The 72,089-nt window shown below is 44.3% G+C and overlaps 1 protein-coding gene, 1 long non-coding RNA gene and 2 pseudogenes across 2 annotated transcripts; 2 read left to right on the top strand and 2 right to left on the bottom strand.

Annotated features, from left to right (window-relative positions):
* Positions 1–38,788: 38,788 nt before the first annotated feature.
* LOC134911702 (uncharacterized) lies at positions 38,789–39,644 on the bottom strand. The gene is made up of 2 exons (XR_010176807.1): positions 39,433–39,644; positions 38,789–39,264 (listed from the first exon to the last, which is right to left on the bottom strand). It is a non-coding gene; the product is annotated as an uncharacterized LOC134911702 (long non-coding RNA).
* Positions 39,645–47,062: 7,418 nt separating this feature from the next.
* Positions 47,063–48,022, top strand: LOC134996263 (forkhead box protein D5-B-like). Its single transcript, XM_063951178.1, has one exon. It carries the CDS (start codon positions 47,063–47,065, stop codon positions 48,020–48,022), a length of 960 nt encoding a protein of 319 aa, XP_063807248.1.
* Positions 48,023–55,304: 7,282 nt separating this feature from the next.
* LOC134935808 (5S ribosomal RNA) lies at positions 55,305–55,423 on the bottom strand (annotated as a pseudogene).
* A 2,469-nt stretch (positions 55,424–57,892) lies between these two features.
* Positions 57,893–58,011, top strand: LOC134942057 (5S ribosomal RNA; annotated as a pseudogene).
* The last annotated feature ends 14,078 nt before the right edge of the window (positions 58,012–72,089 follow it).

Genomic DNA, 72,089 nt, shown 5'->3' with positions numbered 1-72,089 from the left:
TGTCTATGACAACTACCGTCAGTGTAGAACGTGAGTTCTGCATCTTCCAGTGGATTGTCACTGATGTCAGGCCTTGCGGTAAAATTTTGGGTCAAATATTCCATACAATCATGTGTATCTTCCTTTGCATTAAATCCTCCTTCCCCATCACTCTCACCTTCCACCCTTTGTGTCTGACCAGGCACACCTGGTAGAAATGTTGCAGGATTTAATGCGCTGCATCTCCTTATGGTGATGTTTACTGAGGCCATTAATGCCAATTCCCATCTTGTAAACCTTGCTGATGAGACGTGTCTGGTTTGGGCAGAATTCAATAAGGCAGATACCGCATGTGGTGTATGGATTGTGAGGTTGTGGCCTAGCACGACATCTTCGCTTTTTGTCACTAGCAATGCTATCGCCGCAACGCTACGCAAGCATGTGGGGAGAGATCGCGCTACCGTGTCTAGCTGGGCGCTGTAGTATGCGACTGGCCTGCTGGCGTCACCGTGTTTTTGGGTTAGTACACCTGCTGCGCACCCAGCACTTTCTGTTCCGTATAGTTCAAAGGGTTTCCCATAGTCTGGCATACCTAGTGCTGGTGCCTGCGTTAGGCATTGCTTAAGTCTCTCAAATGCTGCTTCGGATTCGTCTGTATGCGAAATCCGATCAGGTTTGTTTGAAGAGACCATTTCCTGCAAAGGTAGCGCCAATATGGAAAACCCTGGGATCCAATTACGGCAATACCCACACATTCCTAAAAACGTCCTGATCTGTTGCTGGGTTTGTGGCAGTGTCATGTCTCTAATGGCTTGGATTCTATCAGCGGTCAGGTGTCTCAGTCCTTGTGTTAGACAGTGTCCCAAATATTTTACCTTAGTCTGGCATAATTGTAACTTGTCTTTGGAAACCTTGTGACCTGTGTCTGAAAGATGAAACAGGAGCTGTTTCGTATCCTTCAGAGAGGCTTCCAGTGAATCTGAACACAGCAGTAAATCGTCCACGTACTGTATCAATACTGATCCACTCTCCGGTTGGAAAGACTGTAAACAATCATGCAAAGCCTGAGAAAATATACTTGGACTATCTATGAAACCTTGGGGTAACCGAGTCCACGTGTATTGGACTCCTCTGTATGTAAAAGCAAACAAATATTGGCTGTCAGGGTGCAGAGGTACCGAAAAGAATGCGGAGCAGAGGTCAATAACAGTGAAAAATTTGACAGTGGGAGGAATTTGCATTAGGATGACAGCTGGATTAGGCACTACGGGGAACTGACTCTCAACTATTTTGTTAATCCCCCTTAGATCCTGCACTAGCCTGTAACCCCTTCCCCCACTCTTTTTAACAGGGAAGATGGGACTATTTGCTGTGCTGGACGTTCTTACTAGAATGCCCTGTTGCAGCAAGCGTTCTATTACTGGGAAAACTCCTAACTCCACCTCTGGCTTCAGAGGATACTGTGGGATTTTTGGAGCTATCCTACCATCTTTTACTTGTACAACTACTGGAGCTACGTTTGCCATTAATCCAGTGTCCTGTCCATCTTTTGTCCAAAGTGACTCTGGTATCTGAGATGTCATCTCTTCTACTTGGGATGGATTCCTATTTGTCATAATGGAATGTGACATTAATTTTGATGGGGAGTCTAACATGTCTCGTACCTCCTGAGCGTGATTCTCAGGAATGTCCAAGAATACACCTTCAGGAGTACAATAAATGACGCAACCCATTTTACATAGTAAGTCTCTACCCAGGAGATTAGTTGGTGCCGATGCAGCCAGCAAAAAGGAATGCTTGGTATGCAAAGGCCCTATTGTAATCTCGGCTGGTTTGCTAACAGGGTAGTGCTGGACTACTCCTGTTACTCCCATGGCTGGAATTGTCCTACCAGTGGTTCTCATGCCCACTGTCGAATTTATCACTGACTTGGCCGCCCCTGTGTCTACAAGAAAGTTTAAAGTTTTACCAGCTACATTGATTGCAATCTCTGGTTCGCTTCCAAGACTGGCAATCAACTTAACTGGCTGCAGATTACAGGTATGGCCACACCCCTATTGGGTATGGTGACCTGCCTGTACCCCGCTGGCAGCGACTACTTGTGAGGGAGTTAGCTGGGAACTACCAGAGGCATGCCAGTCTCTGTTCGGGGGATATCTTTTTGTTTCCCCTGTATGTGGCTCAAAACTCCGCCTCTGTGGACCCTGCTCCCAATGTCGTGTGTCGTGTCGTTGTCTAGGGGGTTGAAAAGATCTTTGTACACTCTTTGTTCTACATTCTCGTGCATAGTGTCCTGGTCTGTTACAGGAATAACAAGTTATTACAGTTGATTTACTTACAGGATTCGATGGTACATACGCAGGCTGCCTTGTGGTCAGCGCCTGTATACTTACTGACATTAACTTATCACTTTGCGACTCCCTGTGTCTAGTGATGTTTCTGTCGTGATCAATAGCAGCCTCTCTCAAAGTGGACACCGACAGACCTCGCCAACATGGTTGCGTGGTCTGTACCCTAGTCTTTAATGTTTCCTTTAAACCATCCATCAGTACAGATACTGCTACGTCTTGATGGTTTGGGTTGGTCTTAATGTCTTCTATTCCAGTGTACTTTGCCATTTCTAATAGTGCCCGGTGAAAATATTCTGATGCCGTCTCGGACTCTTTTTGTCTAATGGAGAATATCTTGTTCCATTTAACAACGGCTGGGAAATACTCCTTTAGCTGTAAATTTATCCTTTTTACATTATCCTTGTTGTACACGTCTGTAAGCGGTACATCTTTATCCAATGCACAGTCAGCTAAAAATTGAGTTGCGTCGACATTGGAAGGTAAACAAGCTCTTAGCAGTATCTGCCAATCCTTGTTGTTGGGTTCTACAGTGTTGCCTAGATCCCTGATGTATTTTTGGCTAGCAACTAAGTCCTTCCTGGGGTCAGGAAATTCGGACACTATTGTTCTTAATTCCATTCGGGAAAATGGAGTGTACATGGCAATGTTCCTTATGGGAGTGGCTCCAGACACATCTGTTTTTCCATTGGGAACTGCTATTACCCTTACAGGAGCAAGTCTAATAACCTCATTCTGTGTAGATTCTACAACTTGTGGTGAAATTGTTTCAGTGTAGTGCATGGTGCCGTACTTACCCGTTGACACGACCTCACCTATCCCTCCGCTAGGGGCTTTCGCTAATCTCGTGGGTGTTGTTGTGCCTACTGTGGTCTCTGCTATGGTGGCCGCGAGAGAGAGAGCTGAAATTGTTGTTGAATCGTCTTCTTGATCACACTCCTGAGGAAGGTTCAAAACAGGGTACATCTTGCACGGGTTAATAATTGCATGAGTTACTTGGTTAACATCATTAACATTTACAGGGTTACTAAGAGTTTGTGTTTTACAACCCAGTGCGTTTCTCTCCGCAATCAACTTCTCTCCTGCAATGTATGGTGGAGGAGGGGCTGTGGCTATCAGCTTCCTGACTGCCCCAGATCCTGCCGCCAGAGCCAAACCTCTCTGTATCTCACCTTCCTGGTGCCATAACTGTAAATAATCATGATGCTGAATTCGTCTCTTTGTTGATTTTAGGAGACATATCCTCCTCCTTAAATTTTGTAACACTTCTGGACTGAAGCTACCTATTCTTGGGAATTTGTCCCTGTCTTGTACAGTCATTCTCTCCCATTCGTCACATAAAGATTCTGTGTGACTTCCGTATTTTTCACACATGATGTACCTTGCCGACCCGACGGGTCGGTTCTCTGAATCAACCCGAACCAAGGTTGATCGCCCCCTACCTGAACAATTGGCCCCCATAATCTGCAGGTGTTGCTTACTACTCCTGTGATCTTTATATCACGGTCTTCAGCGAACCCTTACAGCAAACCAAATTGTCCAAAAATAGGCCGGCGGTGGCGGTTTACCGAGTACCCCACTCACTCGCCCACCTCGACCAATACGACCTGATCACACCGATATGGTGCTGGCGTACTCGATACAGGGCCCCTATGGAACCTTCTGTTTACTGGAACATATGAGGGTTACCCGCAGGACACTTACTCTTTCCAGTAAAGGTGGGGTTGTTAGATAGTTCCTGAGTGACCAGCGAACTTCCCTTCCAAAAATAAAAAATTACACAAATCACGTCAGAATGTACAAATAGCGTTTGTGACCACTTTACTCTAATGGTATTAGGTCAGATTACTAACTACTGCACACAATTACGTGCGGTACAATCGTTCAGTACATAAGCACTACTTGTCATGTACTGAAAGATCAATGGAATCGATGTTTCCGGCCGCGATTCCTTCAGCAAGAGCTTGTATGGCCTATATGGGTTCTGCACCAACACCCCAGGCGTTGTGCCTCTTGTACCTTTATAGCGGACCTCTTTGTCTATTTAACCTGTTACCTTATGACCTCCTGGTCTGTTACCGTCTGTTAATGACCTCCTGGTCTGTTACCTTTATGACCTCCTGGTCTGTTACCTTATGGTCCGCTATACTCTAATGCTCAAATATTATTTAACCAGGGATGCCTCCCTAGCCACCGTATATGTCACTTACACGTATGTCCTTTGACGAGTACCCGACTTTCCTTTTGGTTCAACCTCTAAGTTATATAAACTTATGTGATAAAAACACACTCACTCAACACATGTACACTTTGTTTCTATATCTATTTCTGCGCAGAAATTTTCTTCAGCCCAGCTGTGTTACCAATTAGGAGCAGGATCTGTTAAACTAAATTTCAGATTTTTCCAAAAATAGATTTGCGTTATTTACCGCGTCGCGTTATCTACCGCTGTGCGTTACTTATCGCCTTTGCGTTAATTATCGCTTTGCGCTAATTATCGCTTTGCGCTAAAATCCAACTTTTCGTGACTTGAGCTACGTGGGCGTAACCGGACGCTACGTTGCGTAATGAACGCTGCGTGCGTCTGCCTTTGGATTGCGTACGCTAGTCTTTGTTAGTGACACGTGTACGCAAAACAAAGATCCACCGTAACACAATTTCTACTTTTATCAAAGTAGATGATCCCTGATCATCTACCGCACACCACACTGACTGCCTTATCTCCCAGACAAGCCGTGTGTTGGTCTATACTTTAACTATTACCTCTACTATGAAATAACAGCAAATCTCTTTTAGCACTTTCTATCAACTATAAAAATTGGCAAACAGGAATAGTGATATACGAAATTTGAAAAAAGAAATGCAGATATATATGTATGCGTGCGTGTATACGCAAGACAGAAGAGAAATAAACAGTTTTAAAAGACACAAGCGTTTTGTTCTTACTTCCGGTTCCCGGATTCCTTCAGCACTCTTTGTCTAAGCGAAGCAGACGCTTATCCCGTCAGCACAGCACTGCGAGACAACCTCCCACCCTTTGCTGGGGGGATAATGTCTGCTGATCTACCTAGTGCAGATATGAGAAGGATAGGACGAGTCCCCAATTGACAATGCTAAATTCCTTTGTCGTATAAATAACCCTTTATGAAGTCTAAGAACACTGTACGCTGTTTACTTAAGAAGTACCGTACGGGTACGCTGGTTGCGTAACGATCGCTCCGCCGTAGGCGAGACGCTCAAGCGTCACGTTCGCTCACGGCCCAGCGATCACAGGACAGCAAGTTAAGGGCTATGACTAGAGTAATGATTCGCTATGGCGTAGCGGACGCTCGAGACCACGAGGAGATCACCAGCGGCGCTGACGCTCACAACGCTATACCTTTATGTCTAAACCTTATACCAATGAAATACACAGAATACCTTAATGTGAATACAGGGTGTAAGTGCAACCTTGTGTAATCTGACTAACTACAAAGCTGCTTGAGCGTCACCGACGCTCAAGTGAACACTTAACACTATAGGAAATACACAGATACTGGTTTAGGGTCCAAAGCCTATTAACTGTATTATATCTAATATACTTGTAAAAGGGGATAACAGTACAAATGATACACTACAATATAACAGAGACTTCCTAACCAAAATACAATACTATCTAATACAATTCAATACTAGTCTAGGGGAGATGTGAGAGAAAAGAGAAAGGAGAGAGAGAGAGAGAAATGGAGAGAGATGAGAGAAATTGGCTCACAGTAAGACAATGATTACGGAGAGAAACTTACGCACAAAGGGTATGATCGCATGCGCCTCGATATCCAGCTCCCGGTTATCAGCAGAAAACCGTTGATGAGAGAGTGAGGTTGGATATGGTCGGCCTGCCTATTTATGCCCCTCACACAATGCAATCTCATAGTCCCTACAATCCCATTGTCCATTGGACGTCGGAATTCGGCCCTGTATCATAACAAAAGGTCATAGGTTGATTCATACAGGTGGGCTGTGACGATTTCAAACAGCTCAGGTGGGTGGGAAACTAGGTTTCCCGCCGCATACCTGAGTATGAGTAAATAATAGAAATGGACATAAACTTCTTATGTCCATAACTATTCGCACGAGCGATTAATACGCTCCAAACCAACACCGGAATATTGCTAATTAAATACTCTTCCGATGGGTACCAAACACTGCTGCATGACTCTTGTTAGACCCTTCCCACAATACAAAGAGGGATTCCTCAGCTCAGGGACATTCTATATTAACTAAACTTTCAGAAACTATCAAAGGGACCATGATCTACAAACTACATTAATTGTGAAAATATGTAACGATTGGGTCGCACGCTACGACTACATACTCTTTACCGTAAATACGCATACCGATGCGAGCGGGTGCACGCATCAGCGGGTATGCGCTATCACGGGAAAGCGCACGCATGCGCAGCACGGACCAGCATGAGGTGCAAATATGGCAGCGTGTATAGGGATATTTTTCTGACTTTGACAAGCTGCCTACCTGGGTGGACTGACTTCAGATATTTAACAACGCTTGTTTGAGAACTGTTTATCCATCAGTTCTCCACATCATCCGGTAATTGTTTTCAGTCCTCTGGGGACACTTGATGGAACTATAGGGGGAAACTTCTTTTCACTGTCATTGTTATATGTGTGTTTTACTAAATCTATGGGGTAAATTTACTAACATTCGTATTTTCCCGTTTCAGGTCAAAGTTCAATCACGAATGACATCGAAAGTGTAAAACTGCAACTTTTTGAATTTGTTACGATGGATTTACTAAGCTGCCGTATTTTGCCTTTTCGGGTTTTCCGATGTCGATGTCATTCGTTTTTTTTTTCAGTTTTTTACGGCAGTGATTAGCAAAACACTGCCGACTTTTTTACAACGAATCTCGTCCGGATCTGTGTGATCCGTGCTGGGGTTCATTTTTTTTTTTTTTTTTTAAATTAAACACTGTAAAATCCTTAAAAAAAATTGCGTGGGGTCCCCTCTCCTAAGCATAACCAGCCTCGGGCTCTTTGAGCCGATCCTGGTTGCAGAAATATGGGGAAAAAATTGACAGGGGTTCCCCCATATTTAAGCAACCAGCATCGGGCTCTGCGCCTGGTCCTGGTTCCAAAAATACGGGGGACAAAAAGAGTAGGGGTCCCCCGTATTTTTAAAACCAGCACCGGGCTCCACTAGCTGGACAGATAATGCCACAGCCGGGGGTCACTTTGATATAGTGCCCTGCGGCCGTGGCATCAAAAATCCAACTAGTCACCCCTGGCCGGGGTACCCTGGGGGAGTGGGGACCCCTTCAATCAAGGGGTCCCCCCCCCCCAGCCACCCAAGGGCCAGGGGTGAAGCCCGAGGCTGTCCCCCCCATCCAATGGGCTGCGGATGGGGAGGCTGATAGCCTTTTGTGATAATGAAAAGATATTGTTTTTAGTAGCAGTACTACAAGGCCCAGCAAGCCTCCCCCGCATGCTGGTACTTGGAGAACCACAAGTACCAGCATGCGACGGAAAAACGGGCCCGCTGGTACCTGTAGTACTACTACTAAAAAAATACCCAAAAAAAGACAAGACACACACACCGTGAAAGTAAAGATTTATTACATACATGCACACAAACATACATACATACTTACCTTATGTTCACACGCAGGTCGGTCCTCTTCTCCAGTAGAATCCAAGGGGTACCTGTTGAATAAATTCTACTCACCAGATCGCGGGTCCCAGGGTCCTCGGGGCATCCATTTGTAATCCACGTACTTGCATAAAATAAGAAAACGGAAAGCCGAGCCACGAACTGAAAGGGGCCCCATGTTTTCACATGGGACTCCTTTCCCCGAATGCCAGAAACCCACTCTGACTGATGTCTAAGTGGGTTTCTTCAGCCAATCAGGGAGTGCTACGTTGTAGCACCCTCCTGATCGGCTGTGTGCTCCTGTACTGTCTGACAGGCGGCACACGGCAGTGTTACAATGTAGCGCCTATGCGCTCCATTGTAACCAATGGTGGGAACTTTCTGCCCTGCGGTTGACCTAAAGTGACGTCACCGCTGAGCAGAAAGTTCCCACCATTGGTTACAATGGAGCGCATAGGCGCTACATTGTAACACTGCCGTGTGCCGCCTGTCAGACAGTACAGGAGCACACAGCCGATCAGGAGGGTGCTACAACGTAGCACTCCCTGATTGGCTGAAGAAACCCACTTAGACATCAGTCAGAGTGGGTTTCTGGCATTCGGGGAAAGGAGTCCCATGTGAAAACATGGGGCCCCTTTCAGTTCGTGGCTCGGCTTTCCGTTTTCTTATTTTATGCAAGTACGTGGATTACAAATGGATGCCCCGAGGACCCTGGGACCCGCGATCTGGTGAGTAGAATTTATTCAACAGGTACCCCTTGGATTCTACTGGAGAAGAGGACCGACCTGCGTGTGAACATAAGGTAAGTATGTATGTATGTTTGTGTGCATGTATGTAATAAATCTTTACTTTCACGGTGTGTGTGTCTTGTCTTTTTTTGGGTATTTTTTTAGTAGTAGTACTACAGGTACCAGCGGGCCCGTTTTTCCGTCGCATGCTGGTACTTGTGGTTCTCCAAGTACCAGCATGCGGGGGAGGCTTGCTGGGCCTTGTAGTACTGCTACTAAAAACAATATCTTTTCATTATCACAAAAGGCTATCAGCCTCCCCATCCGCAGCCCATTGGATGGGGGGGGACAGCCTCGGGCTTCACCCCTGGCCCTTGGGTGGCTGGGGGGGGGACCCCTTGATTGAAGGGGTCCCCACTCCCCCAGGGTACCCCGGCCAGGGGTGACTAGTTGGATTTTTGATGCCACGGCCGCAGGGCACTATATCAAAGTGACCCCCGGCTGTGGCATTATCTGTCCAGCTAGTGGAGCCCGGTGCTGGTTTTAAAAATACGGGGGACCCCTACTCTTTTTGTCCCCCGTATTTTTGGAACCAGGACCAGGCGCAGAGCCCGATGCTGGTTGCTTAAATATGGGGGAACCCCTGTCAATTTTTCCCCCATATTTCTGCAACCAGGATCGGCTCAAAGAGCCCGAGGCTGGTTATGCTTAGGAGGGGGGACCCCACGCAATTTTTTTAAAGAAAATAATCACTTTCCCACCCCTTCCCACTGATATACATGCACGGATCTCATGGATCCGTGCATGCCTATCCAATCACGGAAAAAAAAAGCAGGTCTGTTTTTTTAAAGCACTTTTTTACGAGTTGTAATTTTTCACGGCAGTGTTTGTTTGTTTTTTGCTTTGCACTTCTTAGTAAATTACCGAGATTCATACTTAAACAGCCGCGTTTTGACCGATGGTGTATTCATTCGTAATTTTTTTCTTGGACTTGCAAAAAATTACGAATGCCCTCATCACTGCCGTGATTATTGCTTAGTAAATTACCGAGATGACACTTTGATGAAAAAACGGCATCTCGGTCAAAATCGGGACCTTAGTAAATTTACCCCTATGTATTAAATTGACTGTACTACACAATGGAGATTGTATTTATCTTTGCATATGCTGAGCATGTGAGATCCAGGGCTCTGGAGTAAGGAAGATCCTGGTGTACATACAAGGAGCGTAAATATACTTCTTAATATCTTCACCTCAGAGTGATGGTCACACAATTCAAAGGTGGCGCCTTGTTATAGTGTATTCACAACCACACTTCTCCAGTTAATTTTTGCGAGTGTAATTGGAGGGACACTCTTTGTTGAATTCGCTGGACAGGGCTGCCTGAATATTTTTTGCGCAGACAATTTATCACCTTAAGTACTTTTTGAACACGATGATCCCAGTGCTGTCTGCCCCAGTGTTTTGCTGGGGACACAGCTCCCCCTCCACCAGCTGCACTTCCGGCGCTGGGAGTGGACATGCTGTCCCAGTGCCGAGGCTTATCTCCACACATGGCTGCTCGACAAGTGCTCTATGAATCTGAAATGTGTTCTACTCTGGGGATGTATTCATGTGACCGGCGGTCAGGAGACCGACGATCACATGACCTCCCCCAACATCCCGCCCCCTCACTATCCCGGCGGTCGGCATGCTGACCAACAGGGACTATTCCCACTCGTGGGTGTCCAGGACACCCATAGAGTTGGAATAGAGCCCTTGGCAACCGCAGGGGGCTTGCTGCACTGGCCCCATACACTGGGTTCCGCTGCCGGGATCCCGGCATCGGTATGCTGACCGCCGGTCAGCCATACCACACCCCTACTCTAGGCTGACAGAGTACTAAGGCCTGTGAGTACTTATCTAGATCTGTGGTGTCTGTGATGAAAACGGGGTCGGCCCATGAGGCCACGCCCCTCCATGATTTCATGCCGCTTCCCACAAAACCACGCCCCTCATGGTTTTTTTTAAAGGAGGGAGTCTTCCAGCTTCACTGGATGTCACCAAGGCTAGTGACGCCCCTGTATAATATGTATGTAAAATAATACAAGAAAAAAAAGGCACAAAGTAAGCTATATCAGTGGTTTCCACATTTTTTTAATCACGGCACCCTAAAATATCAGAATTTTTTTCACAGCACTCCTAGGCCAAAAAATTCTTATTGAGAAATTTAGAAAGAAATATTACATTAAGTAGATCGCGTTTACATGTCATCCTTGGGGTCAGTTGTGTGGTGAGGGACAAGATTTGCTTCTGTTTGGCCACATATTTTATGACTGGCAGCCACCAGCACTGGTTTTGCCTATTATATTGACCATGAATAATTTGAATTGGTCCTGGACCACCAACCAAGGGCACCCCTGAAAGTGTCCCGAGGTACCCCAGGAGCCACGGCACACAGTTTGGAAACCTCTGAGCTATATATTAAAAAAACTCTCATTAATGTTAATTTCCTCTATATAAATTTATCTTGAACATCTAACCAGATAGTCCCTGGAAATTTAAATTAGGAAAGAACATTGGGGTCCTGCTTCGTTATTTAATAGAAATGCTTCTGGCTCTTCATTGGTGAATTGTCAGAATGGATAATATGGGATAAGATTTTAACCACAAGGTTGCCTCCGAATTTGGACTTCCTGTTCCGGCCACTTACGTTTTTAATAAAGTTTTTCAAATAAAAGGAACACATGTGACAAGCTTCATCCTTGACAAAGAATCTCCGGATTTGAAACGTGTTGGCGACTATTGGGAGCAGACACAAGAGAACAAGATAGACCCGCCGCTGCCAGAGCCGGACGTCACCAGAAGTCGATGCCCGAACTTCCGGTTGAAACGAACAGCGCCCGGAATGGCAATACAAGCATGGCTGAATGTTGGGTAAGCTAGGAAAAGCACTCACAACCAAGCCATAAGCAGGACTCTCTTGAATATACCTAAGCAGTGTCTAAGAACTCCCTAACAACATCAAGAGGCTGTAAACATTTTTACATTGGGGGTCATTCCGAGTTGTTCGCTCGCAAGCTGCTTTTAGCAGCTTTGCACACCCTAAGCCGCCGCCTACTGGGAGTGAATCTTAGCTTATCAAAATTGCAAACGAAAGATTCGCAATATTGCAATAAGACATCTCTGTGCAGTTTCTGAGTAACTCGAGACTTACTCGGCATCTGCGATCAGTTCAGTGCTTGTCGTTCCTGGTTTGACGTCACAAACACACCCAGCGTTCGCCCAGACACTCCTCCGTTTCTCCAGCCACTCCCGCGTTTTTCCCAGAAACGGTAGCGTTTTTTTACTCACACCCATAAAACGGCCTGTTTCCGCCCAGAAACACCCACTTCCTGTCAATCACATTACGATCACCAGAACGAAGAAAAAACCGTGAGTAAAATTCCAAACTGCATAGCAAATTTACTTGTCGCAGTGCGGACATTGCGCATGCGCACTAAGCGGAAAATCGCTGCGATGCGAAGAAATTTACCGAGCGAACAACTCGGAATGACCCCCATTGTTTTTAAGTATTGCATTGTCCCAAGTGTCCTTATTTTTCTCTCCTTTCTTCTTTATTCTAGCTGCACCTGCTGTTCACTCCTCTTTCTCTCCATTTCCGATTCACACCTGCAACTGCCATTTTCATTTATTATTTTTTTTATTTTTTTTATTTATTACTTATTTTTATTTTTTATATTTATGTTTTATTTTCATTCATAAAAAAATGTATATTGATTTTTTTTTTTCTGACACACACAGTGCTTGGTAGAAAAAATCTTACCAGATAATACATTGTAGATTTGTACATTCCTATTAAGTGAATTCTAATCTTCTGTCACATTTAATTAAATAATATAAGAAAAAGGTAATTAGTGAGTTAGGTAAGTACTCTGCATCCATGGAACTGCAGAAAACCTCAGGTAACTTGCTTTGCTGCGTTGTCTTTTTTCCTAAAGTCACAGCATCCAAAACATGAGTCAAAACCATAAGCTACAAGCAAAAAAGTAAACCCAATAATGACTGGAATCTTACTCAAGATAAATCCCATTAAAATAAAGGCTGACCGCCACAAAAATAGTCCTATACTGCAGGTGTAGTGTGAGGCTCCTAGAAGCTGTTTCCTCATTCTTGACAACAAAACGGTCATGATTCAAGCTACCTCACCATGTTAAGATACTAGTAATGCTGATGGAAGAGAGTGAGACTCCTTACAGTCCATTTTCACTATGGGGGGATGTATTAACCAATGGTGGTACATCCCGCCACACATCGCATATATACTAACCGCATATGTGCTGTACTAACATATGTGATTAGTACCACAAAGGACAGCTCTCCGAATAAGAGCTGTCCTTTACAATCTCCGCCAGTCACTGCATGTGCAGTGATGCGTCGGCCAACAGGGATGCCGAGAGGGATTGGATCCCTCTTAGTAAGGATGCGGAAAGAAGCCCATAGGCTTCTATAGAGCAAAAGCTGGTGTTACCCTCTGCGTTAGAACCCTGGCATCCAGGGCATAGTACATTTGGAAATGCGGTAAAACCCAGAAAACTATTTTGTTACCTTTAGTACATCCCGCCCTATTAAGGCAGGGCCTGATTAGTTGCCAACTCAACCACAACCTGGCAATATCTTTGCAATACTGGCACTACTTGTTCATGTTTTTGGCAGTAAAATTGTCATTTCTGTGAGCCTGGTTTCCAATGTCAGCTTTTGTTCACTGCAGAAATCATAATTTTACAGCTGCTTCAAGAAGTACCATCCCTGTGGGTTTGTGCTCTGCTCGGGGGTTCATATGGAAACACCACACTGAGGGGAGGATTATCAAAGCTTTGAGAGAGAGAAAGTGGAGAGAGATAAAGTGCTAACAAGCTCCCACCTGGGTGGAGGAGGGGGGCTGCTCCTGGCTAGTCTGTGCCACCTTGTTCCCGCCGCCTGGTCTCCGCCGCTGGCAGGGTCCCGGCACCTGTACTATGTAGCGGACCAGCGCATAAGCAGTAACAGCAATGGTACTGTGCATGTGCAAAACCCTGGCTTCTAAGGACTACATCGGCTGCAGCCCGTAGAAGTCTGGTAGGACTTACCAAAAGGCAGGGCGTAGCTTCCTACAGGAATCCAGCTCTCTGCTAATTGTGGCCCGGTCTGGCAGTCCCAGCGAGAGGAAACACCTCCCAATGGGACTGCCTGTCCTGTGGGTGACTGGCAAGTCGGACTTCCAATTGGACGTCACTGCAAGTCACAGTGTAGCCAGTGCAGTCTCACGGACTGCATCTGGGTCAATGACATGAGCTGAGGTGGCGGAATTTATTCGGGGCGGCTGAAGCCCATAGGTAAAATCCGTTACTAGTACTTATCACTCAGCTCCTAATTGCCACGTTACAGGCTGTGTTTAAAAAATGACATTTTGGAAGTGGTTGGTTGGTTCTTTATCTCTCTCTATTTTCTCTCTCTCCAAGCTTTGATACTTATGCCCCTATATAGAGTAAGTTGCAAGTTTCAACATTTTGCACCAGTTAAGGTGACATTGTGCTTTGTTGACTATAGCTATCGTCATCAATTGAGTGTATAGGTTTGTCACCATGGCGCGTCAGCGTGTCTGCATCAACAATGACCACAAAGTCTGTGCTCACAGCGCCAAGCACAAACACAATGACCTTATTAACTTAACAGAGTTTTATAAAAACAACAAGGTGTTTCACAAGGAATTCAAATGATACTATGACAGCCACATAATATTATACAAATAGCACATATATCCTAAATAGGAAACAATGGGGCATTATAGTATATGCATCCAAGAATGAAAAGCAAGCTTCTAATAGTAATCAACAAACAGATATAGAACATTTCACAATGCTGGGCAAATGATGATTACCTTAGATCAGGGGTGGCCAAAAGGTAGATCGCGATCTACCGGTAGCTCGCGGAGCACCCTCCGGTAGATCGCGACCATCTAACTAAACGTAACCAGCTCCCAGTAGTGCGGCGCGCCAGTGACGTCATGATGTCACCCGCATGCTGTGCGAAGCCCACCGCCGCTGCTTGTCTTCCTTCGACGGCCTGCCTGTCATGGCGTGCTGTTATAGGGAGCTGCTTTTCCGCTTGGCTACCTGCTCGGTAGGTAGTGTTTGGTGGTGTTATTGAAGTGTTATATGAGGAAGGGGGAGGGAGGAGGAGAGTGGTCTGAGACAATTTTAATATATGTTGGGTTTTTTTGTGGGAGACAATTTTTTTTTTACTTCTATGGGGCAATTTTACTACTGTGTAGAGGCAATATATTATTACTACTGTGCGGGGGCAATGTATTTTTACTACTGTGTGGGGGCCAATGTGTTTTTACTACTGTGTGGGGCCAATGTGTTTCTACTACTGTGTGGGGGCCAATGTAATTTTATTCCTGTGTGGGGGCCAATGTGCTTTTACTCCTGTGTGGGTGCTAATGTGCTTTTTCTCCTGTGTGGGTGCCAAAGTTTTTTTACTCCTGTGTGGGGGTCAATGTGTTTTTACTCCTGTGTGGGAGTCAGTGTGTTTTTACTCCTGTGTGGGGCCAATGTGTTTTTACTACTGTGTGGGTGTCAATGTGTTTGAGGTTTTTACTTGTGGGGGGCCAATTTGTGATTTCAGAAGAGACAGTCCCTACACCCTGTGCAGCGAGGAGGTCACCCCCCCCCCCATTTTGTTATGCCTTGCCCCCTTTTTGGGTATGCGTCTGTGGCGCGCACTTTTGTCCCACCTAGGTAGATCCCGAAAGCTTTTCAGCTTTCAAAGTAGATCGCCAACTCCAAAAGTCTGGCCACCCCTGCCTTAGATAATTAAAAGACAGCAATACTAAGGAGCATTAAGTACATATGGTGGATATATATCAAGCTGTAAAGAGAAGTTACCCAAAGCACCCAATCAGCTTTTGTCATTTATCCAGGACAGATGATTGGGTGCTTTGGTCAATTTCTCCCTTTTATCTCTCTTTAAGGCTTGATACATCTCCACTACAGTGCAGCATACACAATACTTAACATAACCCTATTTACCCAGGTGCGAAACATATAAGTTGATTTTAAAAAACCATGAAGGAAAGGAAGAGATCCTGTAGGGGATACTGTATTAATTTTATGTATCCATCATGCTGCTTGCTGAAGAAGCATCCTTTTCACCACCATGTTTAACTGGGGGGTTATGGGGGGTCATTCCGAGTTGCTCGCTGCCGATTTTCACAGCGCAGCGATCAGGTGAAAAAATGGCATTTCTGCGCATGCATATGGCCCGAAATGCGCACACGCAACGTACAGGTACAAAGCCCTTTATGGTTGTGCTCAGGTTCTAGCGAAGTTTTTCTTTGCACTGACGGGCGCAAGAAGATTGTCAGGAAGGGGGCGTTTCTTTCTGGGTGTCAACTGACCATTTTCAGGGAGTGTTTGTAAAAACGAAGGCGTGTCTGAAAAAACGCAGGCATGGCTGGGCGTTCGCTGGGCGGATGTATGACGTCAAATCCGGACACGAGTAGGCTGAAGTGATCGCAAGCACTGAGTAGGTTCAGAGCTACTCTGAAACTGCACAAACTGTTTTTGCAGAGCTCGGCTGTACATGCGTTCGCACTTCTGCTAAGCTAAAATACACTCCCCAGTGGGTGGCGGCATAGCGTTTGCACGGCTGCTAAAACTAGCTAGCGAGCGATCAACTCGCAATGACCCCCATGGTCAATTAACTTAAAACATAATGTAGCAAGTGAATTTGATTACTAAAATGATGTGCAACCGGTTGGTCTGCCACTTATTGCCGAATCACTGATCTATGTTGAGCCTTTTGCTCATGAAACTGTCATTAAGTTTCTCCCACCTGTCCTCTTCGCTCTGCTAATGCACGCCCCCTCTCCTGCCTACTGATTACCTCCTCCCACTCCTACCTACAAGATTGTGCATGTGCTGCTCCCTACAGTGCCAGATTAAGGTCCTGATGGGCCTGGAGCTGAAATTTATAAAGGGCCTATTGTGGGCTTCCGCAGGGGGTGTGACTACTGATATGGGGGTGTGGTCTGTGCCGTGAGGAGGGCATAGCTACCCACCTTCCTTTACCCACTTCAATCTCCTTCTCCTCTTTTCTTAAATGAAGCATATACCTGTCTAAAGAAAAACAACACAAAAAACACAAACTATGGTTTATTAATAAAATTAAATGAATGTTATTGAGGTTAGTAATACTCTGGGAACACAAAAAAGGCCCAAATTATGTGATTCTAGTTTTTTGTACATTTTTGGAAAAATTACAAAACCAAAACCAGTCACAGCGTTTCCAGCACACCTCAGTATTTTACCAACATGCTCTGGTGCCCGTCCAATGACTCAAACAGCATATGGAAGTGGTGGTGTCACTCAGTCTTTCAATCAGGCAGAAGTAACAGCAGACACAGGGCCTGTTTCAGAGTTGCAAGCAATGGGAAAAAGAACACAACTGGGCAAAACCACGTGGGACCAGGGACGGATCTAGACTTTTCTTTAGGGGGGGCGGTTTACTGTTTAATCTTGACTCCTCCCTCTACAGTCCCAACTCCTCCCATCTGCAATCCTAACTCCTCCTCTCTCAATTCTGACTGAACTATTTGAGCGAGACTGAGATAGAGCTTTGTGATTGTTCTATGTACATGTGACTGTGCTATGGGGTAATTGTATTTATTAGCCCTAGTACCCACACACCAGCAAGTGAGGGGCAAATGCTCTGTAACCCTTGCTCTCCTGGCTCCTCTGTGCAGCTGTGGTATAAGCTGCAGCACATCGTTCTGCCTCATGCTCTCCCCGGAGAGCTCTCTTCTGCTCAAAAGTGGGCGTGGCTATGACTGTATTAGGGGGGGGGCGGTCACCCCCTTCGTCCCCCCCCTAGATCCGGCCCTGCGTGGGGCTGATACAACATGTGCAGAGAGATTTAGATTTGGTTGTATCCCACTAATACTGGACAGCTTCATTTCTACACTGCAGTTTAGATTATAGTGGTAAATGTATTACCCTCCGTTATGGAGGAGAAGTGGTATCAGCGCACGTTATAGCTCAGATAGAGCCCTGTCCATATCGGTACTGCTATCTAACAGTTTCCACAGCTGCAGGTGGCGATGCCCATACACCGCAGCAGGGATAGAGTTGTCCCTGGCTGTGGTGGGTGCCGGCTTGGGACTGCGTAGGGGATCTCGCGTGAGTATGAGATACCGCACATGCACAGTGGAGCCGGCCGGACAGGGAGACACAGTGTGTCAGCACTGAGCTGATGCGCTGTGTGCTCAGGGGAACATCGCTGGAGGAGGGAGCACTAGGCAGACAAGATGTTAATACATCTTGTTGATGTCAGTTCCTACTTCGCCTCGTTAATGATGAAGTGTTAGAGTGGCATGTATAATACATTTAGCCATCAGTTTGGACACACCTCACACTTCCCTACTAAAAAACAGTCGGGATCGGCAAATCAGGTATTTTTTTAACGTGTTATTTCCCCAATTTCTCAATGGATCGCTGATCGGCAAATCGGCGATGCCGACGGATTGGAGAATAGCGGCCGTTGATGTATGGGGGGCAGTAACTTGCAGGAACAGTGTGAAGCGTGACCGCTTGACCGAGGTCTGCTAGGAAGGATCAGTCTGTGTGGTCACATTCAGATTAGGCAGCCCCTTGTAACCAATAGCTCCAGTTTACCTGGCGCTGATTGCGGGAGGTCTCAGTCTTTTTGTGGTATAGTAATCTCAGCAGCTCTGAGTCAGGACTGAGTGGTTTTAAATAAAAGAAATGAGTGTGGTGTTCTGCACTCCTTTACTGGATAATTATTTGGGCCAGATGTGCTAAGCCTTGAAAAGTGATAAATTTCACGGTGATAAAGTACCAACCAACCAGCTCCTGTCATTTCTCAATCCCAGCCTGTAACATGGCAGTTAGGAGCTGATTGGCTGGTACATTATCACCGTGAAATTTATCACTTTTCAAGGCTTAGGAGGTCATTCCGAGTTGTTCGCTCGCAAGGCGATTTTAGCAGAGTTGCTCACGCTAAGCCGCCGCCTACTGGGAGTGAATCTTAGGTTCTTAAAATTGCGAACGAAAGATTCGCAATATTGCGATTACAAACTTCTTAGCAGTTTCAGAGTAGCTTCAGACTTACTCGGCATCTGCGATCAGTTCAGTGCTTGTCGTTCCTGGTTTGACGTCACAAACACACCCAGCGTTCGCCCAGACACTCCTCCGTTTCTCCAGCCACTCCCGCGTTTTTTCCGGAAACGGTAGCGTTTTTTCCCACACGCCCATAAAACGGCCTGTTTCCGCCCAGAAACACCCATTTCCTGTCAATCACACTACGATCGCCTGAGCGAAGAAAAAGCCGTGAGTAAAAATACTAACTTCATAGCAAATTTACTTGGCGCAGTCGCAGTGCGGACATTGCGCATGCGCACTAAGCGGAAAATCGCTGCGATGCAATTTACAGAGCGAACAACTCGGAATGAGGGCCTTAGTACATCTCCCCCATCCCTGTGTGTAGATATTTATTTATGACAGCGCCTAGCGACGTTCGTTACTTACATTAAACCGCACAGCGGCATCCGTTGATCACATTACACCACACAGCGGTGTCACATTATTCACATTACACCGCACAGCACTGTTACATTAAAGCACACTGCGGCATCCTTTATGCACATTACGTCACCCAGCAGCATTCGTTACTCACATTACACCGCCCAGCGACGCCCGTTACTCACATTACACCGCCCAGCGACTCCCGTTACTCACATTACACCGCCCAGCGACTCCCGTTACATTACACCGCCCAGCGACGCCCGTTACTCACATTACACCGCCCAGTGACTCCCGTTACACACATTACACCGCCCAGCGACGTCCGTTACTCACATTACACCGCCCAGTGACTCCCGTTACTCACATTACACCGCCCAGCGATGCCCTTTACTCACATTACAGCGCCCAGCGACGCCCGTTACTCACATTACACCGCCCAGCGACATCCGTTACTCACATTACACCGCACAGTGGAGTCACATTAAAGCGCACAGTGGCATCTGTTATTCACATTACACAGCCCAGCAGCATCCGTTACTCACAATACAACGCCCAGCGGCATCCGTTACTCACAATACAACGCCCAGCGGCATCCCTAGCTCACATTACATCGCACAGAGGCATCCGTTATTCACATTAGAGCGCCCAGTGATGTCTGCTACTCACATTACACTGCACAGAGGCATCCGTTATTCACATTACAGTGCCCAGGGATGTCTGTTACTCACATTACAGTGCCCAGTGATGTCTGTTACTCACGTTACACCGCCCAGTGATGTCTGTTACTCACATTACAGTGCCCAGTGATGTCTGTTACTCACATTAGACCGCCCAGTGGCATCCGTACTCACTTTACACCATACAGCGGCGTCACATTATAGCGTAGTTGTCACAACTGAGGGCCTGAGCTGACGGAAGGCAGCCTCAGTTGTAGGGGCTGAGATGTACCGGAACCTGGGAGGTTGTATCAGACCCCTGGACATGTAAGTAACATGAAGAGAAACCGCCCGAAGGCGTGACCACGACAACTTGAGTAAAAGTCAATGATATTTATTTATGACAAACTCCATGCATCACAGAAGTAGTAAAAAGTAACATAAAAATCAGCAGAGAAATAATAATACAGTTCCTGGGTACTACAGGGTGGCAGGGGCCACAGAGCTCTGGTGGTATGAGACAGTTCTTATTATCTGCAAGTTGGAAAGTCCTTACCAGGCTCAACTGTAGCAATGAGGAAAGCCCAGGGTCGTACCAGCTGGTGTTCCAGGGAAAGCTGGACTGCTGTAGATAAAATGCTGCTGTGGGTACTGGTTAGAACCAGACAGGTGTTGGCACGGAGTGGATGCTGGCTGGAACCAGTTAAATCATAAATAAAGCTTGAGAGCGATGCAATGTAGATGAAATGTAGAATTTGAGAGCGGAGAAATAATAATACCGGTGGAGAGTGGTAAACTGCAGAAAGGACACCGGCCCTTTAAGAGAAGCTGTACACTGCTGGAAGCTGAGCTGGAAGCAGGTGATGTTGTAGCTGGAAACAGGTGAGTCCAGAATGGATCGGAGAGTCAGGCTACACCGCAGATGGAATGCTGGTGCGGGTCTCTATAGCAGAAGTCTGGAGACAGGAGCTGGAACCTGGAAGACATTCACAGAAGAGAGACAAACTGGAACTAGGTTTGACAACCAAAGCACTGACGCCTTCCTTGCTCAGGCACAACCTATTTATACCTGCAGCAAGGAAGGCATTGGCTAGGCAATTATGCAAATTAATAATACTGACAACGGATTGGTAGGAATGATCAGCTGACAGAATCCAAGATGGCTGCGCCCATGCAGACACTTGGAGGGAAGTTTGGATTGTAATCCATGTGGTCTGGAAAACAGTAATGGCGGCGCCGGCCACCGGAGACAGGAGACGCCAGGCTGACAGATGCACATCCGACCACGCGGACACAGCGGAGGCCGCGGCTGACGTAATCGCCACTCTGAATGCAGAAGCTCAGGGACGGCGGCGGAGGCCGCGGGAGACGCCATGCCAGATGTATAAGGCGTTACTGTGACTGCGTCCAGAGAGACAGGAGAGGATGCGGGAATGTGCACATCAGGATAACAGATGGGATCCGGTCCTGGAGCGCTGAGCCAGCCTTAGGAGGCATCTGATAGGTAAGAAATGGCGTCCAGATACCCGGATCGTGACAGTAGTCACATTATACTGCACAGAGGCGTCCATTACTCACATTACACCGCACAGAGGCGTCCATTACTCACACCGCACAGAGGCATACATTACTCACATTGTACCGCACAGAGGCATCCATTACTCACATTACACCGCACAGAGGCGTCCATTGCTCACATTATACCGCACAGAGGCATCCATTACTCACATTACACCGCACAGAGGCATCCATTACTCACATTACACCGCACAGAGGCATCCATTACTCACATTACACCGCACAGAGGCATCCATTACTCACATTACACCGCACAGAGGCGTCCATTACTCACATTACACTGCACAGGGTCATCCAATACTCACATTACACCGTACAGCAGCGTCTGTTACTCACAGAACACCGCGGACAGGGGTGACGTGGGTGGGGCGGGACGGTAGGGAGTGATAGAACTGTTCTATCACAAGAGCACTTTGTTTGCAGTCAGAGGTCAGAGAGTTTAGAGAAGACTCATACTCACCAATCCTGCTGGATCCACTGCGGCCACACCGTCTCTTCCTCCGAGGTCCGCGCGATGACGTCAGCAGAGTTTGGCGTGCAGACCTGTTCCTGACAGCCGGGTGGTGTCGGGGCGGGACCTCTTCTCCTGTTAGTGGCCGCAGCACACAAGGCAAAGTACATTAAGTTAGTGACGCGTGGGTGGGGTAGGTGAGGCCACAGATGACAGGCAGCCCCACACACCAATTCAGACCTGATCGCTGCGGCAAATTTGTTAGCAGTTGGGCAAAACCATGTGCACTGCACGGGGGGGGGGGGGGGGAAGCAGATATAACATGTGCTGAGAGAATTAGATTTGGGTGGGGTGTATTCAAACTGAAATCTAATTTGCAGTGTAAAAATAAAGCAGCCAGTATTTACCCTGCACAGAAACCATATAACCCACCCAAATCTAACTCTCTCTGCACGTGTTATATCTGCCCCACCTGCAGTGCACATGGTTTTGCCCAACTGCTAACAAATTTGCAGCAGCGATCAGGTCTGAATTAGGCCCACGGTCTACCCCTTCTGTGTTTACCTGGCCTTTTATGCCCTTCACCTTTTAGACTGTAAGGCCTTCTCCCAGAGCCGGCCATAGGCATAGGCAAACTAGGCAATTGCCTAGGGCATTTGATATGCCATGGGGCATCATCAGCTTTTGCTGATTAAAATGATATGCGACATGCCTATATTCTGTATGTAGCATTTCATATGCAGATACAGCCACAGTCTCACACAGTATGTTGGCATGCTGCATATCAGTTTAATCAGCAGAAGCTGCTTGTGCATCCTAGCCACATAGCAATGCAAATAAGATGCATTTTCATTAAAAAAAAGTGCCCGACGTTAGCATTGATGCAAGATTTGTGAGGACACATCTGTATCCAAGCAGAGGCAGAGGTCATAGTGTTAGTGGAAGTGTGAGTGCTGTGTGCATGTGAGTGGGTTGGTTGTGCAGTAGTGTTCAGAATATGTGTAAAGAGCATTATGTGTGTCATGTAAAAATGCATTAATAATGTGCAACATATGTGTAAAGGGCCACTATGTGTGTCATTATGTGTATAAGGGCATTAATAATGTGTGGCATATGTGTAACAGGGTACTACTGTATGTGTGTCATTATGTGTATAGGGGCACTAATAATGTGCAGCAAATGTGTAGGGGGCACTATGTGTGTTTTTATGTGTATAAGGGCATTAATAATGTGCGGCATATGTGTAAGGGACATTATGTGTAAAAGGGCATTAATAAAGGTTGTCATAATGTGTAAGGTGCATTATGTTTATAAGGACATTAATGTGTCTCATATGTGTAAGGGGCATTACTGTGTGGAATTGTGTATAAATGCATTACTAATGTGTGGCATTATGTGTATAAGGTGCTCTACTATGTGGCGTTGCAAATAGAAAGGGCACTACTGTGTCGTCTAATGTAAATAAAGAGCAATAAGGTGTGGTGTAATGTGAATAAGTAGCAATTCAGTGTGATGTAATGTGAATAAGGGGCTCTACTGTGAGGAGTAATGTTTATAAGGTAAAGTGATACTACTGTGGGATGTAATATGAATTATGGACACTATCGCAAGATAAAATGTGAATAAAGTTGCAGTACTGTGTGGGGTAATTGGAATTGGGGTTACTATTGTGTGGCCATGCCCCTTCCCAGCAAGAAGATGCCCCTTTTTGGGCTGTGCGTCAAATGTGCGAACTGTTCCTATTTAAAATATAGGGGGTACAAGGACTGCTATGGGTGAGGGGTGATGGTGCTGGGAAAGAGGTGCAAGGTCAGAGGCAGAACCAGCGGTGGTGCTAGGGGGCACCAGCCAAAATCTTGCCTAGGGCATCATATTGGTTAGGGCCGGCTCTGCCTTCTCCCCTCATGTACCTTTCCTTCTCTTACTTACACTATATTATACCCAGTACTCAGTACTCCCTTTGATGCAGTGCCGTAACTAGGCATTTTAGCGCTGTGTGCAAGAAACGACAGTGGCGCCCCCCCCCCCCATGTAAGACAGGGGCAGTGCGCGCCGTAGAGGGGCGTGGCTTCATGGGGAAGGGGCGTGGCCACAAAATAATAGCAATTCATACTACGGTGCACAGTAGTCTACATTATTCAAATTACGCTGCACAGTAGCGCCACTACACCAGGTAGAGCCCCTTTTATACATTACAGCAGACAGCGTCCCCCTTTTGACACATTACAGCAGACAGTCCCCCTTTTTACACATTACAGCAGACAGCGTCCCCGTTTATACACATTACGGCAGACGGTGTCCCCCTTTATACACATTGCGGCAGCCAGGCCCCCTTTTTACACATTACGGCAGACAGTCCCCCTTTTTACACATTGCGGCAGCCAGTCCCCCTTTTTACACATTGCAGCAGCCAGTCCCCCTTTTTACACATTGCGGCAGACAGTCCCCCTTTTTACACAATGCGGCAGCCAGTCCCCCTTTTTACACATTGCGGCAGCCAGTCCCCCTTTTTACACAATGCGGCAGCCAGGACCCCTTTTTACACAATGCGGCAGCCAGGACCCCTTTTTACACATTGCGGCAGCCAGTCCCCCTTTTTACACAATGCGGCAGCCAGGACCCCTTTTTACACAATGCGGCAGCCAGGACCCCTTTTTACACATTATGGCAGACGGTGTCCCCCTAAAAAAGAGAGAGAGAGATACTTACCTGACAGGCTCCTCGTGCTGGCAGCTCCCTCGGTGCAGGCAGTGAGATGAGAAGGAAGAGGAAGGAGGGGGAGCAGGGAGCCGCAGCAGCGCTATTTGATTGGTAGTAAGCGCCGCTGCAGCATCCCCCTCTTCTTCTGTATTGGCTGCCTGGCGCTGCTGTGGATGCTGGGATGAAGGAACCGCATCCCAGCATCCATAGCAGCGCCGGGCAGCCAATACAGAAGGAGAGGGGGATGCTGCAGCGGCGCTTACTACCAATCAAATAGCGCTGCTGCGGCTCCCTGCTCCCCCTCCCTCCTCCTCCTTCTCTCCGCTGCTCGGCGCTTCTGTCTTCCCCTCCACAGCGCGGCGGCGGCGCACACAGCAGAGGCGGCATGTAATGAGTCAATTTGACTCATTACATGCCGCTGGCCGTTGCGCCCTCAGGGCAACTGCGCTGTGTGCCAAGCCCCCTTGGCACACACGTAGTTACGGCCCTGCTTTGATGGCACCTAACCCCTGGTTTTCTGTATATACCTTGTACTTATCCTATATTGTCTCAAACTGTGAGTGCTTTATTTCTTGTTTGCTCATTTTGTTTATGTACTCTTTAATGGGCACTGCAGATCCCTTGTGGCACCATATATATAAAAGAATAATAATAATAATAATAATAATAATAACATTAACAACCTATGTTTTAATCGGGTCTGGGACTCCAGGTCGACAACAAAAAGGTCGACACACCTTAGGTCGACGCCAATTGGTCGACACACCTTAGGTCGACATGGACAAAAGGTCGACATGGACAAAAGGTCGACAGGAACAAGGTTGACATGGAAAAAGGTAGACATGAGTTTTTTATGTTTTTTTGGTGTCGTTTTCTTCGTAGAGTGACCGGGAACCCCAATTAGTTCACCGCGTTCGCTCGCCATGCTTCGGGCATGGTGCCTTCGCTCCGCTCCGCTTCGCTCGGCACAGATTACCGTTCCAAACGTAGTCCACATGGATCGTTAAGTATGAAAAAGTTCTAAAAAAGAAAAAAATTGTGAAAAACTCATGTCGACCTTTTGTCCATGTCGACCTTTTGTCCATGTCGACCTAAGGTGTGTCGACCAATTGGCATCGACCTAAGGTGTGTCGACCTTTTTGTTGCCGACCTGGAGTCCGGATACCGTTTTAATCCACAAGTGCATTTGATGGCATATATGACAAAATGGTTTTTACACACAAAACAAATTCAATAGGAAGTCTTTTTCTCAAAAGTGGGTGTACTACATTGGGGCCTGTTTCCATATAGCGGCACATCGTACACCTCGTGCATCTATAGCACCCTGGCTTCTTGGACATAAAACATGATGGTGGCTGCCCACGCAGACCAAAGATGCCACTGTGTACCTAGCAATGGGACCAGGGATGGAGGAGACTCTGCATCGATAGATCAGTCAGTGGCTTGGTCAGTCATCCGATCCTTGATCCGTCATTATAGTTTGTACCCCACATAACTCTTATTGTCACAGGGCAGGTTTAATAATATTCTATGGGGTTTTTCCATTATGCGTTGCTATTATTGTTATGATCTTATTGCTTTCAATGCCTGGGTTAGAATAAAGCCAATAACCAATTTAACTAACATGTATCACATTGTGTAAAAAGGTGCAGGTCCTAAAAGAGTTGGAACTGAAAATGGGAAGGGGCAGGACTGGAAGTGGAAGGAGTAATGCATGAAGAGGGGGAGAAGTCAGGATTCATGCTTTAACATCCCCCAATAAGAAATGCCTAGACCCATTTCCTGTGTGTACCAGCCATTTCATTAGAGTCTTGCCTCTCTGGCTTTTATGTTGACATTTGTATTGGCAACTGGCCATAGATGTTTTAGCATTTTTATTAATAATATTAGAGCCAGTGTAGTAGCTATTGATGAAAATAGCTTTCTGTCCCTTGAGGTTGAAGAGCTTCTTCATAAGTTGTGGCCATAGTTTAGCTCACACATATAAATCTTTCAGATTGTATCCACAGGCACGAAAGTGGTTGGTCCTCAATTTCATCTGTATGATGGCCTTTGAGTCTATATTAGTTATATGCCATATGTGTTAAAATTGGGAAAATGTCAGTCCCTTTTTAAGGGCAATAGGATGGTGGCTTGTAGCCATGGTCGGACTGGCCCACAGGGGTACCAGGGAAACCACCGGTAGGCCCCACTGCCTGAGTGCCCACTCCTTCCTTCCTCTAGGGATCAGGTTCCAGAATATGCACTTGTATTATACATGGTAGATATGTTGCATTACACTGCACTAAACTATTGTGTATTTCAAGCCTCTGTGGAGGCTGGCCACACACCCTTGTAGCTGGTCACACCCCTAAGTATGGGCCCCTATAACGGCATTTTCCCAGTGGCCCTTCATGCCCCAGTCCGACACTGCTTGTAGCCAGTAGTAAAGGTTACCTATCTCTTATTTTACTGAAGATGTTAGTGTATAACATATAACTATGGTCATAGGACTTGATTCAGAGATGGACTTAAATTCAAAGCCACTTGTAAGCATAGTTCACGCATATGACCAGCCAAGTAAGCCTCAGTTTATGCAGCTGACCAACGGAAACCCAGGAAGACTGCGGGGTGACACTAAGACCCTTGGCTCACCCCTCCCATAAAATGGGGACAACATGCTCTATTTCCAGAAACACAGGCCTCCCCTACCCCCTAGCCATCTTATCAGAGGGGAACTACGGGCCACATTGCAAGGTCTGCGGCTGTGCAGAACTGACCTTGTGCAGCCACAGATTCTCTATAATCTGGAATCTGCATGCTGCAGCACTCCTGCGTCCATCTCGGGCCCATAATCCGTGAAGAAGCACTTCAATCAGATTCAGGGCAGAGAATAACCATGTTGTGATGTGGAGGGCATGGCAAAGCTGAAGTGGGTGGAACAGGGGAATGGTGGCGCTATTGCACCATCGTGACACTGCCCAGCTATAAAGTGCTGTGATTACCAGCATTGTAAAGTGGATGGCAAGTCCATGATGATGTAATTCAGTGTTAATTGCTTCATTGGCCGCCCGAACGTGGGGTGACGAGCGGCTGCAGGCATCTTCCATTGAACTTCACTACTCTTCCGGTGCACAGGATTGCTACCCGAAATTTGGGAACCTCCCAGGTGTGCCAGGAGAGTAGACAAATACGTATCAGGCACTATCAATTCCCAAATAGTTAACTGCACCTGGTACCTTCACAAATATAAACAATAGAACGGAACTAGTATGGTAGTCATGCAACTATATGCCAGCTATAGTAAATGCAGCTATATGCCAACATTTCAGTGTTTAATTACATTGTCGTCAGGGTATCCACCTCCTCTCCTGCTAGGGTCTCTCCTTTCTCTCTAGGTCATGGGTCTGCAACCTGCAGCTCTCCAGCTGCTGTGGAATTACACATCCCAGCATGCCTTGCCTCAGTTTTAGCATGCCTTAAAAGCAAAACTGTGGCATGGCATGCTGGGATGTGTAGTTCCACAGCAGCTGGAGAGCTGCAGGTTGCATACCCATGCCCTAGGCCTATAAAGGATTCAAGAAGAGGATCAATATACCTTTTGACTCTTTTCTGCCAGGTTTCCTGACAGTTTCCATTACCTGCTAATTACCTGCCACCAAGGGTCACCAGGCTTCCTGACTGAGAGCTTCATTCCTAATCTGTTCTGTGGTCAGGGGTCAGGTGGATTACTACTACTCACAATTATGGTTTGCATCGGACACCTGCCTATTTCAGTCTGCCATGTTCCAGCATTCATGGCTGGCCATTGGTGTTCTGTATTATTTCATGCCTGTCATGTGATGTTTCTGCCTATGTTTGGACTCAATTCCCTGAACTTTGGGGGTAATTCAGAGTTGATCATAGAAGTGCTAAATTTAGCACATCTACGATCAGCTACTCTGACTTGCGGGGGGGGGGGGGGGACCAGCACAGTGCTAGTCCACCCCTCATGTCAGGTCTTACCCCTCCCCCCACCCACGCACAGGTACAAAAGACAAGTAGCAACTGGCCACGTCCAGGGTTGCAGTGGCTGCGTGTGACGAAAGGAGCCAGTCTTTGCGATGTGCTCTGCGGGCGGCCGGGGGTCCTGTCACTGTGCATGCGCATTCACATGTGACCGCAATGCACTGAGGCATTTCCAGCAGAGGGTTCCCGGGGAACTCAGCCGGACCTACTTTCCATGATCTGTAGCCCATAGCCTACAATGGGCTACCGCAATCAAAAGATTGCAGTAGCTGCAGGGAACAATATTGGGCATGCTTTGCAATGCCAATATTAATACGTTGGGCAGCATTGTATCCCCCATAGATACCTATGCGGCTGCTGCAGGCAGACATGAAGGGATCCCTCCTTTATACATACCAGGGATACTTAATATTTGTGGTAGTAGGGCCAGTAGTATTGCCCCCGTTTGTGCCGCTTTAAAAATAAAATAAAAAAATTAATACTTACCATCCTCGCTCCTGATGCCCGACCGCTGCTGCCCTCCGTCTCTGGCCGCTGGCGCCGCTCCTCTGATCTATGGGAGAGACATCATGACTCCCATAGAACCGCATAGACACTAGAGGTCAATCATGAGCCCCTAGTGTCTAAGTGCCGCTCCCACAATGCAGTGCGGTGCGCAATTACTTCATCATGCACTGCACAGCAGTTCCGGCACCGGGAGGGGGGCACCTCCAGCAGCGGATCTTGCCACGGCAGCGGCGCCCTCCGGACGGTGGCAGTGCCCTCCGGAAGGCGGCGCCCCAGGCAAAAATCCCGTGTGCCCATAGCAAGATCCGCTACTGGTTGTGGCACACTCACATACATAAGGTAAATAAAATGTGTATGACACAACTTCATGCCTAAATAAATCAGAAAATAATGTAAAGGTGATTTAAATAAAACAATTCTACGTTTTGGTTTGGTAGGACTCAGGTGCATCTCCTAGTAAAATGATTAGCAGGTCCAAGCCTCAACATAAGGCACTTATGGGATATTATATACAGTAGGATGTAGAAAGGGAATGCAGTTAATTTTATGGCAGTCGGGATCCCGGTGGTCAGGATACCGATGCCAGAATCCCGACAGCTGACAATACCGCCAGCCATAGAGTGGGAATAGAACCTGTGGCGAGCGCAGTGAGCCACCGAGCCTGCAGCGCGGCTAGCACAGCGAGCCCACAAGGAGACTCTATGCGCTCGCCCCACTGCCAGCATACTGATGGCTGGGATGCCATTGTCGGTATACTGATGGCTGTCATCCCGACCGTCGGTAAGTCATACTGAACCTGTAGAAAGTAAACTTGTGTCTCTAACGTGTCAGATAAACAGAATGATTAACAATAGGTGGAATCTAAATACAAATAAAAACATATTGTTCATTAAATTTTTCTAAATATTCTACTTTGTAAGCTTTCATTGTACTGTAGGAGCCAACATTAATGACATATCAATTGTGTATAGTTTAATAAACACTAATGTATACCATTGGAATAGTTTTCTTCTATATTTACTGTAGTTTACCGTTATGTCTGTGCAGGTGGTGAATTGTACTTATGTATTGTAACGTCACCATGCACTTTATTCTGGAGCAGATTCACAGGACCCATTCAGATTAGGAAATCTATGCTGTAATATTAGTTGCAAAAAATGTTCGAGTTAGACTAATTTTACCCACTTACTGGCTTTCCAAGGCTTTACTTCCATGCTTCTGGAATTTGTTATCCACCCACTCCACAAATATTTAATTTTGCTAAAAAGAAAACACTACAGCAGTAGAATTCCTATAGTGATTATGGCGTTGGTTAATCTCAGCGATATCTTGTGGCCATGGTGCTAGTGAAGGGGGACATGGCCTGGTATGAAGGCATTGCCACTGCTGTTTTGAAAGTGATTAATTTAGAAGATTTGCATTTATTGAATTTAAATCTCTTAACCACTTCCTCATTGTATTCACCATTGCCAATATTATGTCATTTACCCACCTGGAACCAATAAATGTTTTTACCTTCACCAGTAATAACTTAACAGGTATGTGATTGTGTACACCCTAGTGTCCCTGCCAAGTGCCCAAAAGAGTGGAGAGAGCAGGTACTAATTACTTGGGCCCGAGCTTGTTGGAGAATGTTGCTGTGGTAAAAAATTGCTTTTTCTTTTAGGGGGAGTGACCACACCTCCCCAGATTTGGCCACACCCCCATCAGTACCCAGGCCCATGGAAACTCTCTGCAGCCTTGGTCTCTGCAATTCTAAATGGAGGTACACACAGAGAGATACGTGCTTAAATTCTAAGCAACCTAACTAGATTGCTTAGAAATTAAGCACGGATCTCTCCGTGTGTAGGGGGCCGGCGACAGCGATGCGGGGTCCCGTGCGTCACTACCGCCGGCTCTAGACTCGGCATGGGTGAAATGAGCGCCCCCCCCCCCCTCCCATCCCTTCCCCCTTCCCTGACTCGCTCAGCACACATTGTGCTGAGTGCTGAGCGGGGGGAGAGATGTGTGCTGAGCGGTCTGTGACAGATCGCTCAGCACACATCTCTCCCCGTGTAAACGGGGATTTACACTCTAATCAAATAGTTTATGAAAAATCTATTTACTTCATTTCAAGAGAACCATGCAAATTAATTACAAGGATATAAATAGATGTCATCAAATATATATTATTTATTGTAAACATAATCTTGTTGATTTAGAAAACAACAAAATTGTGTGTGGGTCGTGGTGTGAGGGTGATGGTAATTATATATAGTACAAGAGACAAAGTAATGTTCTTTTACTAGTCAATGTAAAAGTGTCAATAGCTGGATACTAAGCATACACAGTAGTATAACATAAATAATGTTGTATGCATAAATGTGTGTGGACATTAGTTTTGTTAGACCTGCAATGTTAACAAAATAAACAATGCTGAAATACCATTACAGAACAATTCAATCAGCTAATATAGCTTTGATCAATGAATGCAGTGGTGTCAACTGGAGAGATGATTTCATAATCATCCAATCAGAAGTGATGATGTAATATTGCTGTTTGTCATCATCATGTATTTACATGATGCAAAAGATATGCCAACTTCAGTCATATATTGGCATTAAGCTAGTGTGCATGCGCTGCATTTGCATAAACACACTCTTATACTACTATGTCAGTCCAGCCCTTCCTTACCGTTCACAGGGCAGGAGGGGGCATTGCGGCGGAGTTAAAGGGGTGTCGACTCTGCGTTGGGGGTGCGCGGTCCAGACAACGCAGGCATGTCCAGACCGTTTGCGGGGCGGGCCGCGGCAGATGCGCAGTGCTGCGACCCAAAACATGGCAGTTAGCTTTCGCATATCTGCACCGGGGAAGGGAGGGAGGCGGCTGGACCCAGCATGCGGGGCGGACTTGCCCTGTGCTGGGCGTCCCCCTGCATGTCTAAGAATTTGATCGTAGATGTACGTTTTTTCGCACATCTACGATCAGGTCTGAATTACCCCCATAGTGCTCACTCTGCAGCATCCCTACAATGTTTATTTGTTTAGAATTATAATCATACTACTACTAATCAAAATACTATAAATCAATGTATCTTAAAAGTCTGCAATCTAATATGATAAAAATAGAACCTGGAATCTCTGCATATGCAGAATGTAAAGGAATTACTTTTACACACACAATGATAATAATATAAATCTGTAATCGGGTGATAATCAAAAATAGCTATAATACCACATTAATCACATACATTTTTTAAACCTGTCTACACAAGGACAAGGACAAACAATTTATTCTAATTACCTTGTATAATCATTATTCCTCATGTTCACATACAGAGATAGGACAATGGTTTGCTCTTATATTGTGTGGCACAGTCTATAGGGTTATGCCAATATAATCATTTATTTATAATAATGCCGACATATTACACATCCGCTTACAGACAGCATTTATTGATTTATTGATTTGTTGTCCTAGTAAAACATAGAATTTGTATACAAAAAGGACCAAGAAGCCACAAATCAGATGAAAGAATACATCCTCCTATATGAGTAGTTTGATTTCCGGACAGCCAATGGGTAGGAGGCATGGGATAGCAAATAACAATCTGACTCAAACGCAAGGCAACAGAGCTGTGAGGGATCAACGCTAACCACTGTTTTATCATAGCCTTAATAGTTGGTACCATCACACAAGTGAGAAGATGACAAACTGTAGGGAACTCGTATTCTGTTAAAATGCCACCTTCACCACAACAATACAGGGATTTTAAGACTGGAACTCCCTGCAGAGACCGCACACTGGTGAAAGGTATTAGAAAGGATCCACTTTTCAAACCTACAAATGTTAAAAGTCACAAGCTGAGGCTAATGTTCTCATCATCAATGTGACATTTCACAGATTAGCACCTGCACCTTTGCATTGCTTGGAACCTGGCCGACATAGGCCTTTCTTATGGAAAGTCTGCAGGAAGGACCCATGAGGTTAGCTAACACTGAGGGGTGGCTTCTTCACACTACAGGAAGGGGGCTGTCCCAAAGGACACTGGGAAATTAACTCTCTTTTAAATAAGAAAGCACTGTGTACTCTGCGCCTTACCTCTTTGTGGGCTATATTATCGTTTAAAAGGATAACAAAGCATTTCTCAAAGAAAACAAAGCTAGAGGACAAGAGTATTTTATGTTTGTGTGCACAGTCTTCACATTTTATATTCTGTTTATTACAAGAATGGATTTCATGTTTGTGTAAATTTAGCATAACAAAAAGATTTAAGGTTTCCAAGTCTGGAATGTACATACAAGCGTTTTCTATGCACAGACCATAAAAATACTTTTAAGCCAAATATTTTTATCATATATTTATACGGATTTATGGGTAAAATGATGCTTGTGTATTTGAGAATATGATCCAACACAAAAAATGGATTTACAAATTTTACAATATGAAATAATCCACCGAGTACCTAATGGTCTATGACAGTACATCACTACTTCATTTCCTAATTCTAAAGTGTGGGATAAATTATATTATTGATGTTAACAAGAATATCGTTTTTACAGTCAGGAGCCAACCATTGTATAATGGGTAAACTGGCTGTTGGTGGACAGTAAAATAAAGCCAACTGAATATATTCTTTCAGGTGTGTTGGCCATTCTGGACTGTGATAGCAAATGAACAGTTACACATATTCCATGCTAAAACATCTGATACATATTTCACCATGCCACGGTAGTCAGCATTGCCTCCCAGCGCAGGTACCATGGCACTACCTTTGTGCAGCCTCTATGTTCTGTCAGTGTTTATGTTGCTGTCCTAAGTGGTCTAGTTCCAATCCACAGTCTAAACACATACTGCTGGGTAACTGGCTGCTGACAAACTTGAACCTAGTGTGTGTTGCTGCTAAAGGGAATGTAGACTGTAAGGTTGGCACTGATGTGAATGATAAATAGTCTCTGTAATGTGCTGCATAGTTTTGTTGTACTAGATAAATAATATGTGATGTTTACAATTATTATTTTATTAGGAAGAAATTATCTTTCTTTTCAGGCAGAATTGAAGAAATGTATTACTACTACTACTACTACTACTACTACTACTACTACTACTACTACTACTACTACTGCTGCTACTACTACTGCTGCTACTACTACTACTACTACTACTAATAATAATAATAATTAGTAGTAGTAGCATTATTATTATTATTAATAACAACAACAACAACCATAAAAAGCAACAAGTAAACATTTGCTATAAAGAAGTACTGTAAGAATAGTTATCAACAGAAGTAAAATCAGACACAAACTGAACTTTATATTAGACTGAATGAATACAGTTGGCTTACTATTAAACAAAAGACAACAATACATCATTGGAACAATTTTAGAATGCCAGAAAAGTCAGCAGACTAGGAATAAGCATTATATCATACTATGTTAAATACTTATAAACATGGGCATTTTCCCAGCATCTAAAACTACATTTCTGAATCTCTGTGTATCAGATGAAAGGAGAAAGAATATGCACATCTCCCAATATGACCTATTTCAGAGTAATTCTATTTGTGTCAGTTTTTCTTACCCAATTGAATAAATGTAAACAGAATTAAATAAGGCCCAGATTCATCAAGCCTTGGAGAGTGATAAATTGCATGGCGATAAAGTACCAACTGCGTTGGGTATGAGTTAACGTCGGTTGGATGCCGGTGTTCAGTATACCAACACTGGCATCCTGACAATTGCAATCCCGACAGTGGTGAGATATCTATGTTCTCCCCTCTCCACTACCCTCTAACCCTCCCTTCCTGCAACCTAACCCTAACCTTCCCCTTTGCTGCCTCACCCTAACCTCCCCCGCTGTTGCCTAACCCTAACCTCCACCTTTGGTGCCTAACCCTAACCTCCCCCTTTGGTGCCTAACCGTAACCTCCCCCATTTTTGCCTAAACCTTGCCCCCCACTTTCCCGTAGCCTAAACCTAACCCTCCCCCCTTAGTGGCTAAACCTAACCTCCCCCTGGTATTGCCTAACATTAATGTCCCCTCCTCATAGCCTAACCTCTACCCTCCCACAGCCTAAACCTAAACCCCCCATACCGCCCACCCTAAACCTAAGCCTCCAGCTATACTTTTGGTCGGGGTGCAGGCTGTCGGGATTCCAGCATCGGATCCCATACCAACCAACCAGCTCCTAACTGCTGTGTTTGAAAAATGACAGGAGCTGATTAGTTGGTACTTTATCAATATGCAATTTATCACTCTCCAAGGCTTGATAAATCTGTGCCTTAATCTTAATGCATAGGAGTTATAAATGCGGTGTTCACGTGTTCCTAAAATAAGCACATAGGCCCTGATTCAGAGATGAGCATCGCTGCAGCACCTATGGACGCAGCAGCGATGCTTAAATATGCTAATGCAGCAAGAGGCATCTGTAGGAAAAAGACGACTCGTACATGCATCGCAGATCTGAGTGCTGCGTCCGAACACACAGTCTTAGATATCCAATGTGACTTCCTTTATAGCAGGCATGTCCAAACTGCTGCCCTCCAGCTGTTGAGAAACTACATATCCCAGCATGCCCTAACACAGCTTTAGCATTCTCTGACAGCAAAACTGTGTCAGGGCATGCTGGGATATGTAGTTTCACTACAGCTGGAGGGCCGCAGTTTGGACATGCCTGCTTTATAGGGTGTATTCTAAAGCTCTGTTGAGCACTATGGGGGTTGATTCAATCAGATGTCACTTAGTCGTGTCTCCGAGTAAGGGCCCGATACTGATGTGCAAGTAACTGTGCACCTAGGCCAGTGGTTCTCAAACTCGGTCCTCAGTGCATGTTTTGCAGGCAACCCAGCAGGTGCACAGGTGTATTAATTAATCACTGACACATTTTAAAAGGTCCACAGGTGGAGTTGATTGTCACTTGTGATTCTGTGAGGAGACCTGCAAAACATGCACCGTGTTGGGTCCTGAGGCCCGAGTTTGAGAACCTGTGACCTAGGCAAAGCATGTTGCACTACAGGTGGGGCAGATTTAAAACGCGCAGAGAGATTTAGATTTAGGAGGGGCGTGTCCAAACTCAAATATAAATTGCAGTGTAATAATAAAGCGGTCCATTATTTATGAGGTACAGTACATGCAAAAGCAGCCATATATGCAGGAGTCTGGGCAGCGGGCTGGAAGGCCATTGGCCTCGTTTCCATGTCAATACAACATCAATTTGTGTAATTGAATAGACCCCTTATATATTGAAAAAGTGACATTCATTGTCCATTAAACATCAGTCTCATATCTTGTACACACATATCCATGTATGCTCTCTCCTCCACTCACAGTGTTCAGTTCCAGGAGCATCAGGTATTGATTTAGTGTTACTAATGGTACTGATCCTTAAAAAGAATAAATGATCTGTATTTTGGATTACTTCGTAACATTGTGGTGTAACTTACAGCGACCACTTTGATCATGCAGATGTCTTTTTTCAAGCTCAGATTAAACCAGTTTAAACTATTTATGATTAATTTTATTGATTAGAATATGGATTATTGCGCATTTGTGCATTGCACCATGTTATCATAGGTATCCTAATGACTTATAAACAGCTAGCACAGAAAAAGGATCAATTTTTACATTAAAAACCTTAAACAAGAGTCTAGGCTTGCAGAATATTTATTATTTTGAGACACTGCTAGATCATGTAAGAGGATGTCTATACAAAAATACAATGCTGTTTTTATACTGTAAATATAACAAGCTTAAACACTACCAGAAAACATATTGTTAACAACCTTGTGTTGAAATAATGTGTTTGGTGTAAAAATGTGTGTTAATGTACAGGTATTTGTACCTACAGCATCATTAAATAAATGGTAAAAAAAATGTCTCTCCTGTTGGAATTTATTGCAATTACAAAACATTGAACTTGCAGTTTGCACCATTGGACTTATCCACATACGTTTGTTTCCTATAGTCTTAAATACTGACACGCAATATCAGAATCTTACAAACTTTACAGATATTATACATGAACCAAATGAGGGTTTTTTTTTGTTTTGTTTTGTTTTGTTTATGGGTGTGTGTTTTTTTTTTTTGGGGGGGGGGGGTTGTGACTTTAGTTCTAATCTCAGTCTCAAAAAATATTTGTATCTGCTATGAATTTTGTTCAGTATGAACCTCAAAGTGGGTCTTTCTGAGCAAGACAGTGATGCCCACTGCAATGACTTAAACAAATATATATTGTAGTAACAACTTGGGTTCTCTTGGGTTCTTGCATGGGCAATTGGGCAATAAGCTCATTGCTGCATTATTCCCATTGAATAGCATGGGGATCGCCTCTAATTGAGATCAGCATGAGTCCCATGCAGAATGCACAATACTGGAATGAAACACTTTGCAGTTGTTATTGCTATCTGCCACTGAAAGCCCCCCTGTGGTGATCAGTAAACCAGAGCTGCTAAGCCATTTCCTCCACCGCCTTCATATGCACAATTCGGAGGCTAATGTTCTCCTATTACAAGTTTTTCTTTCACATTGCAGGTGGGTGTCCTTTCATTCATTCAGCCATTTCCATGGCCAAAACCACCTGCAAAACATCAGAGGGTTACACAAACGCATCATTTTAATAAAAGGCGTGGTTTAGCCACTTGTGTTCACATGCAAAGTAACTGATTCATTCACATTCTACCCTACTCTACAGCCACAGCATGGCTAATTATATATTTATCACATACTGTAGGATATGTGCCATCAACCACAGATTTCCTGTATGTTACGCCCACAGGAATCAAAGCATCAAACAGTATTTATTTAAAATATGCAATTTACTATATATATAAGCTTTGAAATTAGGTTCATATGGCAAGAGGAGTACTTTATGCATTCCAATAACCCCTTTTATTTTAGATAGATAGATAGATAGATAGATAGATAGATAGATAGATAGATAGATAGATAGATAGATAGTGTGTGTGTATATATATATATATATATATATATATGCACAAAGTCTTGAAAGAGGGCACTCCAATCATCAAAAATTATGCTTCTTTATTACTTCCAATTTAGCACTTTAGAGATAGAACAATGGTGGCTCATAATGCAGCAAAGTGTCATCCACCATTTGCTGCAGTGGTGAAGGTGACATGATGCTATGGTCTTTAACGGTCAGTCAGTGACCGAAGTCGACAGACGGTAAGTTTATGACCTCTTATATTCAGAACTGCATTTGTTGGTCCTGTTCCATCACTAGGGCATGTTGATTTTCTGTGCATTTTACATTGGAGCCTGTGTTTTTGCATTATGAGCCACAATTGTTCTATCTCTAAAGTGCTATATTGGAAGTAATAAAGAAGCATACTTTTAGATGATTGGAGTGCCCTTTTTCAAGACTTTGCATTTTCTGGACCTTTGTGGAACGGACTATAAGGAGCACCAATGAGTATTTTTAACAAGAGTGTGCATTTGTTTATTACCACAACATATATATATATATATATATATATATATATATATATATATATACCATGTATGTTCCTGCACTCACATCGGTACTATAGACAACAGTAGGGTGCTCCCTAGTGGAAATCTCCCCAAGCAGGGTGGATCCACAATATTTAACCCAAAGTCCAACAATATGGAGGTGCACTCATCAGGTTCAAATAGTCAACGGTTCTGGTTTGTTCATAACAGCTTTATTGCAGTGTATATTCGGCTCAATTAGTCGACGTTTCGATCCTAATTCGCGGATCTTTCTCAAGACAAGCTTCGATTTTTATACAGTTTTTGAAAGCATCATACATTGATTACTACAAAAGACAAAAGACAATAGATAGAGTAATTCTCTTAAAGGAACAAACACAAAACATATATATATAGACTGCCACACTCCAACAGTATTTGGTTACAAGGGTCTCACAGACACCCATCGTGATTCGAATGTAATATCACACCTATGTCTATATTGGCCAAGCGTGCTCACCAGTCCCACGTCCAGAAAAATAAACACCAATGTGAACTAGGGCATTTCTCTTAAACGTATAATGGCTGTGGTAACAGGACAACATCCACTTACTCAGGGAATCAATGTCTCATGTTCAGACAATGAACGTGCTGCATGGATGGGTCAGACTTAGTACTAACAGGTTTCTGTAGGGGTAAATAGATATATACATATAGACATGCATACATATATGGATGCATATGTACACTCACATATATACACAACAGCATGTGTATGGCCACATATTCAATAAACTTCAATAAATCCCCTCATTCCAGTACCACCAGTGAGACAACTTAAACTGCAATACTTACTGGTGTGCTTACTTAGCCACACAACCTCCGAGCAACTCTGACAACATAGGAGATCACTGTAAGGACAGTTCACATAGTTCATCCTCCAATAGTCAAAATGATATAGATCTACCAACTACTCATGCTAATGTAATAGCAGTACTCACCCACTCTACAGGAGATGCTGACACCTTCTACAGCCACAACTGTAACTGGCAAAATGACAGGACTTTTATACCCCTTACCCCGGAAGTGCAGGGATGGCCTCAAATGCGTCCCCCTCCTCGATTTTCTTACCTATATAATTTCACCCCCTACATGCTTATTGCAGTGTGGATAAATGAACTAATAAGTTAGCAGTCAGGGCCATCCGCGCTGCTGAGTTCGACTCAGTGTGGTTAATTACTTTACAGCGCCGCTGGTGGAACGCATATGCGTTCCACAGCTCGATTTCCGGAAGTGCCTAGTTCATGCAAATAACTGTTAACGGTGGCCGCAATGGGCCAAACTGAAAACTCGTTTTCTTTCTACAGGCTCTATAAACATGAGGCTTATGTTACCAGGGGAACGTACAAGCTAATTCATTCTTCTGGCTCACCTTATAGAGCTCAATGATGGAAGGACAATTCAATGTCCATTGAGCATCTGGTGGAAAAACTTCTTTAACACATCTTATTGACTATGTACACTCTAATCGTGCACATTCATGCAATATTAGGGTTGGGGCAAGTGTGTTTACATATATCGGTCCACTGGTCAGTCTGTACTGGTGCTATCACTCTTGGCCAAATAATATCTCGATATCCATATAGACCGGAACTTTTAATGGAGTGTGGCAGTCATAATTAAACAGACTTAGTTAAACTAAACACTTATTTAAAAATATACATTTGTATATAGAAACATAGAGAATACATATATTAACAAAGGTCATAGCGACACAAGACGAAAGTTTTTGGATTTCACATCTAAATACTGTCTCACCTAAAGGCCTTAATGAGCACTCTGCGATGAATGTCTTTTTATGAATTTTCAGTTAAAGGCTATCTATCCAATAATTTCCACCATTAGGCAGAATACAGTGCCTTGTGATTTAGCAGATAGGATGTACCACTAAGGAGGTCATTGGCGACACAATATGGATTTACCTAAGCCGACATTAATAATTGTAGAATACATCAGATACCCTGATAGGGTTCATTTAGTTATCCTAGTGTAGCCTGAGTCCAATATTTTAAGTAGTTTCTTCTATTGTGATATGAAACTTGGGTATTTCGTCTTGTGTCGCTATGACCTTTGTTAATATATGTATTCTCTATGTTTCTATATACAAATGTATATTTTTAAATAAGTGTTTAGTTTAACTAAGTCTGTTTAATTATGACTGCCACACTCCATTAAAAGTTCCGGTCTATATGGATATCGAGATATTATTTGGCCAAGAGTGATAGCACCAGTACAGACTGACCAGTGGACCGATATATGTAAACACACTTGCCCCAACCCTAATATTGCATGAATGTGCACGATTAGAGTGTACATAGTCAATAAGATGTGTTAAAGAAGTTTTTCCACCAGATGCTCAATGGACATTGAATTGTCCTTCCATCATTGAGCTCTATAAGGTGAGCCAGAAGAATGAATTAGCTTGTACGTTCCCCTGGTAACATAAGCCTCATGTTTATAGAGCCTGTAGAAGGAAAACGAGTTTTCAGTTTGGCCCATTGCGGCCACCGTTAACAGTTATTTGCATGAACTAGGCACTTCCGGAAATCGAGCTGTGGAACGCATATGCGTTCCACCAGCGGCGCTGTAAAGTAATTAACCACACTGAGTCGAACTCAGCAGCGCGGATGGCCCTGACTGCTAACTTATTAGTTCATTTATCCACACTGCAATAAGCATGTAGGGGGTGAAATTATATAGGTAAGAAAATCGAGGAGGGGGACGCATTTGAGGCCATCCCTGCACTTCCGGGGTAAGGGGTATAAAAGTCCTGTCATTTTGCCAGTTACAGTTGTGGCTGTAGAAGGTGTCAGCATCTCCTGTAGAGTGGGTGAGTACTGCTATTACATTAGCATGAGTAGTTGGTAGATCTATATCATTTTGACTATTGGAGGATGAACTATGTGAACTGTCCTTACAGTGATCTCCTATGTTGTCAGAGTTGCTCGGAGGTTGTGTGGCTAAGTAAGCACACCAGTAAGTATTGCAGTTTAAGTTGTCTCACTGGTGGTACTGGAATGAGGGGATTTATTGAAGTTTATTGAATATGTGGCCATACACATGCTGTTGTGTATATATGTGAGTGTACATATGCATCCATATATGTATGCATGTCTATATGTATATATCTATTTACCCCTACAGAAACCTGTTAGTACTAAGTCTGACCCATCCATGCAGCACGTTCATTGTCTGAACATGAGACATTGATTCCCTGAGTAAGTGGATGTTGTCCTGTTACCACAGCCATTATACGTTTAAGAGAAATGCCCTAGTTCACATTGGTGTTTATTTTTCTGGACGTGGGACTGGTGAGCACGCTTGGCCAATATAGACATAGGTGTGATATTACATTCGAATCACGATGGGTGTCTGTGAGACCCTTGTAACCAAATACTGTTGGAGTGTGGCAGTCTATATATATATGTTTTGTGTTTGTTCCTTTAAGAGAATTACTCTATCTATTGTCTTTTGTCTTTGGTAGTAATCAATGTATGATGCTTTCAAAAACTGTATAAAAATCGAAGCTTGTCTTGAGAAAGATCCGCGAATTAGGATCGAAACGTCGACTAATTGAGCCGAATATACACTGCAATAAAGCTGTTATGAACAAACCAGAACCGTTGACTATTTGAACCTGATGAGTGCACCTCCATATTGTTGGACTTTGGGTTATATATATATATATATATATCTATCCATTGTGCTGGTGAAACTAATATAAACATGCATAGCAATAAAACACTAAAGTAAAAAGACAGAATTGTTACGGTGACAGTGGAAGAATTGTTTATTTTAAAATAGAAGTTTTGATATCTGTTCTACTGTGTTTATGTAACTGGAAATGTAACATTAGAACTCCAGAGCTTTGGATAAACATATACTTGAAATTAATTGCAATGTACCAAAAGAAAGGAAAAGCATTTGCTATTCATGTGTCTTTATTGTCCAGAAGGAATGGAAGAAGGAACTAAATAATCTCATAAATGTCAATAAAATCACAGTAGCTTTTTCATGTATATGAAGTTAAATGTGAATAATGATGGAAACACAATTTTATATTATCTATCTATCTATCTATCTATCTATCTATCTATCTATCTATCTATCTATCTATCTATCTATCTAACATTTCTAAGAGGTACATAGACACTATAAACTAAGAATAAACTGGTACAAATGGAGGGAACAGTACCATCTTAATTACATTGTATAAGCTAAAGGAAAGTGTAAGGAACATCAAGCTGCTACATCTGTGGTGAACACAAAGCGCAAAATGAAAATGGACTACACTGAGACAAGGTGAGCTTCCGCTGATGAGATAGAATTTAGGTTGTTAAGCTGGGAGACAGACTACTGGAGCATGGAGGACAATTCAAGAGGGGTCCTGAGGAAGTCCTGTCATTGTGTGTGGGAGGAGGTAACAAATAATTGGTGAACAACAAATCTTGTAACAAGTGAGAGATCTCTCTATCAATCAGTCAATTTTTATTTTCATAAACAATGAGAATAAAAAAGCAAACTTTACACACTAAGGGGCAGATGTATTAAGTCTTGGAGAGTGATAAAGTAGAGAGAGATAAACTACCAACCAACCAACCAGCTTTTGTCATTTTTCAAATACAGCTTGTGGCATGGCAATTAGGAGCTGATTGGCTGGTACTTTATCTCTCTCCATTGTATCACTTTCCAAGGCTTAGTACATCTCCCCCTTGAGCTAATATTGGACACATTTTTACACACCGCAGTTTAAACCCCTTTGGGAACTCACAGGCTGTACAGTAGGTATTGAATTTAAACTTTGGAAAAATGTCCTGCTCAACTAAGGAATTATTAATTTCTAACATAAAGTGTGTTTTCATGATGATGAAATACAAAATATATGTGAGAAGCCTATAAAATATCTATATAATTCTATGTATTTTCTTTTTATACACAAAGAACAAAACACAGCAAAAAGCAAGCATTGTCCTAATTATTTTGTCTGCAGTGAAAGTATGTTAGTTTCATTTAAGTTTCATGAGTGTTTTTATCTAAGAAAATTCTATAACGTATATATTTTATTCCGCTATATACTGTACATCCTTTAAATAAGCCTCAGAGCAGGGGTCAGGGAACTTTTTTTACCTTTTACCCCAAAATATATTTAGATACGCCGATGTTACCCCTTGATTTGAAAGGAAAGAAATCATATATTATTGTGCATATATACTGGTTGTCACTGTTTATATTGCATTTCTGAGATACTGTGTATGTGTGTGTGTGTGTGTGTGTGTGTGTGTATGTATGTATGTATGTATGTATGTATATATATATATATATATATATATATATATATATATATATATATTATTTATTTATTTTTATTATTTTCGCCAATTCTTTTTTGGCAATGAATGGGTTAATTAACACTTTCTCCCCAAAACACCAGAATGACTGTAAGAAAGATGGATGAGAGGCAAAGGGGGGCGGGGACACGACTTTTAGGAGACGGATGGTCACATCCTCACCTCAGTAATTTCAGTGGGAATTTCCCACTGTTATGTGGGCCACTGTCTAATCCTGCTGAACTCCATCAGCGGTCATCCACAGAACACTTCAAGTTCTGTGTGTGGGTTGGCGGGCCATGGGCGGGAGTACAGGACAGCGCAGGACGGGCGGGCATGAGGGAGTGCGGTGTTGATGTCAGCACATCACACCCCGGCCAGGAACGCAGCACAGGGTGGCCAGGAGGGAGCACTGTCTGACATCAGCACGTCCCATTGCGAGCCGGCCAGTGCTGGACAGAGCTGTGTCTCGGCAGATAGACCGTCCATTACCCCCAGGAATTTAAGTTTTACCCCATTTGGGGTAATTTACCTCTGTTCCTGACCACTGCAATAGAGTCCTATGTTGCAATCATTAACAATCTGTATTGTGGCGGATATTTTCATGCGGAATGAAAATATCTTCACTATGGGGCATATTCATCATGTTAATTATCTGGGGGGCAGGCGGCCCCTGAAATAAAATTTCTGACTCCCAGCAAGCACCAGAGCAATTCATCACTGCTCATGCGCAGTGATCAAAAATCAGCTGTTTCCACTAATCTTTTCCCCGCCACTTTCGTAGCAGTGAAGAGATTCGGCAGTGCTAGTACTAGTGTGCCTGCGTGAACCATAGTTAACCGCACAAAGCCCCGGCATCTGGCCAAAGGAGCCGGACAGGAGGGGAGGGATCCAGAAGGATCCCTGTTCGCAAGACAGGACTGCTTCCCATAGCAGACAGTGAATGCTCCCACAGTCAAGCTCTGAAAATATTGTATTTTCAGAGCTTGATGAATGAGGTTCCCATTCTAATGTATGGGGATGCCAGGTCAGATCGGGAGTGAAATGTAAGCAGGAGACATCTGCATTTGGGCTGTTTATTTTCACCTACTTTTGTAGAAATTAAGTGATGATGAATAGATCCCTATGTACTGCACTGTCCCTGCTGGTTACTTCCCTGTCATATTGGAGGAGTATTTCCAATGTGCATAATGTCAGATCACAGAGCCGGCTGCCAGGGGCGGATTTAGGAGTGAAGACACCTAGTGTTGGACTGGGGCGTGAGGGACCCACCGGGAAAACCCTGTGATAGGGGCACACTTTTGGGAGTGTGACCAGTCTGCAAAGGGGGTGCCTGATCATTGGTTTGCCTAATCATTACAAAGTGCATGATCTGGGCCCCTTGATAAATATATTTAGTAATTACTGCTAGTGCATGCATGATAATATACCAGATCAATAACAGAAATGCAATGTAGAGAATACACCATAGTCCTGTGCAGTATATAGTAATTTTAATTATAAGTCAAGTGCCCAGTCTGGAACTTGATCCCTGGAGGAGGAGGTGGGGCCCCTGTCAGTGGGGCCCTCCAGATGTTTTCCCTGTACCCCTGTGGGCCAGTCCAACCCTGAAGACGCCCCTAGGCACAACAGTAACGGTTGTCCTGCTCTAGCCTAATTGCATTATTTTCAGTGATTGGTTATAAGCTCTCATTTGATGATAGACAATTTAATAGAATAATAAAAGAGCCACTATGAAATTTCATTTTGCTTTTAATTACTGTATGTATACACATTCACTAAGTAGGACAGCTTATAAGGGCAGCATGTATATGCCCTTCCTATTTACACTCCATTCAAGATGGCATGTGGTACTGTACAGTGGAAATATTTTTACGTTACTGGTACATTTCGGGCTGACAGCACCAATACAAACATCCAAATGTTGCCCCAAAACAAGTGCCGCCCCTAGGCACATCCCTCACGTGCCTAATGGGAAATTCACCGCTGCCGGCTGGAGGCTGTGGGAGAGGGGTACTCACAGAGCGATATTCTAAGCAATCTGACTAGATTGCTTAGAATATAAGCAGTATCGCTCCGTGTGTAGCCCATACAGCGATAGCGATGTACAGCCCCGCACATCGCTATCGCTGGTGCTAGATTGGCCTGCCGTCCAGGCCAATCTAGCGGGTCACTCATTTCACCCACTGGGTGAAATGAGCGCCCCCCCCCCCCCCGTCTCCCCCCCGCACGCTCAGCACAGATCGCGCTGTGCTGAGTGGCGGGAGAGATGTGTGCTGAGCGGTTCGCTCAGCACACATCTCTCCCGCATTGGCCCGTGTATATGGGCCTTTAGCCTCCACAGGCATAAAGCAGGTTATGCCAATTTAAGATGGTGAAAACTGAAGAGGCCAAACTTTTCAGAGTTTAGCTCATATCGCTCAGATCGTACAGTAGTTTCCTTTGGTAATAATGGTACTGCAGTTTCTATATAATTTTACATAAAAAAATAACCTTGATAAAGATATAGAGATGTGTGCAGGAAGGAATGGCACTCCGGCAGCAGATGAGTGCATACACTACTTGAGTTTATGTGCTGCGATGGACAGCTGTTTCTTGCACCAAATAAACTGAAGTAGTTTGTGCATTGAAACTGTTTCCCCAGAATACTGTGTGCATTTGGCTCAGATTGCTGGACCGCTGATTTGTCACCAGCAATTCAGTCTGAGATCTTGCATGTGAAATTGCTGCAACGATTTTCAAGCTCAGTTCTTCATCCAGGACAGAAAAACGTGTAAACAGACTGGACAAACATTGATCCACATTACTGAGCCTAACAAACCATTGCATGTGTTGTAAATAATGAAAGTGGCAATAGCTCATTGATGTGCACAGCAAGTGTTAATTCACATCCTCAAGAGCAAGCCCTGTGTGACCCCTCCTCTCCAGGTGCGGGACCCCTCATACACACACAGTGCATGCCTATCTGCCAGATTAGCTCCAATTCATGTGCAGATGACTCGCTGGCAGGGCTGGGGGTCCCCGGGGCTGTATATAGAGGAGGGGGAGTACTCAGTCACCCAGGTACCACACCGTCCCGCTAGCAGCAGCACCCAGCCATGGCAGCAGGAAGCCTGTGCCCGGGCACCGGGGACACCGCAGCAGCAGGACAGCTGGACGACGAGGAGGAGATAGACATACTGGGGGATGAGGAGGAAGAGGAGGACGGCTGTGACTTCCAGCCGGGCTCCTCAGGCACGGAGATGGGAGAGATGTCCCCCACTGCCCCCGGCTGCCCAGAGAGCGGGGTGGGCGACCCGGAGTCCGGGGGGAAGGGCAGGAGGGCCCCGGTGAAGCCCCCGTACTCGTACATCGCGCTGATCACCATGGCCATCCTGCAGAGCCCGCACAGGAAGCTCACCCTCAGCGGCATCTGCCACTTCATCAGCAACAGGTTTCCCTACTACCGGGACAAGTTCCCGGCCTGGCAGAACTCCATCCGCCACAACCTCTCCCTCAATGACTGCTTCATCAAGGTGCCCCGGGAGCCCGGCAACCCCGGCAAGGGCAACTACTGGACCCTGGACCCGGCCTCGGAGGACATGTTTGACAACGGCAGCTTCCTCCGGCGCAGGAAGAGGTTCAAGAGGCATCACAGCCGCTACCTGAAGGACGGGCTCATGCTCTACCCCCCCGCACACTGCTACCGGGCGTACCGAGGCCGCCAGCCGCCGCCCCTCCTGCAGCTACCATGCGTGCCCCTGATGCCCGGGCACCCGCGGCTGCCATACCGGGACGGGACGGCGGAGAGGCTCTCCCAGGGACTGCACACTGAGCTCTCGGGCAAGGCTCAGCAGCTGGGCGGCAGTCCCCCAAGCCGGGTCTCTTTCAGCATAGACAGCATCATTAGGCAGCCTGAGCCGGAGATCCCCCTGCCAAACCTGCCCCAGACCTGGCCCTACAGCCCCCTCCTGCACCGGTCCCTGCTCCCCGCCGTGCTCACTGCCGGCCACCCCGTCCTGGCGTGCTATGGGGGCAGCGGCCAGTACTGTCACCTCCGCTTCCCCGGCACCCTGTGAGCTCTGCAGATGACCACGTTATTATCTATAGCGGACTCTGAGCCACTCACTGGCCGACTCCCAGAGATGGAAACCCCATCCTGCTGCTGCTTCCACTTATACTACTTGTAATCCGCACACTGGACTTACGTAAACTGTATTACTATAGTATTATTTTTATTATATTATTATTATTATTATTATTATTATTATTATTATTATTATTATTATTATTCACAGTATGTGATTTTCAACAGCAACTTTTGTACATTGATATAATCGCGCAGACGATAAATGGTTATTGTTAGCTCTGAATGGAGAAATCGTTTTATGAACGTTGTATGTGTAATTGTGCTGCTTACCCACTGTTTCCTCGTATTGTTTATATTGTGAATATTATGAATTGTAAATATTTAGGATATCAAACTATTTATTGTTATTGACCTGACTTGCAATATGTGTGGTTTTTCCATGCAAAAAATAAAACTTATTTAATTGTGGCAGTGATTTGTATCTTTGTACAGTGAAACATTCTCCAGTTGTTCGTATTGGATTTTTGAAACCTGAATTAGTTTATGTTCAGTAGTTTAGTGCACGTTGTATCTCTTTGGAGATTACTATTAATTGTATAGCACGGATAACATAACTGCGGCTATTATATTTATGGGACATACTTGATAAGAGAACATACACAGAAACTGCACATTAATATTCATGTTTATTTACTATTACATCTCATAGAATAGGAAACTAATATATAAATGCATATTAAGCACAGAGCAAAACTTTCCTAACGCAAACAATAGCTGTATTTACTCCAATTCCTCCACTGACAACAATCGTGAAAGCTTTTTGATGTTCTTATTTAAACGGACCATTAATCATTTATACTATATATAAACTCTGTATGTATTATAAAACGGAAGTAACACGGAGCAAACCTAGTATACAAATAAAAAATATAAAACAATGAAAAAAGCCCCACACAAATTATTTTTTGGGATTTTGATACATATTAGTCTTACCTGGACCTCAATATTAAATAGCTGTAATAGATGTTTTTTTTTTTTATTGCTTTTATATGCCCACTTAATTTTAGACATGCCCAAACAAACGACAGCTGCCACAATTTGTACATCGTTGTTTGTATGTTATGCAATCTTTAGAATATTTCGCTTAGAAATAAACGATAATTTTGAAACATATGGCCGCAAGAAAAGTTACCGGCAATTGTTGCATCAGATGATAAATGAAAAGGTGATTTACATTTAACCTTTATTTTGTACCATTACAAAGACAAACTTAAATAGAATGAATTCCTTTTCTTTCTACATATAAAACAACAACAACACTTGAGAAGTGACGGGGGTGCATTATAGCATTATAAGTACTGGATAACACATGGTGACTTTGGTGTTAATAAGATCTTAACAGACTTGATTAAAGCTGAAAGAAATTATGTTTTAACTAAAACGTTCAGGCGTATTTCCACCTACCATTGTGATAAGCCATAACCTTACCTGAACATTGGTTTATGCAATGTAAATACAATTTTAATATTTCTATTAACCAACAGTAAACCATATTTTTTATGATATGAAGTTCACTTACACAATTTAGCAATTTTACAGGAGACAAACCCGATCAGTGATTTCCTCACTGCAATATGGAGTCGGAAATAACAAGGAAAACACCAGCACTACTTCAGACTACAGAGAGGACTTGTCCCAATGTATAGCGTAAAATAAATAAACAAACAGATAAATAAATAAATGAATAAATAAATAAATATTCTCTCTCTCTCTCTCTCTCTCTCTCTCTCGCTCTCTCTCTCTCTCTCTCTCTCTCTCTCTCTCTCTCTCTCTCAACTTTCTTGTTTCCTAATAGCCTTCAGTAAAGGGAGCTATAATTCACATTTTATGACACTAATCCGGAAATATAACTCTACAATGAAAGGTAGCAACAGTGATTACAAGAAAGTATTTATTCCCTTTGTCATTTTTAAAACTATATTTTCTTTCCTCAGTGATTTGAAATGGATTTATTTGTATAACCTAGTTGTGGATCACCATATAGTACATTACACTATCAAATGAAAAATGCAAAAATTCGTAAGCATTTTTAGTAATTAAAATAATAATAAGAATTAAAATAAAAAAAAAGTAAATCTTTTTGTTGATACTTGCATAGAACCAGCTTTAGCGGCAATATTGTTTGAGCCGCACTGGGACCGTGTGTGACCGGTAGTTTTTGAATAATATCAGCAGGTTCGTAATGAGATTGAGGTCCCGCTTTGTGACACATCAGATATTGCTTTTTTCGTATTTAAGTCACTCTAATTTAGCTTGAGCTACATGCTTTGCCATTTTCCTGCTCAAAATCATTTATCTTCTGTCAACCACTAAATCTCTTGAAGACCACATCAAGCATTAATCAGAGCGTTATATATGGCTTGCACCATTCAGTTTTCTACCGTATCTCTTCTGACAAGTTTTCCAGATCTTGAAGTGAAGAAGCATAGCTATGCTTGCACTCTCATGTTTCAACTTGTGAATTTTGTTGCTCTATTCAGCAACAGTGTCGATATTGTCCTGAATATACTCAAACATCAACATGATATTTTTTTTCCTCAATTCTTTTCCCCGCTAATCTGCAATAAACTTCTCAGAGACAGCTGCTGCAAAGTCCCGCAGTCTCTTTAGGTTGTCCAAAAAGACTGCCGCTCTGTACATGCCCCATCTGCTTTGATATATATATATATATACATATATATATATATATATATATATATATATATATATATATACATTTTATATATACATATATACATATATATATATACACACACACACACACACACACACACACACACACACACACACACACACACACATATATACATATATATATATATATACATATATACATATACATATATATATATATATATATATATATCTATCTTCCTGTCACTTCCCTTTCTTGAATACTTCGTCTCCCTCACCCATATGCCCCTCAGTCTCCCAAATGGAGTTTTCATGGCGGAATATGTGAGGGTGCAGTATGAATTCAAGTGAGAGAAGTGCTGAGAAGGGCTATGTAAGTACAGTATATATAGATAACCAGATAGATATATGCAGGGCAGTCGAGAGCCGGGCTGGGCCCAGGTACTTTTCAATGGGCGTGGCCTAATCACAGGTGTGGTCATGTACCCTTAGAAAAAAATACTGAAAAAAATAGTATTTTAAGCACCTCCATGGCCACACTGCAGCCCAGTACACAGGAGAGTGTGCTGGGCTGAGGAGAAGAGCTGCAGCTGCTGCTGCCAGGTAAGGGGGAGGGGGCCTGGGACCCTACTGGGCCCTCACTGGTCCCCTCCATCAGACCTGGGCCCGGGTAATTTGTACCCTCTCTCGGCACTATTGGATATATGTATATATACACACACACACATTTTGCAAAGCTGTGTAACTGAATGAGGGGTGGAGAGTGGGCAGAGTTTCAGCTGGCTGCAGGGGGGAGATCCCTCTGTTCCTGATGTTTCAGCTGAAATAAGGATTTTCTTCATGTAACGCCATTCTGAGATGGCATTATATAAAGTAAACTCTTACACAATTTTTAACGTTTCCTGATGTTTTTTAAATATTAAAGAACAATTTAGAGCAATGGCTTGCAGTTGCTCTATACAGTGTGATATGTAGGAGTGGCAGGGTATTAATGGAGAAGATAGTTACCTTTTGTTCTCCGTTAGCCCTTTGCGAAATAGCAGGATACTTAAAGTTTAAATGAAAAAATGCTCATTTCTGCATGATTTCAGTAGAAATTTGCTTGCTGATTAGAGCCCTTGGTCTTGGGATGATACATGTTACATTTGTTTAAAACACAGGGGCCCATTTATCAAAAAATTATAAAACTTATTTCTTATGATAAATGGTGCTCCAGCCAATCAGCTCCAAACTGTCATTTTCAAACACATACAAGTTAGGAACTGATTGGCTGGAGCACCATTTATCATGCGCAACAAATTTTATCATTCACAAAGAGTATTCTCACTCATTGATTCATGAACCTCATAATGCCTAGAGCTGGCAATTCGCATTTATGCAAAAACATCTGTCTCTTTATAATGGACTTAAAAATTGTCACTTATTTTCACCAGTTTGGTGTTATCAATGTCCCTTTTCTTAGTTTTGCTGTAAATGTTCTGTTTGGAAATGCACAATTAAATGTGAGCTCTCTCACAGACAGTTTCATATATTTAAAACGCGTTGAAACACCTTAGTTGTGCACAGATAGACTCCAATTTATTATATTTGTGATTTCTTTACAGAACTGTTTGCTTTAGCTAATGTAGGTGCTTACTGACAAAATAATGAGCAAAAATCACAGTTCAAAGCTGGTAGAGAATAACACAAACAGACTCTCCCCTGTAATTGTAGCTAATGGTGCTTCTATCAAGAATTAAAATAAGCTTTGTGAATACTTAGGTAATTCATTATTCATGTATTTATTTTTTTATTTGTAATTAGTAAAAATAAAACAGTTTTACAGTATTTTTGTCACATTACTCAGTATTTCGTATACATCGTTGGTATATTCTTGTTCCATGCTATGCAACCCTTGTGATGCCTTACAAATAAATTGTTAAACAAATGACAATGGGGTGAATACATTCTATAATCATTGAATCTATATACTAAATCTATTATTTTCTTTTCCATTCTACAGACAAATTAAATATTTAAAATATTAATATGTTTTTATGTTAATATTAACAGTTATGTGTAATGTTTAGTGTTGCTGGAATTGAATTGTATGTTTTTGTTAATGTAGCACAGAGAGTGTGATTGTTAGGTCCTACAGTAGATGCAGCATTTCCATGCATTGTGTCAAAGAGGAATCACAGTGACAATTCTGAACTGAAACCCATTGTTAGGTCTTCTCACACTTATGTAACCAATTAACAGCAGGGAGAATGAATCTTTATACAGAATAGCAGAATTCCATAAGCAAAGACAGAAACATAAATACATTTGTTTTAAATGATAATACTTAATAACAGGTATTCATGGGCTGATTTTCACTTTAGCAGAGGGATCCCACTCTTGTTATCCCTGTTTTAGTGGGCACTATGCCAGGTTGTATATTTTTTTGTCTTGTTCAGATTTGTCGTACGTTGATCAATTGAGCTACAGTTTGTGCACTCAGGGTGTTTCAGCCTCAAACTTAGGTTTAAAGAAACATCACGTGATTATGTCAAATCTGCTATAATGTACACCTCTTTAGCCCCATACACACTAGTCGATATTGTGAACAATATCGCTCAGAAAGGGCTTTCTGAGCGATATTGTTCACAACATCGCCTAGTGTGTACACTCATTGGTGGTCATTCCGAGTTGATCGCAGCCACCAACTTTTTGTTGCTGCTGCGATCAATAGTCCACGCCTATGGGGGAGTGTATTTTAGCTTAGTAGGGCTGCGATCGCTTGTGCAGCCGTGCTAAGCTAAAAAAATTTCAAGCAAAAAAAGGCTAGCCCTGGACATACTTACCCTGTGCGACGATCTCTGCGATGCTGGATCCGGCTTTGACGTCAGACATCCGCCCTCCGTTCTTCTGGACACGCCTGCGTTTTACTCACCACTCCCCGAAAACGGCTCCAAACGGTCCGGATCCGCCCTGGAACGCCTTCTTCCTGTCAATCTTCTTTGCGGCTCTGCGAACGCTACCTTTGTAAGTCGCGACGTAACCCGGCAACCCCTGTCGCCGGGCAACATCGCACATGCACACTGCGGCCACCACACATGTGCATTCCGCACCCATTTGCACCGCAGCGATAAACCTCTGCGTGCGAATGGGTCGGAATGACCCCCATTATCGTTAACGATGTGTGCTCCCGTGCGTCGTTAATGATCCCCTCCCTCATCTGAACATGTACAGACGAGGGAGGTCCTCGTTAATGACAGATCTGCAGCATGGCCATCGTTCCTCCTGCCGCAATCCTCCCCGCCGTCGCTCCCTTCCCTGCTGGCATCGCCAAGTGTGCACTTGCCGATGCCGGTACCCCATTGAGTCCCTGCCGCCACCAATATCGGCATCGATGGGGGCTCGGCTAGTGTGTATGGGGCTTTGGTACTGTAGCTTCATGTTTGGGGAGATTGCAATTTTTCTAAATTGCCATCTAGTGTCCTGTCTTACTATTGCAATTGTGTATGGTGCAGCAATGCTTCACACCAAGATCAAGGGGTAACACAAGATTCAAGGAGGGGGTTTCCAAATATTTGATTTTAGAGCAAGTGGAGGGCATAATTACCATACAACAAGCTACATTCTGCATCATACAAAGACACACAGTGAATGTGTGTGCGTACATGTGGTAGGATCTATAGATTGTGAAAGTCCACTAGGGCATGGACTGATGTGAATGACCTAATATTCTCTGTAAAGTGATGCAGAATATGTGTGCGCTATATCAATAACTGTTAATAAATAAATAACTGGTAATAAATAAGTAATAAATAAAATAATTATACAGTGCAAGCAATATCAGAAGGCATTAGATGCAATGGTAGCGCTAGTCCAGCTGAGCTGACTATATTTGTTCCATATATAGAAGAAAGGGGCGACTGGGCACTGGTGTGTGATAGGCTGTTGCTGATATTGAATATATTGAGAAAAAAACCAAAAGCGGACAATTAAACTATAGGAAAGAGAGATACAATCTTTCGATAGTAGTCCTTATTGGTGGTGCGCCCCGAGCTAGGGAGTACAAGTACTGGCAATGGGAGAGAGAGAAAGCTCTTGTGTGGGCGCACTCTTGGAAAGAAAGAAATAATTTTTCAGTTAGAGAAAGATAATGTTAAAACATATATTTATTAATCACTTATAAATTAAAACAAAATACCCTTCTATGATCCAATGAATACACAAGAATTTATAAGTATGCAAAAGAATGTACAAAAATATTAAAATGTTCTGGTCATTAAATCGTGAGAGAGAGATTAGAAAGGTTGCAGACACTGGATAGTCTGACAGCCGTTTCTCCTGACCAGTACAGTTGTTCTGTATTAATGGGACCCAGAGAGGAGGTCAGTGTACATATTTTAGCATAGAAAGACCACTGAATTAGGTCAATTACTATGTACTTTACTGATTACCATTGGCGCCGATAGGCATGCATACAGAATGTATGTCAAAAAGGTCCTAATGAGGAAAAGGATATGAGAAGAAAGAGCAGAAATAGATACAATTAGTGGTGATACTGCTGTTGGTGTCCACCCTTCAGGGGGAGGGGAATAGTTCCTGTCCTACAACACCGGGTATTCCCAGGGAGTCTCCCCTCCCGGTACTGACCCAGCCCAACGCTGTTTAGCTTCCAAGATCGGACGAGATCGGGCATGGGCAGCGTGGTATGATAGTAGGGAGGATATCTGCCAATGAGAGTGCACCTATGTATGAAAATGAAGAGTAACAGAAAAGATAGAATGTGTAGTGCGTGGATCTACTTTCCACGTTAGGAAGGGTAGAACAGCTGTCACTCAGTGGCGCCGTGTACCCTGGATCGGGGATGAGAGTCCACTAGATGATAGGCAGATAGGAAAGAAAAGTAGGATTAAAGATAGAAAAATGTAAGGTTAATTGACCGTTATAATATTAAGGGAACCCATGTCCAATAACGGGATAAGTGGGTCAAAAGGAGTTAATAATCAGGATGCAAAATGACTATACATTCTTAGTATGCACATACCCTGAGTATATGGCTGAAAAAAATCTAAAATCATTATAGGTAAGAAAAAGTGCTTCTGAAAAATGCTGTGTACAATAGGTTTGAGTCAAATTCAGTGGATAGGTAATGCCAGCTAGCCCAACACACACATTGAATAGGACATACTGTCTAAGTCAGATATAGACATGCAGTATACCAAAGGTGAAATCACCCTATAGTTACTCAGGTAAATGAATTGGGTTTATGCACACAAGGAACTTGTTTTGTTATTTTGTGTGTGTGTGACTGTCTCCTCTGACCTATACTGTGCATGCAATGAAGAAATTAAATAAGTGCCTATAACACAAAAACAGCACAGTAATAGCTTATACTGAAAGTAGAAACCTATATACACATAGGGTCAACCATGCAATGATTGATATATAAAGATAAGAGCCAATATACTCAGAGAGTCAAAATGTAGTAAGTGGATGGTAACCAGTGAAGCCTCCATGGGAAGGTCCCGCTGTAGAGTCCGTAGAAAACGCATTTCGCCCGTGGGCTTGTTCACTTCCGGGATCTCACAGCATATTGTGCATGAATGATTTAAAAACCCTGTAGGTGCATATAGCAGCCAATCGGCTTAGACATTCAATTAGCCATGTGGACGGGAATAGGGTGATTGACAGCGCCCGTAACCAATAGAGGGGTATGTGTGGCGCGTCAGTGTAGTGGGGATACGCCTCTCTGGTGGGCGGATTACAGAGCGTAATGACGCTATGGGGGTGTGTGTGCGCTACAAATGGACAGGGGACGGCGCGTCAGCTGGGAAAATCAGGTGGCGCCATGTTGGAGAAGGGGAAATGCCCGGTTTAATTATGCCGTGCGATATGCGGGTAGAAATGAGCAGAGATTGGATGATCCAATCTCTGCTCATTTCTACCCGCATATCGCACGGCATAATTAAACCGGGCATTTCCCCTTCTCCAACATGGCGCCACCTGATTTTCCCAGCTGACGCGCCGTCCCCTGTCCATTTGTAGCGCACACACACCCCCATAGCGTCATTACGCTCTGTAATCCGCCCACCAGAGAGGCGTATCCCCACTACACTGACGCGCCACACATACCCCTCTATTGGTTACGGGCGCTGTCAATCACCCTATTCCCGTCCACATGGCTAATTGAATGTCTAAGCCGATTGGCTGCTATATGCACCTACAGGGTTTTTAAATAATTCATGCACAATATGCTGTGAGATCCCGGAAGTGAACAAGCCCACGGGCGAAACGCGTTTTCTACGGACTCTACAGCGGGACCTTCCCATGGAGGCTTCACTGGTTACCATCCACTTACTACATTTTGACTCTCTGAGTATATTGGCTCTTATCTTTATAAATCAATCATTGCATGGTTGACCATATGTGTATATAGGTTTCTACTTTCAGTATAAGCTATTACTGTGCTGTTTTTGTGTTATAGGCACTTATTTAATTTCTTCATTGCATGCACAGTATAGGTCAGAGGAGACAGTCACACACACACACACACACACACACACACACACACACACACACACACACACACACACACACACACACACACACACACACAATAACAAAACAAGTTCCTTGTGTGCATAAACCCAATTCATTTACCTGAGTAACTATAGGGTGATTTCACCTTTGGTATACTGCATGTCTATATCTGACTTAGACAGTATGTCCTATTCAATGTGTGTGTTGGGCTAGCTGGCATTACCTATCCACTGAATTTGACTCAAACCTATTGTACACAGCATTTTTTAGAAGCACTTTTTCTTACCTATAATGATTTTAGGTTTTTTTCAGCCATATACTCAGGGTATGTGCATACTAAGAATGTATAGTCATTTTGCATCCTGATTATTAACTCCTTTTGACCCACTTATCCCGTTATTGGACATTGGTTCCCTTAATATTATAACGGTCAATTAACCTTACATTTTTCTATCTTTAATCCTACTTTTCTTTCCTATCTGCCTATCATCTAGTGGACTCTCATCCCCGATCCAGGGTACACGGCGCCACTGAGTGACAGCTGTTCTACCCTTCCTAACGTGGAAAGTAAATCCACGCACAACACATTCTATCTTTTCTGTTACTCTTCATTTTCATACATAGGTGCACTCTCATTGGCAGATATCCTCCCTACTATCATACCACGCTGCCCATGCCCGATCTCGTCCGATCTTGGAAGCTAAACAGCATTGGGCTGGGTCAGTACCGGGAGGGGAGACTCCCTGGGAATACCCGGTGTTGTAGGACAGGAACTATTCCCCTTCCCCTGAAGGGTGGACACCAACAGCAGTATCACCACTAATTGTATCTATTTCTGCTCTTTCTTCTCATATCCTTTTCCTCATTAGGACCTTTTTGACATACATTCTGTATGCATGCCTATCGGCGCCAATGGTAATCAGTAAAGTACATAGTAATTGACCTAATTCAGTGGTCTTTCTATGCTAAAATATGTACACTGACCTCCTCTCTGGGTCCCATTAATACAGAACAACTGTACTGGTCAGGAGAAACGGCTGTCAGACTATCCAGTGTCTGCAACCTTTCTAATCTCTCTCTCACGATTTAATGACCAGAACATTTTAATATTTTTGTACATTCTTTTGCATACTTATAAATTCTTGTGTATTCATTGGATCATAGAAGGGTATTTTGTTTTAATTTATAAGTGATTAATAAATATATGTTTTAACATTATCTTTCTCTAATTGAAAAATTCTTTCTACTGTATATTTGTTCCATATGTGGACACCACTTTACAATTCAGGTTCCTTGCATTAGCGCAAGCATGGTAATCTGAAGGAGCGACAGATGAACCAAGCACCAACAATATATTATCTATCTATCTATCTATCTATCTATCTATCTATCTATCTATCTATCTATCTATCTATCTATCTGTCTACCTCACAGAGTGCATGGACTTGGGCAGTCACTGGCAGTCCTCCTCCCTTCATTTTTAATATGGTGCCGGCCGTCAGCCAATCAGAGCTCGTGGACCGGCAGTGGTGGCACCTGATTGGCTGCTGGACCGCGAGTTTTGATTGGCTCACTTACCGGCACCATATTTTAAATGCCCGCCGCCGCTGGAGACTCTGTCACCCTCACCGCAGCCACTCTCTGGACTTCACAGGTGAGGCGCGCGCTGCGCTCTCCTCCCCTTCCGTCCCTCATACAGGAGGAGCAGCACCGGCGGCAGTAGAAGAAGCCAGCAAGAGTTAGCACTGTGTGGGGCACTGTATCAGACACTGCAGGGGAACATTTTATCTGGCGCTGCGGGGGGCATTTTATATGGCGCTGCGGGGGGAATTGTATCTGGCACTGTTGGTGGGCATTATTTGTGTATCTGGCACTGCTGCGGGCATCATTTGTGTATCTGGCACTGCTGGGAGGCATTTTTTGTATATATGGCACTGCTGAGGGGCATTATTTGTGTATCTGGCACTGCTGGGAGGCATTGTTTGTATATATGGCACTGCTGAGGGGCATTATTTGTGTATCTGGCACTGCTGAGGGGCATTATTTGTGTATCTGGCACTACGCGCGGGGGCATTACGTGTAGTTGTGAGGCCACACCCACTTTTGTGAGGCCACACCCACTTTTGCAGGAACGCACACGCATTGGGGGGAGGGGGTAGCTCCTTCAGAGGTTTTATTTTCCGAAAGTAGCTCACACCCCAATTAAGGTTGGAGACCACTAGACAGACAGATAGATAGATAGATAGATAGATAGATAGATAGATAGATAGATAGATAGATAGATATACTAGCTGAATACCCGTGCTTTGCTATGGAATTTCAAGGATAATCAGAAAGAAATGAAAAGCGCTGGTATTTAAGCAAATTTAATACTTCTTTTAAAATAGACTCACTTGTAGTAGGATGTTGTTCAGAACTGCTAGCATCAAAGTGCCCTACCATGAAACTGCCCGAGAACACACCAGAACAGTAAATGGATTTTATTGTAAGGGAATCTGTAGTCTATTGTGTCTTATTTTCTGGACAACAGGATATGCCTAAAGTTAACTGGTTAGTTTATCACAGAAGATCAGCAATTAGACTTACAACAGGACATGCTCCGCCCACCGCTGCCAATCTTTGTCAGGCCGCACCTCCGGGCGGGCCTTCCCCAGATTGATGCTGTCAAAAGGCTGGCACTGAGGAGAATAATCCACCTCCTTCTCTGCCCCGTCCTGCCTCTGATGCTGCCCTGCTCAGTGCTGTAAATGCTGGGATAACAGGCCAAGCTCTGCCGCTGTATGTTAAAATAAGGTTTGCAAGGATAGGCTGACTCTATTCCAAAGAGCCTTAAGTCTACTTGCTTAGCTTCTTGCTCTCCTGAGGGTTCCTCCTTTGAGGTAAAGGGATAAATATTTTTGCACAACACTTAGGGTCACTGGGAGAGCTGTCGTTAACCTTTACACAGCAGATATGCAGTTGCTGACTATCAAGCTTTCCTTTAATGCATTTAAGAGTCAAAATATCTATGTCTCCTCTCCTCCTATTGCTCTCTGAGAGGTACGGCAATGTTTAGTTCAATTGACAGGTTAACCTATGATAATTGAGACACTATCTCTCCTGACTGGAAATAGGTTGGTTAGGTACTTATATCTGAAATCAATATAAATAATAGGCAAATACCATTGACTCATCACAAAATCTCCTGAACCATAAGGCTGGACTTCCTTGCCAGTAGCAGTTGCAAAGCAGTCCATTATTCAAATAGTGGAGCCACACCCAGCGATGTTTGACAGTGTTTAGGGGTAGCAGTTGATGTGGCTCCCCTATTGTTAGGATCTCCTGCTCTGTGCTGCCACGTCGCCATGGCAACCGGGAGGCAAGTGTTAGCGAAGTAACCTGAGCGCAGCTGATACTCCGGTCCGGGTTTTTAATGTGTAGTGGTTACAGGCTCTGTGCACGGCAGGGAATCCGGCGCTGGTTTTGTGCTCACAGTCTGTGAGGTCTGAGTGGGGCGTGGACAGCACCTGCTATATAAACCATCCTCTCAGGCTAGGCAAATGCTGCTGAATCTTTGTTTGTTAGTCAGTTCCAGAGAGTTAGCTAGTATTGTGTGACTTTGTATTTACTTGTTGCTTACTGCGAATAGGCCTTGGGATTCGGTACTTCATTCTGCCAATCCGGACCTAGCAGTAAGACTGGAGTCAGTTGTTTGACCTGCTGGGGTTCTTTTGCTATTCTGTGAACCCAGCAGGTTTGTGGCTGTACTCTCAGACCTGCTTGCTTAATCCTCCCTCACTGTGCAGGGCGTCCAGGTGTCAGTTTAGTGGCAGTAAGCTGAACCTGTGCCCTGCAAGTGGGGGTTAGGATTGTGGATACTCTCCTTGTGTCTATATTTCTATCTCTGACCAAGGAGTTTATTCCCACACCCGTTGGTAACCCTTTGGGGTTTTTTCTGTTGCTCTTAGCAACATCATTTCAGGTGCTCCACATGTTAAATCACTACACATCGCTTCATTGTCCGCTCTATTCCATCTGAGCATTCCTGACACTAGGGAGACACCCAATTCCTGAGCCTTTGGGCTTCTCCGTTCACTTTGTGTTTATTAGTTATTCCATCACCTCCTGTGTATGTTATGTTATACTGTCTGTGAGTTCGTTTGCTTCGCTTCCCTCTCTGTTCATACACCGGTATACTCCTGTTAGCACTAATGTGCGTAACATATTCAGCAGCCCTACTCCTGTTGAAATTTTGTGGGAATATGGAGCATACCCCTCAAAATACTTTGCAACAGGTGGTCGATCAGGTGCAGGTCCTGACTCGACAATTTAATGAGATGTCCATTAAAATGAACACCCCGCAGGCCGCTAGCGGAGCTCCCGCAGCAGCAGCGGCAAGTTCAGGGGTTAAGGAGCCGAAAGTAAATCTCCCATATCGTTTTTCTGGAGATCGCTCGCAGTTCTTTTGTTTTAAGGAGAGCTGTAAGCTATATTTCAGGCTTAGGCCCCAGTCTTCTGGGTCGGAGATTCACCGGGTGGGCATGGTGATTTCCTTGCTACAAGGAGACCCACAGGTCTGGGCATATGGGTTACAGCCTGACTGTCCGTCGCTTATAAGTGTTGATGCTTTTTTTACGGCACTGGGCATTTTGTATGATGACCCTGACAAGATGGCTTCAGCCGAGGCTCAGATTACTGTTCTTAAGCAAGGGCGACGGCCAGCTGAGGTTTATAGTACGGAGTTTCGGAGGTTGGCTCATGATACCCAGTGGAATGACCCAGCCCTGAGAAACCAGTACCGAAGAGGCCTTTCTGACCAGATAAAGGACCAACTGGTACAATATCCCTCGCCTGATAGCTTAGATCAGCTCATTCAGTTAACCATCCGGGTGGATAGACGGCTGAGAGAGCGTAGGCTTGAAAGGGAGACCACAGTTTCCTTTTTTCCCAAGGGAACCTCAGACTCTGAGGAATATTCCGAGGAGCCTATGCAGATTGGGGCTACCCGCCTCTCCTCGCGTGAGAAGACGCGGAGGAGACAGCAGGGTTTGTGTTTGTACTGTGGGAATAAAGGTCATGTTGTAGTATCATGCCCAGAAAAACCGGAAAACTTCAGGGCCTGAGGGTGATGGGAAATATCCTGTCAGGCCAGAAGTCAGAATTTCCTAAAAAGACTTTTCTCATTCCGGTGACTTTGGAGATCCTCGGTCAAACTGTCAAGACTGAGGCCTTTGTTGACAGTGGGGCCGATGGGGTTTTCATGGACCGTCAATTCGCCCTGGAACACTCTGTTCCCTCAGTACCTTTGGCATCAGAGATTGAGATCTGTGGGTTAAACGGGGAACCATTGTCCCAGGGTAAAATTACCTCCTGTACCAGCCAAATTCCTTTGTTTATTGGAGCCATACACTCTGAAAAATTGTCTTTTTATGTAACTGTCTGTTCTTTTGCCCCATTGGTTTTGGGGTTACCCTGGTTAAGGGCCCATAACCCTCAATTTGACTGGGTCTCTGGGGAGATTCTTAGTTGGGGTAGTGATTGTTTCAGGAGTTGCTTGAGCCTTCCAGTCAGGCTCTCGCAGCTAAGTTTGCCAGGATTGCCAGGATGTTATGCAGATTTTGCGGATGTGTTCTCCAAAAAAGTTGCGGAGGTACTACCTCCCCATCGCCCCTATGACTGTGCCATTGATTTGTTGCCGGATGCTAAGCTTCCCAAGAGCAGGTTGTACTCCCTGTCACGTCCTGAGACTCAGGCTATGGCAGAGTACATTCAGGAGAACTTGGCTAAGGGATTTATCAGACCCTCACAGTCCCCAGTTGGGTCGGGGTTCTTTTTCGTGGGTAAAAAGGACGGTTCGTTGCGACCCTGCATCGACTTCAGGGAATTGAACAGTATCACGATTAAAAACTCGTACCCACTGCCTCTCATTTCGGTTTTGTTTGACCAGCTTCGTACTGCCACCATTTTTTCTAAGATTGACCTACGCGGAGCTTACAATCTAATCCGAATAAGAGAGGGGGATGAATGGAAGACTGCCTTTAATACCCACTCAGGGCATTATGAATATTTGGTGATGCCTTTTGGGCTCTCTAATGCCCCGGCAGTCTTCCAGGAATTCATGAACGATGTGCTCAGGGAATATTTGGATAGATTCTTAGTTGTTTATCTAGATGACATCCTAATCTTCTCTCATTCCCTGGAGGAATATCGGAAGCATGTACGCTTAGTCCTCCAGAAACTCAGAGACCATCAGCTTGGGGCAAAGCTGGAGAAGTGCGAGTTTGAAGTCCAGCAAATCGCATTTCTAGGGTATATTATCTCCTCAGCAGGTTTCCAAATGGAGGGTTTAAGGTACAGGCAGTCCTCGATTGGGTGCAGCCCACTAATTTGAAGGCGCTTCAGCGTTTTCTGGGCTTTGCGAATTTTTATAGAGGGTTTATCGCTGGATTTTCGTCTATAGTGGTCCCCTTGGTGGCACTCACTAAGAAAGGGGCGGATGTTGCTCACTGGTCTTGTGAGGCCAAAGCGGCCTTTGCCCGTCTCAAAAGGGCATTTGTCTCGGCCAAGGTGCTGCGACACCCAGATCCAGAGCGTCCTTTTGTGGTAGAAGTGGATGCCTCTGAGATAGGTATTGGGGCAGTGCTCTCTCAGATGGGGGTGTCTGATAATCGCCTTCATCCCTGTGCTTACTTTTCCCGTAAATTTTCGTCTGCCGAGATGAATTATGATGTGGGTAACCGGGAATTGTTGGCTATAAAGGATGCACTCGGGGAGTGGAGACACTGGCTTGAGGGGGCTAAGTTTGTGGTCTCAATTCTCACCGACCATAAGAATCTGGCATATTTAGAGTCAGCGAAGCGGCTCAATGCCAGGCAGGCACGATGGGCTTTGTTTTTTGCTCGCTTTAATTTTTTGATAACATATCGCCCTGGGTCAAAAAACATCAAGGCTGATGCGCTCTCGCAGAGTTTTGCTCCAGTTCAAGAGACCACCGAGGAGCCATTGCCCATTGTGTCCCCATCATGTATTAAAGTGGGCATTACCCAGGACCTCTTGTCATTAGTCCTTAAAGCACAGGAGCAGGCTCCTCCAGACCTTCCGGTAGGTCTCTTGTTTGTGCCTCCTAGGTTAAGACAGCGAGTGTTCCTGGAATTCCATGCCAAGAGGTCGGCAGGGCATCCGGGTATTGCCAGAACTCGGGAGTTGCTATCTAGGGCGGTGTGGTGGCCCTCAGTGGCTAGGGATGTGGATCAGTGGGTTCGGGCATGTGACGTTTGTGCCCGAAATAAAACTCCTAGAGGGGTTCCTGTCGGCCCATTACATCCACTCTCTATTCCGTCTAAGCCATGGACTCACATTTCCATGGATTTTGTGGTGGACTTGCCCAAATCCTCGGGGATGACAGCCATTTGGGTTGTCGTTGACAGGTTTTCGAAGATGGCGCATTTCGTTCCACTGGTTGGGTTGCCATCGGCCAGACGCCTGTCTGAGTTATTTATGCAGCATGTTGTGCGCCTCCACGGGTTGCCACTTGATGTGGTCTCTGACCGTGGATCCCAGTTTGTGGCCAAATTCTGGAGGGCATTTTGTTCTGATCTCCAGATTTCTGTGAGCTTGTCGTCAGGCTACCATCCACAGTCTAATGGGCAGACTGAGAGGGTGAACCAGTCCTTGGAGCAGTTCCTCAGGGGTTATGTCTCCAAGTGTCATACTGACTGGGTTGCTCATCTGTCCATGGCGGAGTTTGCCTATAACAACGCGGCTCACTCTGCTACAGGGATCTCTCCCTTCCTTTGTGTGTATGGGCATCATCCTAAGGCCAATTCTTTTGACCCCCTGGATTCCACGTCTGGTGGTTCCTCTGTTGTTTCGGTCCTTAGGGGTATTTGGAGGAAAGTGAAGAAAGCCCTTGTGTCTGTGTCATTAGTGACGAAAAGGGTTTTTGATAAGCGGAGAAGACCCTGCAGCTTCAAATTAGGAGACTTCGTCTGGTTGTCCACCAAGAATTTGAAGTTGAGACAGCCATCTCATAAGTTTGGCCCCCGGTTCATCGGCCCTTATAAGATCACCAGGGTTATCAATCCGGTGGCATTTCAGTTAGATCTGCCCCGTTCATTGGGTATCAATAAAACATTTCATTGTTCCCTTTTAAAACTGGCGGTTAGTAATCCTTCTTCCAGTGGAAGACCTTCTCCTCTTCTAATACGGGGTCAGAGGGAGTTTGTGGTTGAAAGGGTTCTTGACTCAAAGATGGTTCGGGGTCGGCTGTCATTTTTGGTGCACTGGAAGGGGTATGGCCCTGAGGAGCGGTCGTGGGTGCGCAGTTGTGATCTTCATGCCCCCAGACTGATACGCTCTTTCTTCTCGCAGTTCCCCGATAAACCCGGTGGTAGGGGTTCTTTGACCCCTCGTCAGAGGGGGGGTACTGTTAGGATCTCCTGCTCTGTGCTGCCACGTCGCCATGGCAACCGGGAGGCAAGTGTTAGCGAAGTAACCTGAGCGCAGCTGATACTCCGGTCCGGGTTTTTAATGTGTAGTGGTTACAGGCTCTGTGCACGGCAGGGAATCCGGCGCTGGTTTTGTGCTCACAGTCTGTGAGGTCTGAGTGGGGCGTGGACAGCACCTGCTATATAAACCATCCTCTCAGGCTAGGCAAATGCTGCTGAATATTTGTTTGTTAGTCAGTTCCAGAGAGTTAGCTAGTATTGTGTGACTTTGTATTTACTTGTTGCTTACTGCGAATAGGCCTTGGGATTCGGTACTTCATTCTGCCAATCCGGACCTAGCAGTAAGACTGGAGTCAGTTGTTTGACCTGCTGGGGTTCTTTTGCTATTCTGTGAACCCAGCAGGTTTGCGGCTGTACTCTCAGACCTGCTTGCTTAATCCTCCCTCACTGTGCAGGGCGTCCAGGTGTCAGTTTAGTGGCAGTAAGCTGAACCTGTGCCCTGCAAGTGGGGGTTAGGATTGTGGATACTCTCCTTGTGTCTATATTTCTATCTCTGACCAAGGAGTTTATTCCCACACCCGTTGGTAACCCTTTGGGGGTTTTTCTGTTGCTCTTAGCAACATCATTTCAGGTGCTCCACATGTTAAATCACTACACATCGCTTCATTGTCCGCTCTATTCCATCTGAGCATTCCTGACACTAGGGAGACACCCAATTCCTGAGCCTTTGGGCTTCTCCGTTCACTTTGTGTTTATTAGTTATTCCATCACCTCCTGTGTATGTTATGTGAAGGGTTACCTCTTCTGTCTTGGTACATATTACTTTTTATATGATCAGTTTCCTTGTGGTGGTTACAGTGTAAAAGTGAATATTTCTATTTCCCTAGTGAAGGGTTAAAACATGCTATATGAACTCTTATGTGTTTGCATGGATGCGTGCTGCCCTGTGCTAGGTGCCTTTGTCTCTCATACAGATACCAGGCCTGTGTGGGTCTGGCATCCAAGGTCAGTTCCATACCAGATGAAACTTGTTCTTTCTACCCAAATATACTGTGTTACAAAAACCTTGTTAAATGTTTGAGAAACTTGTAGAAAACCCATATATGGACATCCGCCTTTTCTGTTCTGCCTGGTAACTATTAACGAGCCAATGGGAGTGTAACGACATGTCAGTTACACCCATATGCATTGCCTTATATACTTTTGTTAACCTCATAATAAAACAGTGTGAATTTTTACTGCTTGTGTTGTGCATGTACCTTGTGGTTAAAAGCTTACACTCCAGACGTCTAAGAGGCCATCACATCGAGGGTTAAAGAATATAAGGTCAAATCCTTTCAGCTGGGGGCTATGTCCGGAATTCAGTGATCGTCCCTGAATGGTAAGATAGAGAATTTATTGTCTGTCTTTGCCATACAGGATTGCGGTCATACACTGAAGCTGAATCCGTGTCAGTGTTCCGGGAACACGTGACAAGGTAATATTTAAGTCCGGGACTTAATATTACGAAGTTTTATGTAAAAGCATAAAACAGGTATCAGGGATACCATAGAATCTTTAATGTCTGGGACTTAAAGATACGTCTGAGAAAGGACCCGGGGTCCAAGCGCAATTCTCCAAAGACGTCAGTATCTGGGATACTTAAAAAAAATAGACCTGGGAGTCTATACGTAACGTAGAGAATACCTCGATTTGATCGTCTATATTCTTGTATGTTTGTAGTGAGATAAGTTCTTATATTTGGTCCAGACGGCTGGTAAGTTTTCGTCTGCCAGATATCTTTACTCAAACACTTTTCTTGCTTCCTGTCTAAAACGCTGTATTTTTCTGACATCTTGTACGAATGGTAAGTATCGTACCGTCAAAAGATTTCATGTTCTCACTATACAGATAATATTGTGATATTGTCAATGACTAATTAACTGGTTAGCTGATGCATGTATAGTAGAGTTGTAAATTTTAGATATTTTCCTTTAAAGTTGTACTGTTGATTTATATTACTGTCTGACAATGGGCTCTAGTCAGAGTAAAAAAACCTGCATATTCCCCGCCCCTCCCTGGTGAGACATGCAAGATGTATGTCGCCCGCAACTCTACCTCAGAGTATTACTTAGTTAACCCATGGGTGGATAATTTAGCGGGATGGACAGAGAAAGCAGGACAGGACCCATTCCTACGGGAAGGCAGTAATTACCCTTTCTATATGGAGATTTAAGAAAAAATGTCAGTTTAGCACAGAAGCGAAACTGCAGAGAACTGTAAATCTTTTAAATCCCTCTCGCCTCCCCCCCTTGCATTCCAATGTATCCTGCGCTTGAGGACACAGATCTCTTGGCAGCAGTAACCCTTTCACACCAAATGGGATTGCCTCCAGCTCCACTGCTGGAGAGTGCGTCCACTAGCTCTATCCCTAACGCACCAATAACCCAGAGTTTAGATAATAGTAAAACACTGTCCCAAGCCCACTATTACCCTCGATGGCTGTATATCTTATTTGCGCAAAGCTTGCAAAGGACGCAGCTATACACATATGAAGGAGGTCTTTAAAACCCGTGCTCCTTTGCCTGTGCTTTTTTGCCTGTCGCTGTAGCTTGTAAACAGAAACCTTCATAGTCTGTTACTGCGTTTTGGAAAAGGTTTAAGGACTGCTGGACAGATGACGCTGGCTTACCTTTGCTTAACTCAGAAAGCTTACTCATTTCCCCACCCACTCATGCCTATCAGAGCTCCGGACGCTTTGACAGACAGAGCCGGCCCCGCAGTCAGGGAAGATTCCAAAGACCCCGCGCACTGACGGGGCCCGGAGGAGGGCATCCCAGCCTTTATTCAACTCACCCGTCATAGTAAAGATTCACCTCTGCTGCCACTTATTATAAATGGAAGTAAAATTCCCTTTTTAGTGGACAGCGGTGCAACAACCAGTGTTTTGTGTTCTGACCTATGCAGTATCCCCTCTCACCAGAAAAGATAGAAGGTCTCCGCCCCATGATACAGCAATTCTTACAACAGGGTATTCTCAGACATATTGTATCACCATACTGTACTCCTGTGAACCCTGTTGCCAAAGCTGATGGCAGTATAAGATTTGTACAGAATCTCAGAGCGATCAATCAGCTAATTGTCCCAATTGCACCAATTGTTCCAGATGTAAACTCACTCATTTCTGCAATCCCTGCAGATGCTGCGTTCTTCTCTGTAATTGATTTGAAGAATGCCTTTTTTTCAGCATACCTGTAGATTCACAGACACAATTACTTTTTGCCTTTTCTTTTGAGGGTAAACAACTTACCTGGTGCAGATTATTGACGCACCTGTTGTCTCCAGGCCACATTGAGGCCCTGGCAACCTCACCATGGTTCAGTCCTGCTACAGTATGCAGATGATCTGCTGCTCTGTAGTAAAACTGAGGAGGCCTGCCGAGAGGATGGTGTTTCATTACTAAACTGGCTTTGTGAATGTGGACACAAGGTGTCCAAAATAAAAATGCAATGGTGTAAAAAGCATGTTGATTACTTAGGTTTTGTGCTCACTCAGGGAGAGAGGAAAGTCAGTCCACAACGCATACAGTCTGTATTGGGCCTGGTCACCCCAACTACCCAGAAGGAACTACTGTCCTTCCTGGGTATGGTAAATTACTGCAGACAGTGGATATCTGATTGCTCCTATTATGATAACATTTTGAGACAAGCCACACTGAAGGACAGACCTAGAACTGTACAATGGTCACAAGAAATGTTAACTGCATATGAAAGTTTAAAATGTATGTTGATAAAAAGTCCGGCACTTGGCCTCCCCAATTATGTGCTACCTTTCCATCTATATGCATGGGACAATTGTAAAACCATGGCGGGGGTGCTCACACAGTTTCATGGAGGGAAGTTGCGCCCCGTGGCATTTTTTTCCAAAGTCATGCCAGTGTCTGTGCAAGGTATGCCTGCCTGCCTCAGGGCTTTGGCAGCCTGTGCAATGGTTGCAGAAATGGCCACTACCCTCACTTTGGGCCACATCACAGTACTCCACACCACACATGATGTCCTGGCAATACTTAAAGGCTTGCACACACAGCACATGTCAGCACAACGCCTTAGTGGATATGAAGTACTCCTTTTGAGTAACCCTACCCTTACCATTAAGTACACTGCTAGTTCTTCTGGCCCTGCACCCATTCTCAATGCCCTTTTAGGCTTGAAAGGTCCCGAGGATGAACCACCCGACCTACATGACTGTGCTGCTTCCATTGAAGCTGAAACCTCTCCCAGACTTGACATGTCTCCCGTTCCCATACCAGGCGCAGACATAGTTTTTGTTGACGGCTCCTGTAGTGGGCCCAATGACAATACATACCAGGCTGGCTATGCCATTGTCACCCTCCCTGACACTGTGTTGGAAACCCTACCAATACCTTATCAGTCCGCGCAAGCTGCAGAACTCATTGCACTCACTAGAGCATGTCCCTCCCTTGACAACGTCCATCTGCTCACTCAACTTCAAGCTGCTGCGACTAATACTGATCTCTCCGACTGAACTTACCCAATTCTGCAGAAAAAATCCTAAATCAGGATTAATCTGCAAAGAGGGGAAACCCTGTGTACCCCAGTCCAGTGCCCCTTTGCTCGTTGCCCAGTGCCGTGGTGTTGGTCACCGTGGTGAAGCCACAACACTCCTCCTACTAACCAATGATTTTTATGTTACTAATGCCAAATCACTTGTGGACCAGTATGTTAGCAGATGCATCACTTGCCTCAGGAACAACCCTAATAAAGCTAAACACCAGCATCTTGAATACCCCACAAAAAACTCTAGGATACTCACCCTTTGAAATACTAATGGGTAGACCCTTTTCCTACACCCTGGGCTAAGAAACCACTAGTAATACAGGAAGGAGATCTAGAACTCATCAGGGAAGAGTATGTCAGGTCCCTGATAACAAAACTGAATGAAATTGAACATGAGGTTGTTTGTAAAAACCCTTTGAATCCACAGGAACCTACACACCCCTTTAAAGTCGGAGACAGAGTCGTGGTGAAGGTGCTCCCCAGGAACAAGAGCCCAGGAGACTTCACCTATGGTCCAGAGACAGAGGTCGTAGCAGTTACCCGAACAGCAGTCCTGACAGAGGAAAGTCCTGCCTGGATCCATGCATCCCGAGTAAAAAAGGTTCCTAGACCAGACCTAGAGAGGGAAGCAAGTGATTCCAGTGAGGTACGAACCGGGGCAGACAGCCCTGACCTCCCACCTAGCGAAGAAAGAAGAACAGAAGAAGATGAAGAACCTGCCCCCTATCTCTATCCTGGGGACTATCTCGATAGCCCTACTGGCCCTCATTCACCTCACAATATGTGAAGTCGACATCACACAAACAGATGGGGTCCCCACCTTGTGGTACAATTCCTCCAATACACACGTAGCCACATACATCCTTGATTATTTCATGTTCCCTAAACTTGCTGACAACAAACACAATAAAAGCAACTGTTATGTCTGTGGCAAATCTAGGCCCCACCTAGGTACAGTGCCCCTTAATATACCCCTAGAACAGGAAAATTGTTTTTTTCAGCCTTTTTAATGATCACCGATGACCCCACTCCTCCCTCTAATACTCCTGCTAATCGAAAGAAAAGAGCACTCCCAGGAGGTAGCTTTGACCCCCACGTATACATTGATGCTATAGGGGTCCCAAGAGGTGTTCCAAATGAGTTCAAAGCTAGAGATGAGGTGGCTGCGGGTTTTGAGTCATTATTTCCTATAGTAACTGTAAATAAAAACGTAGCCTGGATTAATTATATATATTATAATCAACAAAGATTTGTTAATGATACCAAAGATGCTCTTAAAGGTATAGCTGAACAGCTAGAAGCCACTTCCCAAATGACATTCCAAAATAGAATGGCCCTTGACATGATCCTAGCAGAAAAAGGCGGTACATGTGTTTACATTAGTAAGGTGGAAGGCTGTTGTACATATATTCCTGACAACACTGGTCCCAATGGTAAGGTTACTTTAGCCATAAACAAGTTAGAAACCTTATCCATAGAACTTAAGAAAAATTCAGGCATTGATAACCCATGGAGCCAATATTTTGGGTGGTTTGAAAATTGGAAACAGGCTCTTGTGCAAATAAGCATATTCATACTTGTAACTTTAATTCTTGTAGGCATTATAGTTTATTGTGTAATTCCCTGTGGAAAGAAACTTACCTCCAAAGGCATTGATAAGGCCCTGATGTATTATGATATAACCACCAGTCCTGTCACCTCCTCTGATAGTGAGGGACCCGACGATTATGTCCAATATCTCAAGAACTGGAGGAACAAGAAAGGAGCCTCACTCAAGAATCATGTCATATAATAATCATGATTCTAAGAGGGGATTGAAGGGTTACCTCTTCTGTCTTGGTACATATTACTTTTTATATGATCA

Source organism: Pseudophryne corroboree, chromosome 1, assembly GCF_028390025.1.
Source record: "Pseudophryne corroboree isolate aPseCor3 chromosome 1, aPseCor3.hap2, whole genome shotgun sequence".
Lineage (NCBI taxonomy): Eukaryota > Metazoa > Chordata > Amphibia > Anura > Myobatrachidae > Pseudophryne > Pseudophryne corroboree.
Note: the sequence above shows the minus strand (reverse complement) of the source record. Positions and strands in the feature narration are given on the sequence as shown.

Bases quoted from the DNA above. Each gene is read 5' to 3' on its own strand.
- LOC134996263 (XM_063951178.1), top strand. From the start codon at position 47,063: ATGGCAGCAGGAAGCCTGTGCCCGGGCACCGGGGACACCGCAGCAGCA.